Below are 71,767 nucleotides of genomic sequence, written 5' to 3' on the forward strand. Positions count from 1 at the left end.
GCCTTTAAAAATCTAAATATTCTATCTTAACAAAGTTTCAAAACTTCTGAGTACACTAGAAATTATAACTTTCCAAGGGGGCTCTCCTACACTGCTGGTGGGAATGTAAATTGGTGCAGCCACTATGGAGAACAGTATAGAGGTTCCTCAAGAAACTAAAAATAGAGCTACCATATGATCCAGCAATCCACTCCTGGGCATACATCCGAAAAAAATCACAATCTGAAAAGATAATACACTCTAATGTTCATAGCAGCACTATTCACAAAAGCGGAGACATGAAAACAACCTAAACATCATTGTCAGATGAATGGATAAAGATGTACATCAGTGGAGTACTATTCTGCCATAAAAAAGAATGAAATAATACCATCTGCAGCACATTGATGGACCTAGAGACTATCATCCTAAGTGAAGTAAATCAGAAACAGAAGGACTAACACCATATGATATCCACTTATACATGGAATCAAAATATGACACAAATGAATTTATCTACAGAATAGACTCACAGACACAGAGGACACACTTGTGGTTGCCAAGTGGGAGAGGCGTAAGGTAGGGATGGATTGGGAGTTTGAGATTAGTAGATGCAAACTAGCATATACAGGATGGATAAACAAGATCCTACTGTATAGCCCAGGGCATTATACTTAATATTCTATGATAAACCATAATGGAAAAGAATATGAAAAAGAATATATATATGCATAACTGAATCACTTTGCTGGAGAGAAGAAATTCACATAACATTGTAAATCATCCACACTTCAATATAAGTGTTTAAAAATTATAACTTTTAAAAATTCTGCTCATTGGTTTTATTTATCCTAAGTTTAACCAACATTTTGATTCCTTTCTTTCTACGATCCTTCATGCTTTAGGCATTCATCAGAACATGTCTCGCTTTTCCCCTCTGGATTTTATTAACATACGTCTTCATTTGTTCTTTCATCCCCATCATTTACAGAGATTTCTCTCTTCCTTCCTTGCTGTCAATGTTTTCCTAGATTTGTCTCCTGTTTGGGGCAGTAATTTATTTCTCTAATTTGCCCTGCCTTCACTGTACTTCTGATTTCCTTTACATCTTTTTCATTATTTTCTGTCACCCTCTATTTCATGGAAAGGGGGCTCCAGGGCATCCCAGCTGATATCTCCCATCCCTCTGTCTTCCTTTGTTACATGTAACCCTCTGAATGCTTTCTCAAATCTGCTGTGGCTTTATTTAAAATAGAAAATATATATACGTGTGTGTGTATATATGTACATATACATACACATTCATATATAACACAACACTTAAACTTTTTTTTTTTTTTTAATTGAAATGCCAAGGCAGAAAGGTTTTCTCCCCAAGACTATAAAAATGGAGCCTGCTCAGAACCAGTCCTCCACTGTCTGGTCTTTTGTGAGGAGCTTATTTGGTTGATTAGGTGCTCCAGGACGAGAACGCCCGCGCACCTCAGTCTGTTTACTTAGCCGGCTTCCCATCCTCACCAGGCGGAGTTCAACCTAGTGACCGCCCCCTCCCCTCCCCCACCCGGGCCCCCCGCCCCCGCCCTCGCCCTCGCCCTTCCCCTCCCCCGCCCTCCCCCGCCCCCGCCGCTCTCAGAGCTTCCTGTCATTTCACCTTTTCTCTGGTCCACAGAACCCTTGAATGATAATCCTCTTTTATTTTCCTGAACTTCTGAACTCTTCTTGCGTCTCTTACCTCCGGTCTTTGGCAGTCAGCCTCGGATTCCTTTATCTGCCCGCGACCCGGCGGGAACTTTCTGCCCACAAAGAAGGAAGACCGGTTTCCAGCGAGCCTCCGTCCTTTTCTCGCCTTTGACCATAAGGCCGGGCCACGCTGCATTTTTCTTTCCCCCTGTTCTGTCTTCCCTGTTGGCTGACCTAACTTTTCCTTCCGTGTCCGGACTCAGCATTCGGTGGTCTTTGCTTCCTTTTTCTCTGCTATCTGGTCTCCATGGTAGGAGCTCCCCCCTCCCACCTTTTTGACTCTGAATCTCGGCAAACCAGTCGTCCTTCCATCCCACAGGTACCACCTCGTGGAAGGTGGTTCCCCTCTTCCCTCAGCCGTCTGCACACCCCAGCCGGTCAACTTCCGGAATCGGTTGATTTCAGGAGCCCAGCTCCTTCAATCCGCCTTTGCAGGTTAAGTGCCCCGGTTCTTCATAATCATATACCCCTACTCTGTTCTCAAAGGTGGAAGGACCATTCTGCCATCTCTCTGCCATGTGCAACACTCCTCTGTCCTCTCCCCAGTCTGGCCCAGTATTTCACTTGGTATTTCATTGTCATATATTTCATTTCATTGCCCTGGCTTATCTCATGGGTCCTGGCTTATTAGCCATACCAAACTATCATCTTTCATAACCACATTATTTCTCATCTTAGACATTTCTCGTCCTGCTTGGTGTAATGCCACTGGAAAATTAAGTCACAGGCACCCATTTCAATCCCCAAATATTTTTTCAGATGTGTCATGTATTGTCTTCCTTTGAAGGCTCAATACCACTTATTTTAGGGAAACTAAATTTCACCAATGTGTCTTCTGGGATTATAGTGGAAGACTTTGTACTCTAAATTCTCTAAACAAAATTCCTGCCTTGGAATGTTTTTCAGATGACAAAATGCCCTTTTTGAATGGCTGGGTGATCAGTTCGTCTCAAATCAGTCAACAACTTCCACTAAGTCCTTTCTCCTTATGGAAAACAAGAAACACAGTATCACTTTTTTCCTCTCTATGACTTTTATTAAGCACAATTTTTCATCTTATCCCAAGTCCCACCTTAACATCTGACTGCTTCCATCCATTTTCTGTTCTAGGTCTGTAGCTAAAACTCTTCAGGAGAAAGCTATTCTCTGTGAATTGCTGTTCGTGTGCCATCAGCCGTTCGGTCACCAGGTATTTACCAAGCTACTCTCGTGGACAGTCATCGCAAAAATTGCCTTGGCAAAACCCCACAATGCCAAGGCACTGAATCAAGTTGGGAGGAGTCTCCCTCACTTGTAATCACAAAATGCCCAGCACCCTTCTGGATCCACCCCATCCACACATCATGTAGGATGCATGGTGTTAGGGAGGAAAAACCTTTCCTCTGTCTTCTTAAAGTTTGTCCACATGGGCCTGTAAATTAAACTAACAAAAGACAAAATAACAGGAGAAAAGACATACAATTTTTACTAACATTTCACATGCATAGGAATTTATAGAAAAGAATAAAACTTAAAAGAGGTTATCAGATTCGAGGGCTTATATATCACTTTAAGAAGGGAAGGGGGTTTTGGGCTTCAAGGCACAATAAATTGTGGGAAGTGGCTGGGATATGGGGCTTCCCTGGTGGCTCAGACAGTACAGAATCTGCCTGCAAAGCAGGAGACCCAGGTTCAATTCCTAGGTTGGGAAGATCTCCTGGAGAAGGGAATGGCTACCCACTCCAGTGTTCTTGCCTGGAGAATCCCATGGACAGAAGAGCTAATGGAAAATAAGGGTTATTTCAGTAAAGTCTGTTTATGCAGACTCTTCTCGGTGCCAATTCTCTGTCTCTGATGATATGAGTCATTCTCCTCCTCTTGGTACAGGAGAAAGGGACTTTGGTCACCAAGGGAAATTTATGTTCGGCTCTTATGTGGATAAGGGGAGGCCAGAGAATTCTTAGGGCTTCCCTGGAAGTGCAGATGGTAAAGAATCTGCCTGCAATGCAGGAGACCGGGGTTTGATCCCTGGCTTGGGAAGATCCCCTGGAGAAGGGAATGGCAACCCACTCCAGTATACTTGCCTGGAGAATTCCATGGACAGAGAAGCCTGGTGGGCTACAGTCCACGGGGTAGCTAAGAGTCGGCTGGAATGACTTAGCGAGCAAGAAAACTCTTCCTGTACCTGTTGATTCTCAGTTGCCTTCAGCTTAAAATAATCTTTATGCTAAAGTAGCATATTGGGCAAGGAGCACCTCCTGATCCCCTTCAGTGGTTCCACCAGTAAGGGCATGGTGCCAACATTTTCTACTGGTGCCTTACTGAGAACACTACTTTCTGATCAGCAGGCCCATTTTTCTGTCAAGTGTGGGTTTGAGAGGTAATCCTCTTCCTTGTCTAATCTGATCTCCAAATGATTCCATTCAGAACTTGTCAGTTCTATAATCTCACTCTTCTCCCCTTGCCATATTATTCATGTAGCCACCACTGAAATTATTTTAAAAGATCTATTCTACTCCTTAACCTTCATAGTGGGGACCCCTTGGCTTCTTCTCTGATTTCTCCTCATCTCCCTGAGCAGAAGAATGAAAGACACTGAAACAAGGAGAGATCCAAAGGAAGCTCAACTCTTGCAGGCATAATTAGAACCTACAACCTATGCTCCTGATCTCTGTACCCCATGGTTCATCCATAAGCTTGTGCTTGTGACCATCTTCTGCTTTAGTCTCCAGGGTTCCACAGAATCCAAAACCTGTCCTCATTGTCTCCAGGGGAGTGATCCTGAGCTGATGGTCCAGCTGAGTCTCCCCACTTCTAATTCCAAAACATTTCCATCACTCCTCAAAGAAACCCCACTCCCAGTCACTTTCCATTCCCTCCTCTCCCAGCCCCTGGCAACCACCCATGTGTGGGCTCTTTCTGTGAATTCCCCAATTCTGGATATTTCCTATAAATAGAATCATGTTATCAGTGGCCTTTTGTATCTTAATTGATTCTCTCTAAACATATGGATGTGAGAGTTGGACTGTGAAGAAGGCTGAGCGCCGAAGAATTGATGCCTTTGAACTGTGGTGTTGGAGAAGACTCTTGAGAGTCCCTTGGCTGCAAAGAGATCCAACCAGTCCATTCTAAAGGAGATCAGCCCTGGGATTTCTTTGGAAGGAATGATGCTAAAGCTGAAACTTCAGTACTTTGGCCACCTCATGTGAAGAGTTGACTCATTGGAAAAGACTCTGATGCTGGGAGGGATTGGGGGCAGGAGGAGAAGGGGACGACAGAGGATGAGATGGCTGGATGGCATCACTGACTCGATGGACGTGAGTCTGAGTGAACTCCGGGAGTTGGTGATGGATAGGGAGGCCTGGCGTACTGCAATTCATGGGGTCACAAAGAGTCAGACACGACTGAGCGACTGAACTGAACTGAACTGAGACATTCCAATATCAAGATATGTGAGCCTTTGGGGGTAGAAACAAACTAAGGACCTACAGAATCACAGTTTTTTAGAGTTGGAATAGCCTTGGGCAGGAGTATTTTCCCCACTGAAAGAGCATGCAGGCTGGGTGAGTTTTACTGATGATGGAGACAGGCTGGTAGACCATGGGGGCAGGACATGCCTCCAACAAGAATCAAATCTGTTCAGAAGCTTTATTCATATTTATTTTCTTCTGCCACTAATCCTTCCTAGTGCCCAAATTTCATGATATTATTTGAGTGGAATTGAATCGGAATAGCTTACATTATCTGATTAATTAGACTCAGCGTCTGAAGAGGTCCAATCCTGTTAGTGTAACATTCTGCCTGTCAGGTTGTGGTTACACAACACTATGGGGGCCTGGGAGAGACAGTTGGGCTATTTGTTTATGGATATAGGTAATTAACTTGAACTTTATTTTTAAAAATTAGGGCAAAGCAATGGAATATTATTCAGCTATGAAAAGGAATGAAGTACTAAGGCATCCTGCAACGTAAATGAACTTCAAAATGGTAAGTTATTAATAAATGATACAACCCAGATACAAAAGGCCACTGATGACATGATTCTATTTATAGGAAATATCCAGAATTGGGGAATTCACAGAAAGAGCCCACACATGGGTGGTTGCCAGGGGCTGGGAGAGGAGGGAATGGAAAGTGACTGGGAGTGGGGTTTCTTTGAGGAGTGATGGAAATGTTTTGGAATTAGAAGTGGTATTCGCACAACATTGATAATATATTAAATGACAGAATTGTTCATTTTAAAGTGGTTAACTTTACATTATATGAATTTTACTTCAATTAAAATATGTATATATAGAGAAAGACAGAGGGAGTAAGAGCTCACCTGATATTGATCTTCAATTTTTGTATTAATTCTTTAATGGACCCAAGTAATATATGATCTGAAATTCTTGCCATACACCTTTAAAAGCGTTTTTGTGTGTGCTTCTAAAATAACTAGAAGAGGGAATTCCCTGGCAGTCCAGTGGTTAGGACTCTGCACTTCTACTGCAGGGGCATGGGTTTAATCCCTGGTTGGGGAACTAAGATTCTGCATGCTATGGCACAGCCAAAAAATAACTAGACGGCTATAAAGATGAAAGTCATAACTGACAAAAGTGTACGTTAGATAAAGTGGCTCTGAGAATTGGTCAGCAGATGTTCAGGTCAAGGCCACAAGTGTTAACTGAGAACCCAGTGTTCAAGACCCAATCCCCAGCACAATGGGGAGGCAAAGAACACTCCAGCCTCCCCTCCTCCAACTTGAGATTCTCAAGGAGAGTGTGCACACAGGACTGTACAAAACAGAGTATGATAAGTGAGCAAATAAAAAGTGTAAACATAGTCTGACCAAGGGTCTAGGCTTCAGTGCCCCTCTGCTTTTGAGAGGGGTCAAGCAGGATGAAGGTGGTAATGTGAGTATTAGAGGCAGAAGGACAACATGATAAATGTGGAGGCCCTGTTTAGAGGGGTCATCTGTTTAGAGAAGTCATCTCCACCTTGGACTGGGAAGAATCAGCAGTGGGGTAAACCACACACGTGTGAGAGGTGGTGTTCTCACCCTCAATTTCAACCCTAGTCTGTGAGTTGACTCTCTTTAATCCTATGTCGTATCTATCAGGCCCTCAAGCAATGCCAGTTTGTATGCGCAGACACACACACACACACACACACACATGCACACTAAGATACCTGTCTCAGTATTAAGCTGTGACCAAGTGCTTTCTAACATGCAGGTAATCTGAGTGATCTCCTGGCCCCTCAGAATCCTTGCCTACTTGATTCTTGGGCTTCTGTTATTTTAACCAAAGGCAGAGAATGACAGTCTATAACTAAAGCTAAAATTTAAAACATAAGTACATTCAAAGAGGTGACATAGCCAAAAAAATATCCTATACAGAGGCACCAGATTTTAAAAAATAGATACATCAGGCTTCATCCAAATTAAAATTTTTTGCCTCAAAGAAAGCTATCCAGAAAGTGAAAAAGTGATCTGCAAAATGGGAAAAAAAATTGCAAATATTATATCAGTTAAGGGTCTAATATCCAAAATACATAAAGAACTCTTAGGGTCTTTCCTGGTGGTCCAGTGGTTAGGACTTTGCCTTCCAGTCCCTTCCAGGGATTGAACCTCCTGGTTGGGGAGCTAAGATCCCTCATGCCTCTCGACCAAAAAACCAAAACATAAAACAGAAGCAGTGTTGTAACAAATTCAATGAAGACTTCAAAAATCATCTAAATCAAAAAAGAAAATCTAAAAAAAAACCCCAAAACTCTTAGAGCTCAACAATGAAAAGACAAATAACCCAACTGATTGGAAAATGAGCCAAGGATTTGAAAAGACATTTCTCAGAAAATGTACACATGGTCAATAAACACCTGAGAAGCTGTTCAAAATTGTTAGTTATTAGGGAAATGCAAATGAAAACCACAATAAACTAGGACTTCACATCCACACAGATAGCCATGACCAAAAAGGCAGTAGATAACCAGGATGTGGATGTGGTGAGACGGCATCCTCAGGTGGTGTTGGTGGGAATGTGAAATGGTGCAGCCATTTTGCAGAACAGTTTGGCAGTTTCTCAGAAAGTTAAACATAGAGTTCCCATGTGATCCAGAAATTCCACTGCAAACTATATAACCAGGAGAAATGAAAACATTTATATCATGAAAACCTGTACAGGAATGTTCATCACAGTATTATTAATATTAGCCAAAAGGTGAAACAACATTAATGTACATCGACTGATGAATGGATGAACCAAGTGAGGAGCACGGAATGCTCTTCAGCCATAAGAAGGAATGAAGTACTGATTCATGTTACACACACGGATGAACCTTGAAAACATTCTTCTAAGTCAGGGGTCCCCAACTCCTGGGCCACAGACTAGTACCGATCCATGACCTCTTAGGAACTGGAAGGAGGTGAGCAGAGGGCAAGCGAGTAAAACTTCATCTGTATTTACAGCCGCTCCCCGTCACTCACATTACCACCTGAGCTCTGCCTCCTGTCGGATCAGCAGAGGTATTAAATTCTCAAAGGAGTGTGAACCCTACTGTGAATTGAGCATGTTAAGGATCTAACTTGCAAGATCCTTATGAGAATCTAATGCCTGATGATCTGATTCTGCACTGTGATGAGCTGCATGGTTATTTCATTATGTATCACAATGTAGTAACAATAAAGTGTACAATAAATGTTATGTGCTTCAACCATCCCGAAATCATCCCCCCACCCCCACCCCATCTGTGGAAAAATTGTCTTCCATGAAACCAGTCCCTGGTGTCAAGAAGGTTGGGGACCACTGTTTTATGTGAAAAAAGTCAGACACAAAACTCACAGACTGTAGGATTCCTTTTATAGGAAATGTCCAGAAGAGGCATATCTCTAGAGACAGAACGTAGATTAGTGATGGGGGTGAAGGGAATGATGGCTAAAGGACATCAAGTTTCTTTTACGGGGTGATGAAAACGTTCTGGAATTAGTGGTAATGGTTGCACAAATTTGGAATGGAGTAACTACTTAAAATGCATGAGTTTCATGATATAGGGTATAAATCACCTTTATCAGCTTTTGAGCACACACCTTAGCTGGGGGGTAAGGGTGAAGCAGCAGGAAGTGGCAGGCGTCCCAGGCTGGTGGAGTAGATAGACCCAGACAGGAAAATGGGCACTTCGCCCTAAATTTCTTTCCATCTTGGTCATTTTAAGTCGTCTTTCCTGCGCATCTTTCCTCTCCAACTTCAGAAGGGACGTAACCTCCACTGAGAGATGGAAAGTAACCAAAACTGACATTCTTAGCCTTGAAAGTCAGGCAGCAAAAAACAGACCAGTGACTTTCAAAAAAGTGGAACCAATAAAACATGTATCTATTCTCTCACCGCTAAGAAAGAGAAAAGATGATGACAAATCCTGGCTTGGGGAAGTGCTCACTTGCCAAAAGATTATCAAAAGCATGTGGTCCCAAGGCTATTGCCTGCCTCCACACACACATCTCCGAATGATGGAGTGAGCTGGGCTTGTTTATATAAAACACGGTCCTGGGATCCTGGCAGATGTCTGCTGCCTTCCAGGAGGGGCGATCGGATGCCCAGTGTGGTTACGTGGCACTGTCCACTTGAGAAGGTAATTCTGGAGCTTCGTGCGGAAGGAGCATCCTTGGGGGATCTACCAGCTGGGATCAGGTGTCTGATCCCACACAACAAAAGGAGATACCCATTCCGTAACCCGAGACAGGAGTTTGACTTTCAAATTGTTAACAGACCTTGGATCAAGCAAAATGCTTGGGAGGGAAAAGCAAATGGCCTTTGGATGAGTCCTGAGGTAGGTTGGATGCTCTCCTGAAAGACTCCTAGTCTGATTAAACGTCTCCCGTCTTCCCTCCTACAAAACTGTCCAGAACAATCACTGAAAGTTTAGAGAAGGTCTTTTGACTTATGGCTGCGGTTCATGGCACAATTATGCGACGCTGGTAAAGAACCACATTGATTAATATGCGGGATCATAAAACGTTTTTAACAGAGGTATGTGAGAGGAAGTATTTCACAGCAGGTCAGGAGGGGACCAAATATTTCAAGTTTGTGGCTTCTTCCATCTGGAGGAAGAAAGCTGGCTGGAAGATGAGACGAAGGTGGGGGAGTCAGGCTGGAGAGTGAAGAGAAGGCCAGCGCACAGACACAGTGAAAAGGTTGGGACCAGAACAGTGGGATGAGACACAGAGCAAAAGTTGTCTCTTGCCAAAGAGTTTGAGAAGTGGTTGCTGCTAACGTACATGATTTGCAGATTTAAAAAAAAATTGCCCAACACCACACAGCCTCAACCTCTAGACACCCAGGAGCAGAGAAATGCAAGATTAAATAAGAATTCAAACAGTCAATAAACACAAGACCATATCATCTCCTGGACTGGACTACAGGTGCCTCTGCCCATCTCTGCCACAGCTGTCTCTGTTAGTCTCTGCCAGGGGTTTTAGGGGAAATGCTGATATTGGTCATTAATGTACGATGAGAAATTTTAAACCCTAACTTATGTCATTTAGGCCTTTTCAGGGCAGACTCTCTTCCAAGATCTTAGCTTTTCAGTTCAGTTCAGTCGCTCAGTCATGTCCGACTCTTTGCGACCCCATGAATTGCAGCACGCCAGGCCTCCCTATCCATCACCAACTCCCGGAGTTCACCCAAACTCATGTCCATCGAGTCAGTGATGCCATCCAGCCATCTCATCCTCTGTCGTCCCCTTCTCCTCCTGCCCCCAATCCCTCCCAGCATCAGAGTCTTTTCCAATGAGTCAACTCTTCGCATGAGGTGGCCAAAGTATTGAAGCTTCAGCTTTAGCATCAGTCCTTCCAATGAACATCCAGGACTGATCTCCTTTAGAATGGACTGGTTGGATCTCCTTGCAGTCTAAGGGACTCTCAAGAGTCTTCTCCAACACCACAATTCAAAAGCATCAATTCTTCGGCGCTTAGCTTTCTTCACAGTCCAACTCTCACATCCATACATGACCACTGGGAAAACCATAGCCTTGACTAGACGGACAGCTTTAGGTTAACCTAAATGCACCTTCTATTCTTTTCCGTTATTTCCCCTGTCACTCCATGGGGCCTTTTCAGCTTATATTGGGATTCCCTCCAAGCATGGATTCTTGGAGCCTGAGCCATCCCATAACGTAGCTGCTGGCTTCATGAGGCCCAGAGCACTTGAGACATAACTAACCCAAACTGAGAAGTGCACTAGCTGTAAAATACATGCCAACTATCAAAGATTTAGGGAGATAACTTAAAAATATTGGGTATATTTTGGGTAAATTGGGTTCAATAAAATATATCATTAAAATCTGTTTCAGGGACTTCCCTGGCAGTCCAGCAGTGAGGACTTGGTGCTTCCAAGGTCAGGGGCCTGGGTTCAATCCCTGGTTGGGGAACTAAGATCTGGCAAGCCACTGGGTGTGGCTGAAAAGGAAAAAGAAAAGGGTAAATAAGGCCAATTTCGTCTGTTCCTTTTTCACTTTTTTAACATAGCTGCTAGAAAATTTTAAACTGCACCTGTGACAAAAAGAATACATTTGAATCAGTTCTAATGAGTGGATGAAACTGGAGCCGATTATACAGAGTGAAGTAAGCCAGAAAGAAAAACACCAATACAGAATACTAACACATATATATGGAATTTAGAAAGATGGTAACAATAACCCTGTGTACGAGACAGCAAAAGAGACACTGATGTATAGAACAGTCTTTTGGACTCTGTGGGAGAGGGAGAGGGTGGGATGATTTCGGAGAATGGCATTGAAACATGTATAATATCATATATGAAACGAGTCGCCAGTCCAGGTTCGATGCACGATACTGGATGCTTGGGGCTGGTGCACTGGGACGACCCAGAGGGATGGTATGGGGAGGGAGGAGGGAGGAGGGTTCAGGATGGGGAACACATGTATACCTGTGGCAGATTCATTTTGATATATGGCAAAACCAATACAATATAAAAAAATAAATAAATAAATTGCACCTGTGGCTTGCATTCCATTTCTGTTGGATAGAGTTTCCACACTACAGTGGGGAAATCTCTAGGAGGCGGCTGTGGTAAGCAGGGTTTCCAAGCACATATAACCATATAGCCATTTTTCACATGGCATCTTGCTCTAGTTCCATGTTGATTCTCCTTCATGGGTCCCTCCCAAACATGATCATGTCCATTAATACCTTCAAGATACTTAGAGTCATGCTCAGTGAACGGCAGTAGCTGCAGTGTTCAGCTCAGAGGCCTGCCTCCAAAAAACTAACATATGGGGGCGGCGGGGGAAAGCAGCTGGGGCATTCTGAGAATGTAGCTCGTGTTCCTGACAACCTTAACACGGTCAAGATCAGCAGAGTAACTTTCCTGTTCGTGTTCAACATGAGGGTGGTTTTAGCAAAACTGAAACAAAACCCCATTTTATCATTTCACCATATCCCATGGAATCATAGAACTTGACACTGGAAGGTATCTAACCCAGTGCCCCACATCATAATCTAGCTTAGGGACCAAACATCCAGGTACTAATAACATGTTGAATATTTTACTGAGTGTCCACTATGTTCCAGGCTCTTACTTCATGCTCTTATTTCAACATGCTTAGTCGGTTGGTACTATCATGACAGTCCAGTTACCTAGGTGCTGGGAAGAGCAGAGAGGTTGGACCAACTCTCTGAGGTCACACAGCTGGAGGGAAAGGCTGGTATGCATTTCCACTATACTTTGCTGCCTCTGGGAAGTGGAAAGACTTGCAAATACATCAGACCTAATATTCCAGGTCTTGCAGGTAGTAATATACAGTGTTTGCAACAGACAGATGACTGCTTTAATATACTCAAAAGTAATATAATCATTTTAAACAATTTTAGAGCATATGGCCAGAAAACCCTTGCTTTTCCTTTTTTTCATACCTACAGGTAGAAGTCGGCTGTAATGCTTATTTTAGTTTAGTTATAGCTACATACTGGGCATCCATGTCTTTTGTGAATTTACATAGTAGAGTTTCCATTTGCAGAAATAGGAACAAGACTCCCTTGTAAAAAGCTTTGAGCTTCTCAGATTTCAGGGCCACATTGGCAAGACTGGTGTTTTATTCAGCCTTGATTCCTGCAATGATGACCAGCTCGCCCACATCATTTAACATTTTGAAGATACTTGGCTGTTAATGAATTATTATTAATTCCTACCTTTCTCAGGATGCAGAGAAGGAAATGAAAGTACAGAACCATCCACAAGCCTCCTCCCCTGGGCCAGAGCCCACTGGAGCAACGATCCTGACTCAGAGCATTAGGTTATGCTGCCTCCTACTGGCCAGAGGGAGACTCTGCATGAAACAGCAGGAGGAAATGGTCGTTCAACACTTCTCAATTTAATTACTATAGACTCTTTCTAAAGGCCTGGAAAATCCCATGGACCGAGGAGCCTAATCGGCTGCAGTCCATGGGGTTGCTAAGAGCTGGACACGACTGAACGACTTTACTTTCACTTTTCACTTTCATGCATTGGAGAAGGAAATGGCAACCCAGTCCAGTGTTCTTGCCTGGAGAATCCCAGGGGTGGGAGAGCCTGGTGGGCTGCCGTCTATGGGGTCGCACAGAGTCAGACATGACTGAAGCAACTTAGCAGCAGTAGCAGCAAAGGGGGGAAAATCTTTTAAATATATCTAGTGTGTTAAAAAACTAGATGTCAGAAAACTAAGATCTAGTTTTTCTAGTGTCAGAAAACTAAGATCATGGTATCTAGTCCCATCACTTCATGGCAAATAGATGGGGAAACAATGAAAACAGTGACAGACTTCATTTTGGGGGCTCCAAAATCACTGCAGATGATGACTATAGCCATGAAATTAAAAGACGCTTGCTTCTTGGAAGAAAAGCTATGGCCAACCTAAATAGCATATTAAAAAGCAGATACATTACTTTGCTGATAAAGATCCATTTAGTCAAAGCTATGGTGTTTCCAGTAGTCATGTGGATGCGAGAGTTGGACTATAAAGAAAGCTGAGTGCTGAAGCATTGATGCTTTTGAACTGTGGTGTTGAAGACTCTTGAGAGTCCCTTGGACTGCAAGATCAAACCAGTCAATCTTAAAGGAAATCAACCCTGAATATTCATTGGAAGGAACGAGGCTGACACTGAAACTGCAATACTTTGGCCACCTGATGCAAAGAGCCAAGTCATTGGAAAAGGCCTTGATAATGGGAAAGATTGAAGGCAGGAGGAGAAGGGGATGACAGGATGAGATGGCTGGATGGCATCACTGACTCAGTGGACATGAGTTTGAGCAAACTCGGGAGATAGTGAAGGAGAGAGTAGCCTCGTGTGCTATAGTCCATGGGATTGCAGAGTCGGACATGACTGAGTGACTGAACAACAACACAGTCCCTGGACTGAAAAACACCACCCTAAATCATGCAAGTGAGGAAGTTCAAATAGTAACCAAGCCTGAAACTCAAAGAAGTGCCTTCAGTTTCCATGAGAGCTCCTGCATGGTAGTTTGTTCTCTGAATTATGTACCTCTTGCGGTTCCGGAATAAAGCTGGCAGTAACGATGACCTTACATCAAAGGCATCTCTCTACTTCACTTCTGGTGCTGATTCTAACTCTATTCCCACAGAACAAACTCTTACCTTGGCTTCTGTGAAGCTGTACTTACTTTTCTTTACCGTCTATACCTTTTTGTCTTTTTTCCCTCAGAAAACAGGAGAGAGTGTCTTTGCCCCATCTCAGTCTCTCATCCTCTTACACTTTCTTTTCAAAAAAAACTTCTTAAATTTATTTTTATTTATTTCTTGGTTGCACCACTTGGCATGCAGGATCTTGGTTTCCCAACCAGGAATCAAACCCATGCCTCGACTGGAAGTAGTCTTAACCACTGGACTACCAGAGAGTCCTTTTTTTAAATATATTTTTAAAAATATTTATTTACTTGTTTGACTGCACAGGAGTCTTAGTCGTGGCATGAAGGATCTTCAGTTGCGTGCAGCATGTGGGATCTAGTTCCCTGACCAGGGATTGGCCCAGGCCCCTGCATGTGGAGCACAGACCTTAGCCACTGGACCACCAGGGAAGCCTCTCTTATACTTTCTTGTACTGAGAACTCCTCCCTCCAACAGCTTCCAGTACTGCCTTCTCCGTAAACCCTTCCCACCTCCAAGGCCTTTGCAAGCAGAATTAGCCTTTCTCTCCTCCAGGCAAACACATCACCCTGTCTGAGCTCAGTCGCCTTGTATAAACAAAATATCCGTCTTCCCCTCTAGACTTACAGTAATTTGAGGACAGAAGACCATGTCTCAGACACTTTGGAACAACACCTTTACTGATATCACTTGAGCTTGGAAGTATGCTCAGCATTATTAAGGAATTATCTTGACTAAGATGTCTAAGAGATTCATGACTTAATAAGACATACACACACAACATTGGAATACAGGATGAAATGGGAGAGATACATGACAGGTTATGGAAGCCAATAAAGCCTTGGACAAGGCAAACACAAAGAAAGAAGCAACTGCCTCCAGCTAGAGAGGGAGGAAATGACATTTGAGATTGATCTGAACTGATAAGCATGGATGGGGCTGAGGTGGGAACAGTGGAGTTGTCATATACAGAAACTACTTTAGACAGAAGAAATATAAATAAAATACAAGCCTCTGAGACAGAAAGTGTGACTATCTTCTATGAGCAAGGACAAGTGCTTTTTTTCCACAGTCATCTTTCACTGAGGGTCTTAAGTGCCAAATTAAGGAGGATATCTTGACCAGGTGGAAGCTGGGGTAGAGTGTCAGGAGGCTGGTGGACCACAGTGCCTCCTGTACCCAGGTATACAACCGCACCCCACTTTCCCGTGGGAGTTGTAGTACTTCTGGGAAAATGACTTGAACTCAGTCTGCCCCAGGAGCTTGGACATACACAGACATAGGACCTGGTGCGAGCAGCTTGCGGGGAGGCTCCACGGAGGACGAGTCTGACTTGGAAAGAGTCTGATTTGACGAACCTGGCACAGTCCCGAGGCCAAGCCTGAGGGAGGGGTGGGGCAGGGGTTCCCGGCGCCCCAGAGCAGTGGGCGCCAGAAGAACTGGGGTGGCGTATGCACGCGCGAGGAAAGGGCTGCACGCGGGAGTTGACAGTGTTCTCTTCATCTCTGGAACACTTTGGGACACAGGCAACTTTTGGAGGGACACCCCTGCCCCCTCCCAAATTGGGTATAAAAAGGAGAGAGCATTCTCTTTTTCATGCAAGAGCAGTGGGTCCCAAATTTGAGGGTGCACCAGAATCACCAGGAGGGCTTGTGAAAGTGCCCCCTACGGGGCCCCAATCCCATAGCATCCTGAGTTTACAGGTCTGGGTAGGGACCCCAAATCTGCATTTCTAGTATGTTCTGAGGTGAGGCTGATGCTGCTGGCCTAGTGAAAACCGTCATGCAAGAGCATCCCTGGGAGGAAAATGCTATCTGAGAGTGGGAGCCACATCTGTCCTGTTCATCACGGAGTTCCTATCACCTAGGAACATGCCTGAGACATAAGAGGACCTCCTGAAATACATGGTGAGACCTGGCCCTAAACAAACGCAAGGCCAGAGAGCACATGACCCATATACCCCAATCACAGAAAGAGACTGCCTTGATCTTCAGATGGAAGAATTTTTAAAATTTATTTATTTTTTGATTGAAGGATAATTGCTTTACAGAATTTTGCTGTTTTCTGCCAAATATCAGCATAATCAGCTAGAGGTACACATATGTCCCCTCCCTCTTGAACCTCCCTCCCACCTCCCTTCCCGTCCCACCCCTCTAGGTTGTCACAGAGCTCCTGTTTGAGTTCCCCGAGACATACAGCAAATTCCCATTGGCTCTCTATTTTACATAGGGCAATGTAAGCTTCCATGCTACTTTCTCCATCCATCTCACCCTCTCCTTCCTCCCCTAACCAGATGGAAGAATATTGAGATGAGTGTAACATCTGTTTTGTTTTAACATTTATTGAGCTTTCTTAGTTTTTTTTTTTTTTTCTTTTAATTTGGCTGCACCATGTGACTTGCAGGATCTTAGTTCCCCCATCGGGCATTGAACTCTCCACACAGCAGTGAAAACTGGCAATTCTAACCACTGGACCGCCAGGGAATCCCCTAGATCTTTCTTCAAATAAAATACCACAGGTAGAATTCTACTGTAGCCACCTCCTCAGACTTTCCTCCTCTCCCTTCCACAGGTCAGCGTATCTTGGATTTGGCATGACTCCTTCCATCCTTGTCTTTATGCATTTATCATATATACCTACTGTCGAGGGGGGAAAGAATCCGCCTGACAATGCAGACCCAGCAGAGGAAATAATCACCACCAACAACAAATCGTCAGGGGTGCTGACAATTCATTCACCTTAAAGGAATCACTGAACCTCCAGGCGGAAAAAGATCTTAAGGTTCATCCAGTCCAACCCCCTACATGTTGCTTGGACTGCCTGCTAAGCCTGGAAAAGGAAACATGCTGCTCACTCTCCTTGAAAGAAACGGTACCACCGCAGCCAGAGAACTGGCTCTGCTCAGAGCAGGTCAAGCCAAGGAGAGTCAAACCTGAACTTCATCCCAAGTCGGACACGGCCCCTGCATTCCAGTGAGGTACCCCGAGAGACTTAAACTAAAACTGATTTTTGTCTCTGGCATTATTTATTTATTATTCCTCCCTTGTATCCTGTCTGTCTAGTTTTTCGTCTAGAGGTCCTGAGTCCAGGGCCACTCCTGAGCCTGGGCCTGGGCTGCAGCACACAGCAAGTGCTGGACAAGGACAGGAACCCTCAGGTAGGAAGAACTCAATCAGTAATACTTTTCCCAAGTGGCCTCTGACCAGAGGAGATAATTAAGGAAGATGGTGTATTCGGGGGCGAAGGGCAAAGCTGGCCATGAATTAAATGTGGAGAACAGAGAATGTGAATAAATAGCTGCTCCTTTGCTGGTGGAACAATGAACTTCAGTTCACAGAGGGCTTGGTTCTGGAGCCAATTTTTTTTTATTTGGCCGCACGGGTCTTAGTTGTGGTATGCAAACTCTTAATTGCGTCATGTGGGACCTAGTTTCCTGACCAGGGATTGAACCCAAGCCCCCTGCATTGAGAGCACGGAGTCTTAGCCACTGGACCACCATGGAGCCAATTTTTATTTAAACAGTTCTGACAGCAGGAAATAGACAGTAAGCCTGAAACTTGTGTTCTCACAGACACATCCTCTCTACCTGTCTTCTCTGCTTCTTCCCCTCCTCACCTCTCCGTTTCCTCCTCCCCCACCAAATACTAGGGGGGATCAGGCATCTAACACTAATTGTTCATTACAATATGATCCCTCAAAGATGGTCTTAGCTGAGGGGGCGGGGCGGAGAACCAATTATATATAATTCAGAAAAAATGGGAAGAAATTCACCCTTTGTTTATTATGTTGCAGAATCAACCCCTGAAGGACAGGAAGCTAGAAATGGCTGGGTTAGGATCTCTGGCTAAAAGGCAAGAGCAGTTTTCTTCAATAGAAGTGGGAATGGAAGGGTCGAGGGAGGAGCTGCACAATGAATCTGGAGGGGCTGGCTCTCTGGGTCTCAGGATTTGAGGGAGGTGGGGAGTAGTCTATGCATTTTTGGAAATTGTGTGCAAAACCTCACTCATTTTAATGAGTGAAGGCAGGAAGACAGAGATGTGAAAACGTAACTGAAGAAAATAAACTGGCTTTCTCCCCCGTCACCCCTAGTTATCGCCCCTGTATCAAGAGACAAAGGGAAAACCTAATTAACTTTGTAACTTTTGCTACTCTCTGGGTGCAAACGATAAAATCTTCATTTTATATAGCACCAGATTAATCACTTTTGTGCTGAGGAAAAGGGGGATTCGCCAGGGATAACTCCACAGCACAGTGGGATTTGGGGGAATGTGGGTACATTTGGGGAAGTGCAAAGCCAGAATTTCAGAAAGCAAGATGGTGTTAGTTGTAGTTCAGTGGAGGGTACCCTGCTGGACCCACCACTCAGAGCCATGCACGGGGATACTGCAGAAAGCAGGTCTCGGGGGGAGCCCCAGGCTTGATTAGGGGAGGGGAGACCCTCCATTGAGCTTTCAGGGGACTTGCTAAATATCGCCCACTCCAAGGAGCTCCTTTCCTTTAGAAATAACCAATTCCGTGACCTAAGTGGGAAGCAAATCCAAAAAGAGCAGGTCTATATAAACACACCATTGATTCACTTTGCTGTACAGCAGACACTAACACAACATTGTAAAGCAACTGTACTCCAATAAAAGTTAAAGAAAAGTCACTCCTTCTGAAGTCAAACACCATGACTCAAATGTCATGTGATTTTTTTTCTTACCCAAAAAACTACCATAAAATCTTTTACTGAAGATTGTAAAAGACCCCTGAAGAAAATAATTGATGATTATTTGTAAGGACAGTAGCATTAATAAATTAATGGACTAATAATGCACTCCCTATAGTTCCACTTTTTCCTTCAAATTCTGTTCTCCCACAGCACTTGTCACCATATTACCCAGTTTGGGAATATGATAAAAGCTATTATCCTAGCTGGGAAGCTGACAGAAGCTAGGAACTCTCTTTCCAGAAATGCACAAGTAGATAGAATTTTCCACATCATTTCAGAAGGTTCATAGATCCCTGCTCCTCAAAAAAAAAAAAAAAAAAATCCCTGAGACCTTGACTTCACACTTGGCATTACAGCATTTCTCTGTCACTGATTGGGATCTTGACCTGTTCACAGTGTTCTACTGAGCACAGGGCCACAAAGCAGCAGCTGCTCGAAAGTAAGGCTTATTGTTGACCTGACTTTTTAGGCAAGAATGGTGAAATGAGAGAAATGATATTTAAAAATAAGAAGAAAGCATGTTTATGTCATGCAAGAAAAAAAAGATTGGCCTTTAAGCTGTTTCCCTGTTTTGAGGGGATTTGGATCACTGGGAACGTTCACAGTGTAAAAAAAGAGCCAGTTTCTCTTACACAGACAGGAATCTGGGGCCTTGCTATGTAGTCTCAAGTTGTTGTTCAGTTGCTACTTTGGAGAAGGAAATGGCAACCCACTCCAGTGTTCTTGCCTGGAGAATCCCAGGGACGGGGGAGCCTGGTGGGCTGCCGTCTATGGGGTCGCACAGAGTCGGACACAACTGAAGCCACTGAGCAGCAGCAGCAGCAGCAGCAACAGTTCAGTTGCTAAGTCGTGCCCAACACTTTTCTTCTCTGTGGACTGTAGCATGCCAGGCTTCCCTGTCCTTCACTATCTCCTAGAGCTTATTCAAATTCATGTCCATTGAGTCAGTGATGCACTCTAACCATCTTATCCTCTCTGCCCCCTTCTCCTGCACTCAATCTTTCCCAGCATCAGAGTCTTTTCTGATGAGTTTGTTCTTCACATCAGGTGGCCAAAGTATTGGAACTTCAGCTTTAGCATCAGTCCTTCCAGTAAATAGTTATGATTGATTTCCTTTAGGATTGACTAGTGTGATCTCCTTGCTGTCCAAGGGACTCTCAAGAGTCTTCTCAGCATCACAATTCGAAAGCATCAATTCTTTAGCACTCAGGCTTCTATGTGGTCCAGCTCTCATATCTGTACAGGACGACAGGAGTAAGCTTAGAGAGGGGCCTAAGGGGAGCAGAGTTGTTGTTGTTTAGTCGCTAAGTTGTGTCTGACTCTTTGTAACCCTGTAGACTCTAGCCCACCAGGCTCCTTCTGTCTATGGAATTTCCCAGGCAAGAATACTGGAATGGGTTGGCCTTTCCTTCTCCAGTGTATCTTCACAATCCAGGGACTGAACCCGAGTCTCCTGCATTGACAGGTGGATTCCTTACCACTGAGCCACCAGGGAAGCCCCAGGGGAAGTAGGGAGGGGCCCCAAAATATCAGGATGCAGCCTAAAATCTGCCTTAGGAATCATGCTCCTTTCTAGAATCCACCCCCCTAGGATGCTGGGTGTAGAGGGGCCAACAATGAGTGGTTCCAGGCACAGACTCCTAAATTGCTTTCCCACCTGGGCTGCCAAGACTCTATCTATCCTTTCTAGGCTCTGAACCTATTACCTCTGGCACTCTTGCCTCTGGATTTGAATTTCTGCCCTCCTCAACCCCCCATAGCAGCCTGCCTTCAGTAGGACTGTCATACTTGCCCTCGGGCCCTAAGCCCTGCTCGCAGAGAAGTCTAGGGCTGCAAAGACAGGTCTGCAGGCAGTGAAGGGCCTAGAAAGAAATCTCCTGTCATCTGCTGGGGAAGCAAATGACAGTTGAGTGCAGCAGTCCCCAACATTTTTGGCACCAAGGAATGGTTTTGTTAATGACTGTTTTTCCACGGATTGTGGGTGGGTGAAGGGGGATGGTTTCAGGATGACCCAAATGCATTACATTTATTGTGGACTCTATTTCTATTATTATTACATCAACTGCACCTCAGATCATCAGGCATTAGATCCCGGAGGTTGGGGACCCCTGGGAATCTTAAGTCCTGACCTGGATTGAGAGGGAAGAAGAGGGGAGAATGAGGAGTCCTTCCTAAAAAACCTGAGTGTACATAGCTCCTGTCAAGAGTGGAGGATAAGGGATAATATGTCAGGCACCTCTGTGGCTTCAACCATGGTCCGGCCAACTGCCAGCCTTTCAGTCAGGCCTCTTTGTGTGTGTAGATAACTCAGATGTATAATGCCCAACTTGGGGGAGGGGGCAGCTGCAGGAGAGTAAACCCATCCTGCTATTTCAGGGGGAGCATAGAAGTGGGCTCTGTTTCTCAGCCACTCAGTGAATGCCTACCTCTTTGAGTGTGGACTTGGGAGACAGACCCCCAGGTTCTAATCCAAGTTCTCTACTTTTCGCCATTGTAACTTTGGACAAGTTGCTTACCTTCTCTGGGTCTCAGTTTCCTCAAGTATAACATAGGGATGATAACAGTGCTGAGAAATGGAACGTGTCCTTTCATATCAACAAACAAAGGATGTCTCAGTCATCGGCAGCTGCAGCCCTCCGGTGTGAGCTGGCGAGCCCTGAAGAAACTCTGGAAAGAAAGAACACCTGCCGTTTAGTTTAGCCATCAGTCTGCAGCCACTCCCTACGGTGAGCCCTGAGGAAACTCAGGATGTGAAAAAACAGGATACTGGCCCCAGACAGCTGAGGTGCATGCAGAAGGAATGATTAAGTCCACACTCTTGTATCTTCCCATACATAGAAAAGCACTAAACTCCTTAACATGGGATGTCTGGTTTTCCTTTAATTAACAATAATCTTTTGACATTCAGACTACTTGCCCTTTGTTGCAAAGCTTCTATATAACCTGGCTGGCCCCCACCCCCTCACCTCTTGGAGCAGTTACCTCAGGGTTATTTGAGTTGCTGCCTCCAGGGCTTGAAGTCCTAAATATTCCTACCCAAGAAAACATAACTCCAAACTTTTAGGTTGTGAATATTTTTTAAGTTGACAGGATCCTGGTGTTACATTGGTCCATCCAAATAATCCAGGAAAATCTCACCACCACCCTCCCCAAAAAATCTTTAATTTAATCACCTCTGCAAAATCCCTTTTGCCAACCAAGATATGCTGCCTACCATAGGTAGCGTTCCCCCATGCATTGTCAGAGAACTCTTGAGAGAGAAGACTCTCAGAGAAGAGTCTTACAGGTTTAGTTCTTATTTGCCAGAAGAGGGGGATGTGGTGGTATAACAAAGAACTAGCACCTGATGAGATGCTATGTGGAGAAAGAAAAACTGAGCCTGGAGCCCTGCAAGTACGTGGCATGGTTGTATGGCTGAAGAATAGAAAGGGGATACCTTCTGGACATTATATTAGAGAGGACATTAGAAGCTGGGTTGTGAAGATTTTTTTTTTTAAACCATATTGAGTCTGAAATTTATCGGGAATGCATTTACTTGACCAATCCCATTACTTTAGACTGTGCTATAGTTTCTTTAAAACTTTAGGGACTTCCCTGGTGGCCCAATGGTTAGGAATCCACCTGCCAGTTCAGGGGACACAGGTTAGAGCCCTGGCCTGGGAAGATTCCACATGCTGCAAGGCAACTAAGCCCGTGTGCCACAACTACTGAGCCCAGGTTCTAGCATCCACAGGTTGCAACCACTGGAGCCCACTCACCTTAGAGCCCATGCTCCGCAACAAGAGAAGCCACCCCAATGAGAAGCCTGTGCCACAACTATAGAGGAGCCCCCGCTCCCCACAACTAAATTCCATGTGCAGCAACGAAGACCCAGCGCAGCCAAAATAAACAAATCAGAAAAACTTTCTCTGACACACTTTTTATCCTAAAGAATAATCCTCATAAATCACAGGTTTTATCTGTTATATCTTTCCAGTGTATGTCAAGATGTGTATATAAGATGTTCCTCCCCGTATCCTTAAAATCATCCACACACACCCATGAATGAATGCCATACTCTGAGAAACAGAGCCAGAGGCGTGGAAACCACCTAAAGGTTGGGAGCAGGGAAAGAACACGATCAGGTTTGCCTTGGATCAATACCATTCCCACGGCATTAATCGCTTTGAACTGAATGGAAATCAGTGAAAATGCCATACGTGAGACTTCTACAACAGTTGAGGGGAGAGACGAGAAATAAACAGAGAGACAGGGACTGTGGGAAGGGAGCGGAGGGTTTGGATATGAACAATATGAAGGTGGTAGAGCTGATGGATAACAGCACATGCAGAATGCCAGGGTTCTGGCATGTGCAGTTCAGCAGATAATCGTCTGTCCGCCAAGATGGCAAATAGAGGGGGAGTTGGTGGGGCGGGGAGGAGTGGGCAGGGTTGGAAGAGAAATAATTGCTTTGGTCTGGAACATGGTCAAAGTGTTTGTGGAACACTCGTGTAAGTACGGAAACGCCTGTGTCTGGGGCTCTGGACTGGGGCATTATCCAGAGCTGAGCGGTCCAGGAGAAACAGGCTGTGAGCCATCTGTGTCACTTTAAATGGTCAGATGACCACGTTAAAAAAAAAAAAAGGAAATGAATAATATATTTTATATAACCAAACATATCCATATCCCTAATATCCTATTTCACGGACTTCCCTGGTGGTCCAGTAGTTGAAAGTACGCCTTCCAAAGGAGGGGACTTGGGTTTGAGCTCTGGTCAGGGAACTGGGATGCCACATCGCAGCAGATGGGGCAACTAAGCCTGAGCATCACAACCAGATAGTGCCTCAACTAAGATCTGACACAGTCAAAATAAATCAATTGAAAGAAAAATCAGTTGTCCATTTATGTGTGGGTTTATTTCTGGACTCCATTTGGCTTCAAAAGAATATTCTATTTCAAGATGAATCAGTATAAAAATCATTGAGCTATTTTACATTTTTTGTTTGTTTTGTTTAAGTCTTCAAAATCCAGTGCATTTTCCACAGAGAGCACATTACATGTGGGACATTCCAAGCTCTCAAAAGGGACTATGAAGAGTAGTTATAGTATTTATTGGACAGCACGGCTCTAGAAGCACTTGCTGAAGGCAGGCCAGGGTGATCAAGCGCCTGGGTGATGGTGGAGGACAAGGACCCTGTTCAGACATTGAGGGTGATCAGATTTGCTGCTGCTGCTAAGTCGCTTCAGTCGTGTCCGACTCTATGTGACCCCACAGACGGCAGCCCAACAGGCTCCCCCGTCCCTGGAATTCTCCAGGCAAGAATACTGGAGTGGGTTGCCATTCCCCTCTCCAATGCATGAAAGTGAAAAGTGAAAGTGAAGTCGCTCAGTCGTGTCCAACTCTTAGCGACCCCGTGGACTGCAGCCTACCAGGCTCCTCCATCCATGGGATTCTCCAGGCAAGAGTACTGGAGTGGGGTGCCATTGCCTTCTCCGTCAGATTTGCTAGGACTGGATTTTACAAGGAAGTGCATGGATGGGTCCAGGAGGAAGTTCAGGAGACCCACTACAGGTTCGGCCAAGCAAAGAATCTTTGTCACAATTCCACCCATTACACCTGATAGATATCATCTTTGGGGTGGGGCTGGTAAATCCGTAGTTGTAACAAGCCTCCAGCAGGTAACATGACCCAGGAGAACCATCTGTTCAGTAGGAGCTGGTAGGACCTGCGACCACAGGGGGATGGTTCTCAACAGGATGTGACTCTGATGAACCCGCTGGGGAAGACTCATAGAAAGCTGATGGGGGGGAAGCACAGAGAGAGGCTTGTGTTTAGGGCAAAGGAAGGGAGGGATGAGAGATCTGGTGGATTATCTGACCCCGAGACATCAAGGCATCGTGGCTTATATTAAGAGTCCACAAACTCTGCTTGGCAGAATTTGACTCAAGGTGTGCTGGAGCTGCCGAAGGGCTCCAACCCCAGGGGCTGGGGAGGAAGGAGCGGTTTCTGAGAACGCTTGCCTCCCACACAAAGCAGGGATCAGCCTCAGCCTCGACCAGCCATTCAGGTCTGAAGCTCTGCCGGGCTCTGTCCAAGGTCTCTTTCATTTTTATTCCCCCTCTCCTCTCATTCCTGGTTAATCTCAACCCTTTCCCGGGCTTCAAACCCCATTTACATGCTGATGGTCCCCACATTTGCATCTCAAACTCAGAGTCCACCCCCACCCCAAGCGGCAGACCTCATTTTACCAATTGCCTTCTGCCTAGAATATCAGTTGAGCACCTATAATTTAACATTTCCAAACCTGAACTCACCTCAAACTTGTTTGCATGCTAATAGTTTCTGTTTCAACTAGTAGCCTCACTATTTACCCTGTTCCCCTCAAACCAGAAATCTGGGGGTCATCTTACACTTCTTCTGATAACACACTAAATCATCTGAAATTCTTTCCTAGGTCCGAATTCCTGCAGCTTTGGGTCAGGTGCCCTGGACTCTACGACTGACTTGCATAATTCCCTCTTCACTGTAGATGTGGCCCTGTCTTCCCTTCTGGCAGAGAGAGGATGTCCTCGCAAATGTGGTACAGCCTTCTTTTACAAGCTAAGCTTGTAAAAACCAAATCTGCCAAACTCTGCTGACTACGGCAGAAACACCAAACTCAGCATGAGACATGAATCTTCAGAGAGGGTCCTACTCACCTCTCTTGAGTAAGCCACCTTACCCTTAATCTCCCAAGATCTTTTTTTTTCAGTTGTTACTTTTTTTTTTTTTTTTTTGCTAAAAAGTAAACACACAATACCAAAATGCCTCGGACAACTCACAAAATCGATTTTAAAAGGGCGGAGATAAGAGGAATTAAGCGACATTCATCCCCCTTTCCAGATTCTGGACATCTGGAGTGCTGCCTGGGGAGTGCCTGCACGTGGGTTACCCCAGGCGATTCAGAGGCAAATCTAGGTTTGTCAACCAGTAGGTTATGACACTCTGACAAAACTCCAACACATCACATTAAAGAATCTAGGCTACTGTGTTCTTTCCTAACTTCCCGAAATGCTACGGAGAAAAGACCGCGAGGAGCCTGCAACAGCCCAGTCTCCTAGACTGCACCCAGATCAAAACCCTGGGGAACTGCCAAGCAGAAATTTTAAGAATGAAATAGGCATCTGCGTAGCCTACAAACCTGACAACAGAACCTACAGCAGTTAAAAAAACTGGTTAAAAAAACAAAAAACACTCCTGCTCCGAAATATATTTGGAAAATGCTGAACCACTCTAGAAAAGATTGGTCAGTTTCCAACTTCTCGGTTTCAAGGGAAGCACGAAAAGGCGTCGTAGGAAAGCATTTTACTTTATTGGCTTCAGCAACGTATTAGAAAGTTGAAAATCTGAAAAAAGTAATCTCAGAAGCTGAATCTCTCCCTTGGGTGTTCATTCAAACACATGCGGTACTAGGCTGCCATGTTGACTTGGACCTGTGGAGAGCAAACAATGTAACTGAGGAACCTTAATCTCTGACTTCCTACCAAACGCATGAAACGTTCAAGAAACTTCGCAGGACGTGTGCGTGTTCACCAAGGCTCGTGTGATCTCCCAAGCCAGGCTGAACAATAGAAGGGAGAGTCGTTATTAATCAAACGCGCCGTCTGTGTTTCTAAGTCTTTCGTCGCGGCAGAGGGGGCATTCCCTCTGCTCTCACCCGACTTTCAAATTGTCTCCGTGCTCATTGTCTGCTGGTAGGAACGACGGCAGCGCTCGGGGAGCAGGTACAGCGTCCCGCAGAACGCAGCACGGTTGAACCCCGCCAGGTTTTGGGAAACATTCCCGGCCCTTCCAGCGGGTCAAGGAAAAGGAGGTGGCCCGGGCGCCAAAGGCTGCTGCCAATGCAACTCGCAACTTTTGAAATCAATCCTTTTTGCATCGTGCAACGGATGCCACCGCTCCTCGGGCTTGCAACCCCCCACCCCTCCCCCGAGACCAATCATTGCCGCGCTCGGGCCTGCACATCGCCCCCGCCCCCTTTCCCGGGCCGCACGCAGCCACCGAGCCGCTCCGGCCGCGGCCCGCCGCCTCTTAAAGGGAGGGAGCCGGCCCTTAAAGGCCCCTCGCGCGCGGCGCACGGCGGAGCGCGGCGGCCCTGGTTCCCGGCAGGGGCCCGCCGAGGCAGGCCGAGCCCCCGCGGCGCCCAGGCGCGGGCCGGGGCCCTCCCGCCCTCCGCGCCGCCGCCGGGAGAGGCCTTTTTATTCAGGCGACGCTTAAGGGAGCCCGGCCGCGCCCGGTGCATTGTGGGAGCGGCGGAGTCCCGTTCGCGGGAGGAGGCGGAGGGCGCAAAGCGAACCGGTAAGCGCCTGGCTCGGGGAGGGGGGGCGAGACACCAGGCTTAAAGGGGAATATTCGTCCGCAGGCCCAGGGCGGCCGTGCGGATCCCCCCGCGGGCCGCCCGGGCGCGCCGGGAGCCGTGCACGACCGGCGCTCTGCAGCGCTGCCTGGAGAGGGGCCGAGCCAGGGCTTGGTGGGGCCGCTTTAAAAAAGAAGCACCGCCCGCGCCGCCGCCGCCGCCGCCGCCGCGGCCGCCGCGCGGGGCCGGGGAAGGAGGGAGGGAGGAGAGGGCGGGGGAGGAGTGGAGGGGGAGGGCGGCGGCGGCGACGCAGGGGTTAATTTTTTCGCCCGCCGACATTTTTTGTGCGGCGGCGGCCCGCGCGCGCGGCGAGAGAGCCCAGCCCGGTCCCCGGGGCGCGGCGCCTTCAGGCCCTCCCCGCCTCCCCCCCGCCCGCGCGCGCCCTCTCTTCGGCCCCGCGGGCGCCTCCTGACGCCTGGCGCCCCGGCCTGGCCGGCCCGCGAACCCGAAGACCCATCGCGGCTAGTGGGGCCGTGCGGGCCTCGCGCCCTCCCCGCGGCCTGGGCCGCGCGGTTCCCGCTGCCGCCGGGACAGAGAGCGGGCGGGCGGGCATGGCCCCGTCGGCTGCCCCGCTCCGCCTCCTCCTGGCCGCGCCGCACAAAGAATCCGGGCCCGGGTGGCCTTTAAAGGCGGCAGCCAGGGATTTAAGGTGTCCCCGAGCGCTGCCCTCCGCCGCCCCGACGTGTGCTTCCCGCTGGGCACGCGCCCCTTGCGCCCAAGTCGCCGCGTCCTCCCCGTTGTTTGTTTCCTGGGCTTGGGAACCTTGGGGAGGTAGGTACCGGGCCGGGGCTGCCCTCTTTCCTGCCCCCACTCACCGCGCTCCCCCGGCTCTGCGGCCCGCTTGGCGCCCTCGTTTGAAAAAATTAAAACGTGGCTGGGAAAGAAAGGGTTAACCGTTGCTTTAAATATTCATGTCATTGTTTTAAAGGTGTAAACAGGCGGCTTTGGGGTTCTAGTGGACTGCATATTATGCAACCCACCCCCCGCCCCGCCATTAATTTCACCTTTCTTCAGGGCCCCCCCCCCCATCTCCAAAAAAAGCAAGATTTTTTTTTTTTTTGGATTGAGATTTGTGTGATCTACGTCCCTCATTCTATTTGGAAATTTGAAACTCCTGAGTGCCTTCTGGGCTTAAGGTGTTTTAAACTTTTTGCCGTTAAAAATCTTGGAAGATTTAAAAGGAAGCTAGTCTCCTGAGTTCCAGATTCCCCTCCCCGCCTTTATTTTTGGATAGGGATTGGAGGTAGGAAAATAACTGGATGCCTCGTGAGTTGGATTTTTTTCTGACCCTGGTAGGAGTGAGGCGGTGTTAAGTGCGAGGCATTTGGTGAGGAAAGGACTGTTGTTTTTGTTGCAAACCCTTCCAAGTCAAAGTGCTGTTGGACTTTCCCAGCTGTAAAATGGCTTCAGAATTCCCATGTCTGTAACTTGATTAGCCTCGCGCCCTCCTTTTGCACAGGTGTTTTCTTGGACTGTCGGAAGGTTCACTGCTTTACAGTTGTAGGTTTCAAACCAAAATCATTGCTCACCCCAAACATGGTTTTGTAAAGACAGTTTGGATGACTGCCTGAACTCAGGCTTTGTGAGATTTATTTTAAATGAGTGATGTGCTTCCCAAGGGATCGAAAACTCTATAAATGGGAATTATGTTCTTAAACATGAATTTTATAGGGGAAACTGACCTTAAAACTTGGGGTGTCTGTTATTCTGTGCCCAATAAAGCATCAGTCTGAAAGTTTATAAACCCCGGGAGCGCAGGAAAGGTTTTCATTTAGCCCCAAGGCTTCAAACTTAGAAAGATTTGTTCCAGAAACTTCCAGTGGTAACCCAAACTATAAATGCTAGTGATTTAGTACAGTTTATCACTATAGATCTGCAATGAAACAGTAAGGAGTAGTAGTATACTTTGTCAATGATGTGTGTTTACTAGTTAGTTGGGCAGCATTTGCTTTCTAGGAAATAGCACTGAATTAAAACATCAGAGAACTAACTTTCCACTGCTCTGTTGTAGAAAATGAACCTTGCTGTGTTAAAACAGCCATTCCAGATTTCAAATTGTGTTCTTTAGACAGGCTTCCTATAGTTTTGGATCATTTTGTGTACTTCTGACTTGGAATCAAAATCTATTTTTCTAAAATCGAATTTAGCATCATAAAGAATTTCATCAAATCCATATCCATCAACTTCCATTTCACCAAAAATGCCTGTTAGGTATTTTATTTTTCTTTTAGATAGCAAAAGGTCTTCCTGAAAAGTCACGTTAGCCAGGGCATCTCATTTCTAAACCATAGTACTTCCTGGTTGATAGGTGAAGTGACTCGTTTTCCTGTAATGCCATCAGCTAGAAGAACGTTTGGGACTTTTTGCTCAAGATGGCACTGTGTCCTGTAAGCCAGCTGGCCCATAGTTCTGTCTTCTTGGTGCCCCTCGCAGCCACAATTATAACAACACAGATGCAGAACATGTCTCTAATGGTACAGTCACTTTTTAAGACTTACCTGGCTTGTACATCACTGTGTCAAACCATTCTGGTCCCAGATGGCTGTTTTCCTATCGTCTTGGTGATTTCAGCCCACTTCATGTTTACTTTTCACTGTCATACATTCACTTGATTCTTGCCAAGTACTGGTGAGAACTCAATGGTGTCTTTATGTTTTGGTGCTACCCAGGTGGATCTATAAAGAAACCAGCTGCGTAGGAGAAGGAGGGGAGGAGCCCGGCCGTGAGGTGTGTGGGCCCAAGAACCATGTCTGCACGGGAGTCCTTTAACCCGGAAAGTTATGAATTGGACAAGAGTTTCCGGTTAACCAGATTCACTGAACTGAAGGGCACTGGCTGCAAAGTGCCCCAAGATGTCCTGCAGAAATTGCTGGAGTCCTTACAGGAGAACCACTTCCAAGAAGATGAGCAGTTTCTTGGAGCAGTTATGCCAAGACTTGGTACGTGAACCACTGTTTTCTTTCATATTTCCCGAGTAGAGCATCTTGGATGCATTGTTAGTGAGTCAAAAACCGGAGTTCTCTTTTCCCATGTTGCCTTTAAAAAAAAAAAAAAATTCTGCAAGAAGGATTCAGAGCAAAGCAGTGGTAACTTACCTTATAACTTATTTGGAGGAACTACGTGAAAAGCATCAAGAAATGTGCTCTAACCATTTTTAAACTTTAAAGTATATGAGACAACTGTTAACAGTAAAGGTATTTTTTATTCAATCAGATTAGAAAAGATAGTGGTTCTGCATCCTTGTACAGGACTGGGAGAACAGTGACTGGGTTGGGAGGAACTCAGGGCTCCTCTGCAATAGGCATCACTAGAAAAGTTCCCATGGGAGGAAGGAGAAGAAAAGTGCTCCAGACATAGAAGGCGGGAGCACTGGACTGGGTCTGTACTTGACCCCAGCTTGACATCTGGACTTGAGAGCTGTGTTTCCTTGATCCAGTTCCGGATGTACTTAGTGATTTACCCTTCCCCAAACATTGAGCTCAGAAAGAAAGTCTCAGCTGCAGGGATGTCTGTTAGCTTCTGTGTGTGCTTTGTTCAGTATGTGATGCAAGACTTGTGATCACTTTGCCTTTTGAGTGTTAGTTGTATATTTTAGGAGCTTGTGGATGTTTTGTAATTACAGTGTGTGACTTGGTTAGATTTCCTGCATAAGGTTTTAATTGCCTTTCTTTTTGCCTATATATTATCACACTCTATCTCATAACATTGGTTTTGAACCCAGGGTACTCCTTTCTTTCCTGATTGTATAAAGCAGAGTTGCTTTGGGTGGGAGAGAGGAAAACTCACTTCCTGCACTCTCAGGGCCTGTAAGGGCTCGTAGGAGCTCAATTAGAAAACTTCTCTTGGGAATTCCCTGGGGATCCTTGGCTAAGACTTTGAGCTTCCAATGCAAGGAGTCCGTGTTCAGTCCCTGGTCAGGGAACTAGATCCCATATGCCACAACTAAGACCCGGTGTAGCCAAATAAATTATAGAAAAAGAAAACCGTCTTCATCTATCTAAAGTCTCAGTGTGGAAAAATAACATGTGAATGAGGTGGAGTGGATGTCAGCTTCCTTGTCAAGGAATGAGAATATACTGAGAAAATCGTTAGATAACTTTGGGCACCAACAAATGCAGTAAAAACCTCATGGATGGGACTTCTCTGATGGTCCAGTGGTTAAGAATCCCCCTTGCAATGCAGGAGACAAAGGTTCGGTCCCTGGTGGGTGAACTAAGATTCCACATGCCTCGGATCAACTAAGCCTGCAGCCTACAGTTACTGAGCTGGTGCACTCTCGAGCCCGTGTGCCGCAGGTACTGAAGCCCATGAGCTCTGGAGTCCATGCACCGCAGCTAGAGAGTCTGTGCACTGCAGCAAAAGATCCTGCGTGATGCAGTGAAGATTCTGAGTGCCGCAGTTAAGACCCAACACAACCAAATAAATAATTAAATTAAAAACAACAGCAGCAACTTTATGGATAAAGCAGTAATTCCCTTCTGTAACTGCCCTCGTTGACTTATTGAGCACTCAGGCAGTTGGTCCTTCCAGCAGCCCTGTGGTGCTCAGGAAAGCTGGGTAGCCTGTTTCCTGTCATTTGGTGGGGGTCAGAACTTGAAATCCACATTTTTCCATTCCTCTGCTCGCCATACTGCTTGTCATCTGATTTTTCAGTCCAGACATGTTTGTGGGGAAAGAAGCTGCATCAGCTGTAACTCAGCAATGACAGCAAGGGAACAGGCCAGGAGAAAGAGATAATAAGTGTTACTCTGTACACTCTTGTTAACCCTCCTGAGCCTCAGTTTCCCCATCTGTAATATGGGCTAATAATACCTGTTGTTTGCAACTGAGTACCAGAAATTATCTGTGTATGTATGTGTACCATATCTGCACCCACATACATAATACATACATGTTTTTATGTATAAGGTATGTATGTATACACATAAGTCTGTTGATGTGTTTTTAAATTTTTTCTAAAAGTGTCGTATTTTTGGCATTCTAAGGATAAGCCATAACAGTTGTTAAAGATACGTGTTTATTGTATCTGACGAACTGTTATGATAAGTATGTCTTGGAAGTTGGTACATGTGGCACTTCCATGGTGGTCCAATGGCTAAGACTCTGCCCAGGTTTGATCCCTGCTCCGGGAGAAGGCAATGGCACCCCACTCCAGTACTCTTGCCTGGAAAATCCCATGGACGGAGGAGCCTGGCAGGCTGCAGTCCGTGGGGTCGCTAAGAGTCGGACACGACTGAGCGACTTCACTTTCACTTTTCACTTTCATGCATTGGAGAAGGAAATGGCAACCCACTCCAGTGTTCTTGCCTGGAGAATCCCAGGGGTGGGGGAGCCTGGTGGGCTGCCGTCTATGGGGTCGCACAGAGTCGGACACGACTGAAGTGACTTAGCAGCAGCAGCAGGGAACTAGATCCCATGTATGGCAACTAAGACCCAGCTCAGCCAAATAAATAATTTTTTCAAAATTCTTAAAAAAAAAACCACTTGGTACATCTGTTGCTGATGCATAAGCTTTGTCACATGTTGACAGCTGCTGGCTAAGGAGGGAGTTTGATGATTTAGGTTTTTTTTTTTAATTTATTTTTAATTTTTTGCTGGATGGTTTCAGTCTTGCTGAAACCTTCTAGAATTCCCCTTCAGCCACTGATTAAGCACACCCTGCTCTGTATTTGAGGCTTCCTCCACTCTGGCATCTTCCTTTATTTCCACCTACGCTGTGCCTCTGTCCTCTCTCATATTTGATACACTCGTTTTCAAATCCCATGGCCTAACCTAGGCTCACCCTCTCTGTCTTCTATTCTTGAAATTTGATAGGGGATTTGTAAACCACTCACTACAGACTAGTGCTGTCCCAAAGAAAAATGAGATGAGCCCGCTGTGTCATTTAGATTTTTCTACTACAGGTAGTTCCATTAAAAAAACAAAAAAAGAATCAGGGACTTCCCTGGTGGTCCAGTAGCTAAAACTTCTTGATCCTAATGCAGGCGGCCTGGGTTTGATCCCTGATTGAGGAATTAGATCCCACATGCCACAACTAAGCATTCACATTCTGCGACAGAAGATCCTGATGCTAAACTTAAGACCACCCAGCACAGTCATATAAGTAAATAAATAGTTTTAAAAAATAGTTCAGTTCAGTCGCTCAGGCATGTCCGATTCTTTGCGACCCCATGAATCACAGCACTCCAGGCCTCCCTGTCCATCACCAACTCCCAGAGTTCACTCAAGCTCATGTCCATCGAGTTGGTGATGCCATTCAGCCATCTCATCCTCTGTCGTCCCCTTCTCCTCCTACCCCCAATCCCTCCCAGCATCAGGGTCTTTTCCATTGAGTCAGCTCTTTGAATCAGGTGGCCAAAGTATTGGAGTTTCAGCTTCAGCATCAGTCCCTCCAATGAATACCTAGGACTGATCTCCTTCAGGATGGACTGGTTGGATCTCCTTGCAGTCCAAGGGACTTTCAAGAGTCTTCTCCAACACCACAGTTCAAAAGCATCAATTCTTCTACACTCAGCCTTCTTCACAGTCCAACTCTCACATCCATACATGACCACAGGAAAAACCATAGCCTTGACTAGATGGACCTTTGTTGGTAAAGTAATATCTCTGCTTTTCAATATACTATCTAGGTTGGTCATAACTCCTTCCGAGCAGTAAACGTCTTTTAATTTCATGGCTGCAGTCACCATCTGCAGTGATTTTGGAACCCCCAAAAATAAAGTCTGACACTATTTCCACTGTTTCCCCATCTATTTCCCATGAAGTGATGGGACCAGATGCCGTGATCTTCGTTTTCTGAATGTTGAGCTTTAAGCCAACTTTTTCACTCTCCACTTTCACTTTCATCAAGAGGCTTTTGAGTTCCTCTTCACTTTCTGCCATAAGGGTGGTGTCATCTGCATATCTGAGGTTATTGATATTTCTCCCGGCAATCTTGATTCCAGCTTGTGCTTCTTCCAGCCCAGCGTTTCTCATGAGCTACTCTGCACATAAGTTAAATAAGAAGGGTGACAATGTACAGCCTTGATGAACTCCTTTTCCTATTTGGAACCAGTCTGTTGTTCCATGTCCAGTTCAGGTGAATTTAATTCTACTATATTTTAACTTTATATGTAAAAATGTCATTTGGATGCATAATTAATGTAAAACACTGCTAAGGAGATGCTAGCTGAGATTTTTCTCAGGTCCAAGTGTTTAAAACTGAGTGTGTGTTTTACACTTGGCAGCGCGTGTCACTCTGAAATTGCCATATCTTACCATGTGTGGCTGGCAGTTCCCATGTGGACAGCGCTAGACCCTCCTAAGCATGCAGTGGTGTCCTCGTGGAGAGAGGATATGTGGGTGATGGGAGCTTCTTGTCAGCCCCAGGAGTGTGCTCAGGAGTCACGGTCACACTCTCTGATGCTGGATAGAGAGAGAGAAATTAACTGCTCTACAAATCAAGATTGAATTCAAGTTTAAGATTCCCATGTTGGGAAATATTTAAAGCTAACTTTCAGCAACTCTTTTTTAGTGTCTCTTTCTATAGACCTGTAGTTTATATGGAAACCTAAAAGGGAACCTTCCCTCTTTTCCAAAGTGAATAGTAATGTATTTGGAATACCCAGTTGTTGGAATGATCAGTTTCAGGAGAATCATGTGAGTTTAATTGTGGTTCTTGCCTTGTTTCCACTTGAGTGCTGCAGAGTATCATTAGTGGGCATTTTTGTGCACATGCATCGAATGAGATGAACTGTTGCACACTTCCTGATCGCTGGTAATGAGTGTTCCATGGTCACAAATTTGTGAGGCTTGCCATTCTGAAAGAAAACCTTCTGTTCCCTAACTGGATCTTCCACCAAGAGTTTCTGCTTTGCCATCTAGGGTGGTAATAAAAAAATCAGCCTGCCATCACAGAGTGATGTTTTACTAAAGTTGATTTTATTTCTGTATTAGTAATAATGGATCAGACCTTGACAGACTGCCCCTGGGACTCAGCCTGTCTGCGGGGGCAATTGTGAAAGCTCACAGGTAGTCCTCTCTGTGGGATTTGGGTGTGATTTATTCTTGTTTCATTTAGGATTCTGGGTGAATCTACCTGCCTCCTTTTGTACTTCCTCCTGATTTGTCCTTTGCCCATTGTGTTGCAAAGTCGAAATGCTTCCTAAGGGCTGGGGGGTGTCCCCTTGAGAGATGTGTTGGGAAAGCACATAGTGTTTGCATTACAAGTGATTTTTTTTTTTTTTTTTGAGAAATATGACCTACAGTAACTAGTCTTGATGTTTCTAAACCAATTTCAGGAAAGGGAATAATCTCTAAATAGCCCATCAAGTGTAAGACCCCGTGGGCACCACAGTGCTTATGCGTGTGCTTGATTAGAGTTGATGAATACTTGTTCTAGCTTTGTCCTTTTTGGGTCATTTTTTACTAAAATGTGGAATAGCATTTTATATGTGTAAAATATTTTACAGATTTTCTGTTAGAAAAACAGAATGATACCCAAAGATGTACTCTTGGCTAACTATGGAGAAGACAACCGAAGTTCCTTCTGTGCTGTTCTCATCTTTACGGAAATTCTCTGTGGTGCCAATCACATGATAACAGTAAAAGAAAGGAAAATTTCTCTTCAAGGCATCATTAGAGTCTCAAAATAGTACCATGTTGAAGTTGAGTCTTCACACCTAACAAATTGTCTTCTCGTTTGCTATCTAAGCTGGTTTTGTTTTGCATTTATTTCGGTTATACTTCTTGATAGGAAGCACATTGCTTTGTTGGCAGTGAGTAGTGTTCCATAAGAGTCCTGTGCAAAACCCCTCCTGTCAGAACACTGAAGGTACAAAATGACCCCACTCTCCTGTTGACTTCTGGATGATGGTGACTCCCATCTTTGCAGGCATCGGGATGGACACCTGTGTCATTCCTCTGAGGCACGGCGGCCTTTCCTTGGTTCAAACCACAGATTACATTTATCCCATCGTTGATGACCCTTACATGATGGTGAGTTTGACCCTACGTACTTTTACATCTGGAATTGCTTACTCATTGGGTTTGGAGTGGTGGCTGGGTTTTGTACTTGTGTGTGTGTGTTTTTGTTTTTGTTCTGTACAGACTGTTGTTACTCCTCCCACCATGACTCTGCCATTGAGGGTCTGACTTGATTGCTCCCTTGCTCACACTTGGTACCGTGCGTGAGGCAGGCAGAGCGGATGTGGGGTGTCCCCTGCTGCTCTCGTACCTGTGCACGTCTTTCTGCCAAAGCACCTTTTCAGTGTGTCTATGGAATGATGTGTTTCTAGTTTTCTTCTTTTGTTTCCTTGTCCATGTTTTTCTTTGACATTTGTAAACTCCACTTTCCTGTGTTTCACTATCCTCTGTAATAGGACAGATCCTGCATGTTTTTGTCCAGAAATAGAGAGCTTAGCATCTCAACACAATGAACTTAACCATTGATCCTGATTCTGGTCATGCCTCTCTCCATGTCTGTATTCCATAGGGTAACCCATGGGTCTCCCTGCTGATCACGCTCTGCTCAGATACCCCCACCTGCTCATTGTGGGGTTGCTGCCAGCAGCCCCTCCATCTACCCAGCTGGACCCTTCCTTGCACCCTGGCAGCTGGGAGGAGCCAATGAAGAGATTGGGAACATCTTATCCGTAGGAAGTGCCAAAGGCCCCTCCTGGTGCCAGGGGCACTGGGAACGAGGCGAGGAGGGAGTGTTCACCACTCAGGTCCCAAGACAAGCACATGGGCTCCCAGAAACCTGTCTCCTGCCCACACAGCCAGCTGTCTCTCCTCTAAAGCAGTGCTCCCATGCATGCCATACCTCTGGTGTCCTATCTGACTTGGGGCCCAGGTGGCTGGAACCAGAATGCATCCTCTCCCAGCATCTTGCGGAAGGACCTGAGAGCCTAGCACAGAGGGAGCAGCACACCTCTGCAGCCTGGCCTGTGGTTGGCACCTCCCAGCATGCCAACCACACTGCCCCTGTTGCCTCGTGAGTGAGTCACAGGAGGTGATCCAGCTCCCTGCCAACCTGCCCAGAAGTTGTAAGACAACATAACAATAAACCAGCAATGAAATGGCCACTGGAAGTGATATAGTAACTTGCAGTTTGATTACTCTTATGTCAAAAGAAAAGTTTGTCATTTTCTCCTTTGCTGTTTAGAGAAAGGCAACTTTAAAAATTTTTTTCAATCTCCGTCGGCAGTAGAAAATCTTTTATTTTTTATAAGTAATTATTAATATTAATAATTGTTAAAATAACCAGAAATTATTTTTTATTTTCCACCTTTCTATTGAGTACTAGTTCAAAGTTCCTCAATAAAACTATATAGTTTACTAGGAATTGCCTCCCTTTTTCTTAGAAAACAATCTGGTTTCAGGGCTAGGTGTTGTTCATTTCTTCTATTTTTTTTTTAACCAAGATGATTTTCCTGTTTATCTCATACAACTTTGGAAAGGAGTCCAAAAATTTCTCCGAGTACATAAAACCCATCTTCTCTGTAACCAGTAAAAGTTGGCCCTTTTTAAGAATCTGTTCAGGATAAGTGACTGTTTCCACATTTTCTTTAAGATGTTTGTTCCCCAGCATTTCCACTCTGGCTCCTCTGTAACCATCTGCACCATGCCCACTTCTCTCCACCATCTCCCTGCTCTGGGTTCTGCACCTAAATAAATGGCAGCTTTCTCCTGATGTTTTAGAATGGTGAAGAACATGGAAATGCTGCGTGCTGCATGGAGGAGAGGTGGTGGCAGGAACGTCTGAGCTTGGTTCTGTGGTGGAGGAAAGGCAGCGAGTGTGTGAAGCACAGCTGCTGAGGCCCACATCCTGGAAAGTCCCCTCCCGGGTGCCTCTGGGCAGCTGAGCTCTCTGTGCCTGCCCCGGAAAGTCCCCTGGGGTCCCCGCTCATGTCTCCCTTCTCTTCCAGGGCAGGATAGCCTGTGCCAACGTCCTCAGTGACCTCTACGCCATGGGGGTCACGGAGTGCGACAACATGCTGATGCTCCTTGGAGTCAGTAATAAAATGACGGACAGGGTGAGTAGGAGCCTTCCAGCCTAGGCTGTGGCACCGAGGCCGTCACCCTTCCCTTTGGTCACTGGCTGGTGACATAGACAGTGGTGGGGTCGGGGTGTCCCACTGCTCACCTGGAGCATCTGTGGCCTCCCTGCCTGACCTGTTCTTTGACTCAGAGGTGAATTCCTGTTTAGATTATTTTTGACAGGTAATTGGTTTCATCCCCACGCCCTGCCATAGTTCGCCCTGCGCATAAGAATTGAGCGTTCAGTGGGCTCTTGTCTGCCCCCACAAGGTGCTCTTGGGCCTCTGCTTGGACACAGCCATCTGGGGCAGACGTGGGGGTGCACGTGAGCTGGTCTTGGGTGGTTGAGGACCGTGTAGAGAGCCCATTCAGATGCAGGCAGCCCTGCACACCCAGCCCATTTCCAGAGTTCACTTCTGTTGTCCAAGCTCCATTCACATTGTAACCTGCAGCCTCTTCCAACTTGTGATAAAAGGGCTACAGAGTGAGCTGTTACTCACTCTGTAACAAAAGTGAGCTCTTTCTGTTACTCCCTTCCCCTTCTGGAAACTCTGGTTTTATGATCTTTTCTGGTTTATGATCTTTTCATAGCTGTAAGTGTATAGACTCTCTTTTCCAGGTCTTCAGCTGAATGATGTGACTTTTAATTTTCCTTTTAAACCCTAGGAAAGGGATAAAGTGATACCCCTAATTATACAGGGTTTTAAAGATGCAGCAGAGGAGGCAGGAACGTCTGTAACGGGCGGCCAAACAGTGCTAAACCCCTGGATTGTTTTAGGAGGTGTGGCTACGACTGTCTGCCAGCCCAACGAGTTTATCATGTAAGTCTTTTTTTTGTTTCATGTCACCTGGCCTGGTTCGCTCCCCACAATTTCACATAACATAAAATTCAGTTTTTTTAAAGTATACAGTGTATTGGTTTTTAGTATTCATAGACTTATATAACCGTCACCACTGTCCAATTCCAGAACATTTTCATCTCCTCAAAAAGAAACCTCGTACTCATAGCAGCTACTACTAACTCCCTCCTCCCCCATTCCCTAAAATCCACAAATCTACTTCTGGTCTCATGGATTTGCCTGTTTGGGGCATTTCATATAGATGGAACTGTGCAACAAGTGATGTTTTATGTCCGGCTTCTTTCACCTAGCATGTTTGCAGGGCTCATCGTGTTGCACGTGTGCTGGTGCTTCATTCCTGTTTATGGCTGAATAACAAACACTCCGTGGTATGGGCAGACCGCAGTGTGTCCACCCATTCATAGGCCACAGGCCTCTGGGCTATTTCCCCCTGTTGCGAGTGATGCTGCTGTGAACGTTCGTGTGCAAGTTTCCTGTGTGGACATAGGTATCAAAAAGACAGTGAACAAGTCTTGGTGAGGATGTGGCGACACCGCAGACCGTGTCCATGGCTGTGGGGAATGTAAAATGGTGCGGCTGGTTTTGTTCCTCAGGTTCAGTAGTCACCACATGACCCAGTAATTCTTAGATATCTGCGCCTGGGAACTGGAATGTATGTCCACACAGAAAGCTTGCACATGAATGTTTATAGCAGCATCACCCGCTTCTTTACTGTTGTTTTTTTTGTTGTTGTTGTTTTTGATAATAGCTGTCTTAGTGGGTGTGAGATGATACCTCAGTGGGTTTTGATTTGCATCTCCCTGATGGCTAATGCTAAGAGCATCTTTTCATGTGCCTTCAGGCCATTGCCACGTCTTTGGAGAAGTTTCTCTCTTAACACAAGTTGTCACTTTTCATGTTTGAGAAAACCTTATTAAGAAAAATTAAGAAAAGTATTAAAATCTTATTAAGAAAACCACCTTGCCCTGTTCTCTGAAGGAATCAGAAGCTCCATTTGGGGAGTGGGTTTTGTGAGCGGGTGCCGGGTCCACGTGTTTCACAATTCCAGAAGCGTGAAAGGGTGTGCCTGCGGGTTTTTAACCCACCTGGATGATTGTTGTCCACTGTCGGGGGACCAGACGACTGTGTGGACAGTTCCTTGAACCAGGACAAGAAAGACATGAGTGCTAGTCATGAGGGTACTTAGTGAGACAGGAGTTTTGTTCGGGGGCGCAGTCTTTGTGTTTTTAGGGGTGCCTTTTTTTTTTTGGTATTTGCCTTCTGTCTTTAAGACAGGGCCCAACCAGGGATCCTGGGTACCAAGGAAACTTACTGGTCATAACTGTGAATTTGACACACTGATGGTAAAATTACCAAAACAGACCCATAATGGAACAGCCTGAGAAAGCCCACCTGTGTCTCTGCTATATAAGTGATTGTAAAAAAGAAAGAACAGTGTTTGTTTCAGAAGTCTTGTTGCCTCAGAACCCTGGTGGGTCTGTGTTGAAAAGTACAGAGCATGACTGAATCAGGGCCTGATGTCTTTGAAGTCTAAGCAGTTTGCCTTTTTGGGAAACTAGTAAGTCATCGTCCTGAGTGTTGAAGTCGTGGCCTCTCCACTTTTCATTTAATGCTTCGTTTTGTTCATTCGTCGCCCCAGCAGTAAATGGTAAAGCTCTGCTGCCAGTACATGGCAGTAGTTGGCTTAAATATGAGTAAGTGACCGCAAACACACTTGGTTTTACTAGCCTTTGCTTTCTTTTGTTTAACCGATGGTGAGCTTATCTCCTTGGTTAATTTGATGAGAAACTGCCAGTGTTCTCTTCTTCAGGCCAGATAATGCAGTGCCAGGTGACGTGCTTGTCCTGACAAAACCTTTGGGGACGCAAGTGGCCGTGGCTGTGCACCAGTGGCTGGATATTGTAAGTGACCTTCACCTTCCGGTGTCAGCAGTGTGTCTTCTCAAATGAGCTCTTGAGGACTCCCCTGGTGGTCCCGTTGCTAAGACTCCATGCTCCCAGTGTAGGGGGCCCTGGGTTCGATCCCTGGTCAGGGAACCTGATCCCACATGCCCCAACTAGAGGTGCTGCATGGTGCAACTAAAGATCTCATGTACTGCAACTAAGACCTGGCCAGGCAAGTAAATACATATATATTAAAAAAAAAAATTTTTTTTTTTGATGCACTCTTCTAGTTGTAGTACCAGAGAGTATAGTGTCAATCTAGACCTTACAGAAATCCTGGGAGTTGTCCCTATTCTTTTATTAAATCCAAGTTTCATGTATCGAGTGCTTAAAGTTCAGAAGTACTCCATAAAGAGAATTTGGCAAACAGTTGAGTTTATCTGTTCATTAGTTAATGAGCTGGCTATATCTTATCATTGAAAATTAATACATAAGAGAATGTGTGCAAAGTTTGATATTTGAGGTATAAATAAGGCCAGGCTTATTGACAATTTCGTCATGAGTGTTTTGGTCATTTCTGGTTGCTTGTTTTATCTTTTTAAGCTAATTAGTGAATCAGAACATTTTGATAAATAATCATCTTATGGAGAAAGCATCTAGAATATAAAGATACTTATCCTGAGTCACTTTCTACTGCAGTATGATCAATCATTCTTCCTTTAAGACTTTCTTCATTGCTGTAGCAACTCAAAAATGAATGACTGTGGTATATTCTCACATATCTCACTGCTTTCAATTTCTGCAATTGACATCTGAAACCACTAGTCCTGAGAAACAATTGAAAAAGAGTAATTTTATGTTACTCATCAATCAGATAGATCTTAATTTGACACACAGCAGAGAGAATCTCTAAGGAGGCCGTATTCTTTAGATATTTTTCCCTTCTTATTCAGCAATGATGGGGACATTTCCCATCTAGTATGATTACTTGTCAATCAGACCACAGGACTTTGCTTTTTACCAATTTCTTAAAGGTGCTCAGAACTGGAAAAAAGCAAGTTTCAAAGACTAAGTAACAGAGTGATACCCTTTCATAAAGGTCAGAAGCAACCAAAGAGTATTGTTTGGGCGTCTGTATGTATGAGGATACTGCTTTTCAAAAGGCGGGAAAATGACAAGTATAAAATTCAAAATCGTTGTTACCTCTTGGGGAGAGCTGAGGGGCAGGGAATAAGGGAGGTACACAGATAGATTTCCATTGGGCGGTAGATTATTGAGTGTTGCTAAAAATGAGTGAATTCATGAATGCTGGCCATTAATGTACCATGACTGTATGTCGTGAACCCAGCATCGTGACGCTAGGCTCTTTGACTATCAGACTGGGGAAGAAGAGGGAAGACAGTGGCGTTTCAGAGGATGTGCTGTGTGGTCACCCTCAATGTCATCGGAGCCAATGCTAAGTTGAAGTTCTTTCCCATTCATTTGTCCCTCAAGAGGACTTGCTCTCAGAATTCAGGGAGAGTCAGTAAGAATATTAACACAGTTAACACGAAAACATGAAAATTGTGAGCCATCAGTTTACGAGGGGAGATGAAGAGGAGAACCTAAGGACATTCACAACTATCCTGCTGGTTTCACGTTTCCACTAAACTGCAGTGTTGGAATACAGAGGTGCAGCTGAGAGCAGAGAAGATGCCGTGATAGTAACGTCTAGCGGACACCTAAAATAATAATCACGGGGGTTGGGGGAGTGGGGAGTTAGAAAACTTAATTTTGTGTGCAGAATTAGATAAGTAAAACTCCTCAAGATGACTAAGGAAAAAATAGGCTGTTTCAGTGGTTAGAAACAAAGATTGATCACATTTTTTCTCTTTGCTCCCTCATCTGTGTTCCTGTCATCAGCCTGAGAAGTGGAATAAAATCAAGCTAGTGGTCACCCAGGAGGATGTGGAGCTGGCATACCAGGAGGCGATGATGAACATGGCTAGGCTCAACAGGACAGGTACGGCTGGGCCGGGTCAGCAAGCTTTCTGAGACGCAGGAAGGGAGCTCTTTCAGGCTTTGTGGGCCACGGTCTCAGTTGCACTGATTTTTTTTCTCCTCATGACTCTTTTAACATTGTTTTTTTAAAAAAAATCTTAGCTGGAGGAACTGGCCACCAGCCAGGTTTGGCCAGTGACTGCACAACCCCTTCTGTTAGTGCCTAGAGCCCTAACCCACCTGGATTCCTGGTGGGAATCCAGACACCTTGCGTGTTCTTGACATAAGCACGGGGTAAATGTGATTTGCTTTAGAGGAGAAAAAATCATATGCTTATTATAGGAAAGTTTTTAGAAAATATAAAAAGTAAAGGAAAAACATTGTTCATAGTCCCACCACCCCAAAATAACTTCTATTAATACTTTTATGTATTTTTTTTTAATACTTTTATGTATTTTTCTAAGATTTTTATCCATGTTTGGTTGGTTGGTAGTTTACTTTTATCTTATTGTTGATGTTGTAAACTAATGGTTAGCATACATTTTACTTGTATTTGGAATTTGGCGGGGGCAGGTCATGGAGCGGCATGCCAGATCTTAGTTCCCCATCCAGGGAGGGATCAAACCCATGCCCCCTGTAGTGGAATTGCATAGTCTTACCCACTGGACCACCAGGAAAGTCCCTGGAATTTGCTTTTATTCTTAATATTACTAAATTCTTTTTTCCATATTATATAATTCTAATACACATGATTTTTAATGGCTAGATGTTCTATCAGAACAATATGCTGTAACTAATTTGCCTTTTGCCTACTTTTGAACAATTTATTTTGAGATAAAATTTTTCTGTAATTTTTTTTCCCTGCATTCCAAGAGTATGTCTTTGGCTTTATTCCAAATTAAGTTGAATTGTAATTATTTAATTCTTTGTTCTCTGATACTCTCATCACTTACAACAAAGGTTTTTCATTCCTACTTCTTTTACTGTGCCATGTTTAAGAAGTTTTTTTTTTTTGTCCTTCAAATTAAGTAGTTTAACAGTTAGAAAGTGATTTGTAATGGATTTAGTTTTACTCATATAGATTTTTAGTTTACTTATATTTGTGCAGTTAAGAGTCCTCTATCCTTAAGTTTTAGACATTCTTGATAGGGATATGGCAGAACACTTTGGTCGTATGCAGCAAAATTAAGTGTACGTTTATTTTGACCCAGAATTCCCACTTCCGTGAGTCTATCCCAAAGCTACAGTGGCCAGAATATGAAATAGCATGTGTACAACACTATTCGTTGAAGCACTATTTATAATTGCAAAAGAAGGGTGCAATCTGAAGGTCCATCACTGGGTGACTGACTGGGATTGTCTAGTCTCCATGCACAGTGGAATACTATTCCCTAGAAAAAGGAATGAGAGAGCTTTATTACCAGGAAGCTATCTGTAGGATATGGCCAGTGAAAAAAGCGAAGGACAGAGCATGTGTGTAGTATGCTACGTTTTGTGTGTTCATAAATAAATACGAAGTAATAATGTGTATTTTATACTTTCAAAAAGAAACAGTGGAAAAATAAGTCATTAACAAAAATTATTACATATACAAGAGAACAGGGAGGAAGCAGACCCTCTGAACATGCTTTGTTTCATAAGTTCAACTTGGAAACAAATGTTTTATGTAGTTTTCTATACTTAAATGAAAAGAGCATATTTTATGAATCCAAACCAAATTTTTTAAGGTTGTCCAACGTACGTCTAAGCTAGTGGCAAAATGACATGAAGAAGAATTATTTCAAATCTCTTTGAGCCTGGTATTTTCTGTGTACATCCTTAAGACAAAAATCCACAAAAATATTTCATTGTTGTCAGTGGGTTTGTGTTTGTGAGAATATTGCATATTGAGATAAATAAGTGAATGTAATTAGGAACAAAGACTTTAGAGAGAAGTAAGACGATCTAAGTAAGAGAAGTAAGACAGTTTTAAATTAATTAAAAACTATCATCTTTAATTTTGAATTATCAGTGTGAACTCAGGATTATTTTTTTTCTCTGAAAATGTTTATTTCTGAACCTGTTGAAAAGACCTAGAAGCAATGAAGGGTGAAGTCTTATTGCCCCTGGTCGGAAAGTTACTGTTTTCCACTAAAAAGTACCAGGACTCCCTGGGGAAATGGCAGGTTCCAGCTCTGGGGCAGGAAGTACAGAAGATAAACTTGATTTCCTGTGCCTGGAAGTGGTGGTGGTGTCACATCCCCACAACTTCAGGGGGCTCCCACTTCATGGGGGTGGAGGGTACAGTTTGACTATCAAAGACCAGAGTGACCATATCAAGTATCTAAACAACTGATAATTAAAACTTCTTGGTCACCTGGGTCACCAACTTGTTCTAAAATAAAAGTGGTCATCCTTTTACTTTACCTGTCTTGTATAGAGTGAATTTCAGGGAAACCGAATTTTCTCAAAAATTCTTTATCGAAATCATATAAATACAGGAAGAATGGTTGAATTACAGAGTTGCCATTTTTGCTGTCCCATGATTAAATGAACCTCAAGACAAAAAAAACATCAGTGGCTGCTAGAAGCTTTTAGTGAAAGGTTCATGTTGATGATATTACCCCCCATTCCCCATGAAGGATTCTTGCCAGAAAAAAAGAACCTGAGTCTCTTCGAGCCTTGGTCCTAAACACCAGTACAGGAAATAGAGAAGATGGTAGAACGTGCTCGCATCGGAGAAGATCCCCAAATCCAGAATGGAGGAGATGCTGTAGGAAAAAGTGGCTCAGTCTCCACAAATAAATGACACTGAGAGGAAACTGTTGTGATGTTTCAGAGAAAGCAATCAAATGTAGTGTTCATTTTGTTGGTATGATAATGATATTGTGGCTGTTACAAGTTTTTTTTATCTTTTAGAGGCACACATAGAAATACTGATAGCTAAGGGACATGACTGGGGTTGGCTTTAAAGTTTCCATATCACCTCTCACATCCCCCAGCAAGCAGGCAGGAAAAGATGAGACCCCAGCAGATTGGTGGTAACACTTGAGGCTGGGTATTGTTAGGTATGTGGGAATTCATGGTGGTGTGCTCCTCTCTCTGCTTTTGTGTTTCATTGAAATTTTTATAATAAAAATTAGCAACAGTCATTCCGTATATAAGAGAAGTGGTGACCAATACCTTAAAAGTAGAATCCCTTTTCCCTAGTGGCTCAGGCGGTAAAGAATCTGCCTGCAATGCAAGAGACCTGGGTTCGATCCCTGGGTCAGGAGGGAGAAGGGAATGGCTACCCACTCTAGCATTCTTGCTGGAGAATTCCGTGGATATAGAGGAGCCTGGCAGGCTACAGTCCACAGGGTCACAGAGTTGGACACGACTGAGCGCCTGACACACACTTACTGACTGTAGGATTCATTGTGTCCTCTTGTCCACTCTGGTACTCAGAGCTTGTCTAGGACGGCGTCAGGAAGAGCTGAAGTGGAGGTTATGGCTTTGCTAAATGTCCTTGACTGACCCACTGTGCCAGGTGTAGGTATGTGAATAGGATGGCCTGTTCTCAGTGTTGCTTAGCTAGCACTATGAACCAGAATGGGGTCAATTCTCCTCTCAGCGTGTGTTGTTGACGATATACCTAAGTAAAAGATTCTGGTCTAAGGAAAGATAAATGAGAGATTTGATGAACTTGTGCTTAGTCACTAAGTTATGTCCAACTCTTTGGGACCCCGTGGACTGCCTCCTGCCACACTCCTGTCTGTGGGATTTCCCAGCCAATATACTGGAGTGGGTAGCCATTCCCTTCTCCAGGGGATCTTCCTGACCCAGGGATCGAACCCAGGTCTCTTGCATTGTAGGTGGATTCTTTACTTTCTGAGCCACCAGGGAAGCCCAAAGAGAGAAAATGTATATCAAAAAGCAGGTCTTTGCTAGTGGTATAGTGGATAAGAATTTGCCTGCCAATGCAGGGGACACAGGTTCAGTCCCCAGTCCTGGAAGATTCTTCATGCCATGGAGCAAGTAAGCCTGCATGCCACAAATACTGAAGCCCACATGCCCTAGAGTCTGTGCTCTGCAACGAGAAGCCACTGCAGTGAGAAGCCCGAGCGCAGCAACAAAGACCTAGTATAGCCAAAAAAAAGAGAAAGCATTTACCCCAGAGCACTTCTGTAAACATATGGCATATTTCATTTCATGAGAAAGACACTTAGTTTTTAAAAATTAGCAATTCAGTTACTCTCCCCATCCCCAAAGTGAAATACATAGGTGCGACTCTAAAAACATGTCCAAGTTCTGTATGAGGAAAACTATAAAACTGATGAAACAAATTAAAGATGTAAATAAATGGAGGTATTCCGTGCACATGGATAGAACTCAGTATTGTCAAGATGTTAGTTCTTCCCAACTATAGGTATAATGCAATCCCAACTGCAGTTCTAGCAAGTTATTTTGTGAGTATCAGCAAACTGATTCTGAAGTTTACATGGAAAAGCAGTGGACCCAGAACAGCCAACACGGTGTTGAGGTTGGAGGACTGACACCTCCCGACTTCAAGATTTCATATAAAACTGCAGACATTAAGATAGTATGTTGTTGGTTAAAAAAGAGAGGTCAGTGGAATAGAATAGAAAGCTGAGAAATGGGCCTGCATAAGTATAGTTAAACTGATTTTTGACAAAGGAGCAAAGGATAAATCTTTTAAAGAAATGGTTCTTGAAAAATTAGACATCCATAGGTAAAAAAATGAATCTGGACACAGGTCTTAAACCCATCATAAAAATAAACTCAAAATGGATTGTAGACCTAAATGCAAACATGCTAAACTCCTAGAAGATGACATAGGAGAAAACTTGGGTGATCTTGGGTTTGATAATAGCTACTGAGATAACACCAGAAGCACAAATCCATTAAAAAAAAAATGGACAAGTTGGACTTAATTAATATAAAAAACTTCTCTATAGAAGAGACTGAGGATGAAAAGACAAGCCACAGACTGGAAGAAAATCTTTACAAAACACATGTGACAGAGGACTGGTATCCAGAATTGGCAAAGAACTCTTGAGACCCAACAATCAGAAAATCCAATTAAAAAACGATGGGGGGCGGGGGGTGGAGAGAGCTGAACAGACACCTCACCAAAGAAGATACACTGATGGCAAATAATTATATGAAAAGATGCTCCACATCGTATGTCATTAGGGAATTGCACATCCACTAGAATAGCTAAAGTCAATACCAAATGCTGGTGAGGGTGTGGACAGCCCATTGCTGACGAGAATGCAGAGTGGCACAGCTGCTTTGGAAGATAGTTTGGCAGCTTCATGCAAAACTACATCCGCTAATGTGATCTAGCAGCTGTGTGCCTTGGTGTTTGCTCAAATGAACTGAAAGCTTCTATCCACCCAAAAGCCTGCACATGGATGTTTGTCGTAGGTTTATTCAAAATTGCCAAAACTTGGAAGTAGTTGGTAAATATATAAATTTATATTTATGTAAATTAGTATAAATATTAAAGTCCTTCAGTAGTTGGTAAATATATAAATAAACTGTGGTCCATCTAAACAGCGGAATATTGCTCGGTGCTGAAGAGAATTATCACGACATGGAGGAGCCTTAAGAACACATTACTGAGTGAAAGATATCAATCCAAAAAGATCAAATTCTGTATAATTCCAACTCTGACCTTGTGGAAAAGGCAAAATGATGGAGAAAGTTGAAAGATCAAGGGTTGGAGGAGTGGGTGAAAAGGTGGAACTTGGGATTTCCAGGGAAGTGAAAATACTCTATGATACTCTAATGACTGGATACACGAGCTCATACTTCTGCTGCACGCATAGACATCAAGAGTGAACCCCAGTGTAAACTGTGAACTGGAGTTAACAGTAACATATGAGTCCTGACCTGTCAAGGCAGCACACTGATGCTGGCTATTACTGTAGGAGAGATGGCTGGAGGGTAGGGACAGTATGGCAACTTTCTGCTAAATTTTCTGTAAACCTAAGACTATTCTAGAAAATGTACTAATTTTTTTTAATTAAAAAATAAAAGATTAACCTTTCAGATACCAGGAATGTACCTTGAATTTAGATCAGACAGTCTTAAAAGGTCTTGTTCTTTGATTTTAGGAGAGTATGACAGATTTATCTTTCGTTGAGGTAGCATTTCCTCGCTACAGATATTTTGGTTTACTAGGGCTTTACTGTTGGTTGAAGCTGCTGTTCCGAGTGATTCAAAATGAACTACAAAACCAACTTTCAGAATTTTACTCCAGGTTTTACTAATCTTTAAAATCCAGCTTTCATCATTCCTGTATGCCGTCTTCCTGACGAAATAGCAGTTTTGAGACCAAAGCATCTGTAAGATTTTGAGTTGAGGGGTGTTTTCTAGGAGTCTCTGTTCATGACACCAGATGACAAAGGCTTCTCTGTCCTCCGGCAGCGGCAGGACTCATGCACACATTCAACGCCCATGCGGCTACTGACATCACGGGCTTCGGGATTCTGGGCCACGCACAGAACCTGGCCAAACAGCAGAGGAACGAGGTATCCTTTGTGATTCACAACCTTCCCGTCCTGGCCAAGATGGCAGCCGTGAGCAAGGCCTGCGGAAACATGTTTGGGCTCATGCACGGGACCTGCCCAGAGACATCAGGTACCGGGGCCCTGGCCCGGGTCAGGGGTTAATGCTGGTGAGGCCAGTGGGACCTCCCTGAGGAGGAGCAAGCCAGGTCCAGCAGCAGGGCCCCAAGGTGTGAGGTCTTGGCTGGGAGCATCTTCCGCCTGCTGCCGTCTGCCACGGTGTCTTCATGCCATCCTTCCTGTGATGAGCAGCGTTGTTTTCAGTCCAGTGTTTGGTGATGGGATGGGAAGAAGGGAGGATATGGGGAAAATAGGTCATCACCTAGTTTCCATTGGAAACTCAAGAAATAGCTAATGTATCCATAGGTTACATTGACGAGGCTGTATTTTTTCCTTGCAAAAGTCTAAAATTAGTGTTTTAAGAATGAAATAGTATATGATATCTCCAAATTACCATTTTTATTTTTGTCCCCCCCCCTTTTTTTTTCTTTATCTGGACTCTGTCTCATCCTTTCAGTTCTATCCCCTACCCGCCCCACCTTCCTCCCCCTAGTCTCTCTTACTTCTGTTATACTTCCTCTATAACTCAGGAACTGTTTCCCTGTCCTGGTAAAAGAGTTGAAATATCTGGGAATGAAGTAAAGTACCCATGCCTAGACTGAACCCCTAGGTAGTCAATCTGAGGTTGGCCTGGTCATAAGAAATTCTGACCCCTAAAAGCTAAGACCACGAAGCCCCACCCATGCACCAGCCCTGGGGGTGGGGATGGTGGGGGTCGTCTCAGGTGGGCCTCTCAGCCATAGAGAGGACCCTGCCACTTCCTGACCTCAAAATCACAAAATCCACTTCCTCGAAGTGTGCTACAAGAGGGTAGCTGAACTCTTGGTAGAACAGCACCTGCTGCCTGGCAGGTGTAGAATCAGTGTGAATGAACTAATGAATATTACCAACTAATATAGTTTGTCTCTATTTAAAAATGAAAAGTGTCTCATTTTTTTGTAAAAGGTCATATATATTTTTTTCCCATTGTGTTTCTTCTACTTAAAAATACATTAAATTATTCTGGCCTAGCTACTCGGGTACCAATGAAGATTTATTTTCACATATTTTGTATTTTTCTATTTTGAAGTTAATGACAGAGCCAGTGACAGAACCTAGATACTTTGAGGCACACACACTTTTATGGCCTTCAGTTCAGTTCAGTCGCTCAGTCGTGTCCGACTCTTTGCGACCCCATGTATCGCAGCACGCCAGGCCTTCCTGTCCATCACCAACTCCTGGAGTTCACTGAGACTCAAGTCCATCGAGTCAGTGCTGCCATCCAGCCATCTCATTCTCTGTCATCCCCTTCTCCTCCTGCCCCCAATCCCTCCCAGCATCAGAGTCTTTTCCAGTGAGTCAACTCTTTGCATGAGGTGGCCAAAGTACTGGAGTTTCAGCTTTAGCATCAGTCCTTCCAAAGAAATCCCAGGGCTGATCTCCTTCAGAATGGACTGGTTGGATCTCCTTGCAGTCCAAGGGACTCTCAAGAGTCTTCTCCAACACCACAGTTCAAAAGCATCAATTCTTCTACACTCAGCCTTCTTCACAGTCCAACACTCACATCCATACATGACCACAGGAAAAACCATAGCCTTGACTAGATGGACCTTAGTTGGCAAAGTAATGTCTCTGCTTTTGAATATGCTATCTAGGTTGGTCATAACTTTCCTTCCAAGGAGTAAACAACGTCTTTTAATTTCATGGCTGCAGTCACCATCTGCAGTGATTTTGGAGCCCAAAAAAATAAAGTCTGACACTGTTTCCACTGTTTCCCCATCTATTTCCATGAAGTAATGGGACCAGATGCCACACGATCTTAGTTTTCCGAATGTTGAGCTTTAAGCCAACTTTTTCACTCTCCACTTACACTTTCATCAAGAGGCTTTTTGGTTCCTCTTCACTTTGTGCCATAAGGGTGGTGTCATCTGCATATCTGAGGTTATTGATATTTCTCCCAGCAATCTTGATTCCAGCTTGTGGTTCTTCCAGCCCAGTGTTTCTCATGATGTACTCTGTATATAAGTTAAATAAGCAGGGTGACAGTATACAGCCTTGACGTACTCCTTTTCCTATTTGGCCTTAGTTTTTAAATTAAAAAAAAAAAAAATGAAAAGCGTTTTTTGGTAAACTGAGGACTCCATGTAGAGAATCAGATTGAAAATGTAAGGTTCTCTTTTGTTAATCCTTTCAAGCGTTGCCTGGGAAAGATTGGCACCACGTATGTTGCTGTGTCTCAGACGCTTCACTCCTACACAGCATCAGATGATTCACAAGGAAGGTGTTTTCATGACTTAAAAGTTTGTTGTGTGTGTTTTGAAATATAGTAGAAGTTGAGCAAGGAATCAGTTAGCGACTCCACAGCGCGGTCTGTGGAATAGACGCAGGCAGTGTAGACCTCTTCTGGGGAGACAACAGCATCACCGCTAATGGTGCTCCTTTTTTCTCCCTTTCCCTTTTGCCAGGCGGCCTCCTGATCTGTCTACCGCGTGAGCAAGCAGCTCGATTCTGTGCAGAGATCAAGTCCCCCAAGTATGGTGAAGGCCACCAAGCATGGATTATTGGGATCGTGGAGAAGGGTAACCGCACAGCCAGGATCATAGACAAGCCCCGGATCATTGAGGTCGCACCGCAGGTGGCCACCCAGAATGTGAACCCCACGCCCGGTGCCACCTCGTAATCTAGGCCAAGGCAGCTGTGTGGTTTTGTTTTTAAATAGCTCTATTTCCTTTATCATCATTTCAATTAAAGACTATAAACAACAACGAAAAATCTCATTGTGTCTACACATCTGGTGACCTTAGGTCGATTTGTGAGTGGATGCAATTAATCAAATAAAATCCATTGCCTTTTTTTCCCGTTACATTAACTGAAGATGCACCTAATCTTGAGGCAGCTTCTGAGTTGAGAATTATATTGTTATCCAATACTGTTGATTCATTTTGAATCTTTAGACACTTATCTCTTGCCGAGTAGGCTCTTTTTAAAGGTGCTTTCACGTAGCACAGACATTACCTGTCGTAGTGTATAGCAGTTTGTGTCTTTTCATTTTATGTATATTTATCATTATCCGCCCGATCCTTTTTGAAGTGTCTGGAATGGTATTCTGGAAAGACAGGATTGGTGAGGGAGTGACACAATGGTGTCCCAGTAGCAAGAGGGTTGCATGAATCCTTTTAGTCTTCTAATTCAAGAGCATCTCTTTGACCCAAGGGTGCATTCAGCTAAACCAGGCAAGTGCTTAACTGCATGGAAAGCACTTTGAAGACAAAAAAGAAATGTTCTTTCTTTCTTTTTTTTGTAGCCTTCCTAATACTTGCAGTAGTATCATTAACTGTTTTCTTTATTGATAGCAAAAAAGGACACTTTTTGCAATGTAATTAGATGTTCAATAGCACAGCAAGGATTTGCCTCTGAAAGGGGGTTCATGTATAATACTCATTTACAAGTCAGCATATAATTAACTACACAAATAATTTTTAAATATAATCAATAATAATAAAGACTGTTCTGTGGATAGTTGTGTTTAATACATTTTATATTTTGTATAGTGATTTCAGACCTTTTGTTTCCTTAAAATCCAGCTGTTTAGCCTGAGTCTTAGCATTATTTTGTCCCTTGCGCCAGTACTTTTCCATGCACGCTTCCTGTGATCTGTGTGGAAACCTGCATTGGCCAACCATGCAGCTCGAACTTCAACTTGTTATTCAAATAAATATTTAATTTTTTTTATTGCTCTTGTATAATCAGATGCCCCGTTTAGTATTATTTTAGAAGCATCAAGAGGGTTTTGGCTAAAATACAATTTATTGGGGGAAAACTAGATTTTAGTTTTATAAAACTTTCAAGTCTTTCACGGGACCTATATTTTCTTGAATTAAATTTTGTAGTTCTAGAACAAATAGGTGATCTAAAAAGGTGTTTATCCGTGTTCCTTAAAAACAGAGGCTTCCTTTTATTTTCACCTACTGACCCAGTAGGAGAGGCTCCTCTCCTCACGTGTCACACTGTCCCGCATGTCCCACCGCCCGCTTCTGAGCGCTTCCTGCCTACAGGCACCAAAGTCGAGAATGGCTCAACTTCTTGCCAAAGGAAACCACCACGCGGGAGCAAAGCCCTGGAAGAGGCTCTACCTTGGACTCGTCCTCCTTCAGGAGCCAAAGCGCAGCCTCTTTGCACATGTTACTGGAACTCAAGCCATTAACTTCAGTGTGTAGGACCAAGGGGCTGCAGCGAACTGAAGTTAACTGGACACTGGGTAGGGACTGATGACCGTGTTGGTCCTTAGAAGCTGCAAATTGGTGGTCAGCAAAATAAAATGTTGGAAACCTCTGAGTGAGATGAACATACTGTTGAGCTTTTTTTTTTTTTTCCCTTTAAGGTTTGGTGTGATGGCTAAATCTGAACTACTTTCAGAGTTGATCATGTCTTGAATGCTGATGGTTTCCTTGGTGGCAGGTCTGTTGAGAAAGTGAGCTAATCGAATGATGCTCTGAGGAAATGATTGTGAATATTCATGTTTTATAAAGAGGAAATGCTGGGTGTTTAGAGGTCCATGTAAATGAGGAGGAATAACTAGGCTTTACAGGAGTGTTTCTTAGTGGGTCCAGGTCACACCTGCATTAGAATCACCTGGCGATGCTTGTCAGAGTCAAATTATTGGGCTCCAACCCAGGCTGACAACAGAATTTTGGGGGTGGGGGACTAAGGGAATCCTTAAATGAGCACCCTGTATGGCTGGGCCACACATGGCAGGGTCCACCAGTAAAACCCACAGAGCCCTGGTCTTAAAGGTGGAACATGGAAATACCATTTTTCCCCTGGTTAAGTCTGTGTGGAAAGAATGGGAGTGGGTGGATTTGCAGGCCTTCAGTGAAATAATTGGTAAGATGGGGGAATTCACAGGTTTCCAGACACATTTCAAGAATTGACTGAATCATATTCTGCCGCCTTCTGTGGGTTAGCAAACACTGGGTGAGTCGAGTTCTTGTGTTTCGTGGCCCTTATATATTTGATGTCCAATTCTGAATATGCAGTTGATGTTTTCAGTGGGTTCTGATGGTCTTTCTAGTCCTGTTGCCTTTAGAGGGAGTCTGTGCTTAAAACTAAGAGAAATACCAAGCGGGTAATGGAGCTTTTTAAAATTTGACATAGATATATTGTGCAACTTGTTTCTTCTCACTTTATATACCCTGGACCTAATTTCCTGTCATATTTAATAATAGAAATATCCCCATTCACGTTAACCCTGATGTTGTATCCCATTGTATGGCTGCAGGATACTCGGACTTTGAAATAGAAATATTGAAGTTATTTGTAATTGTCCAGTTCACTCACTTCAGTTCTGTGGAACACTAATCCTTAAAATGTTGAAAACCCTTTGTTCTTCCATGCCCAAGCTAATCAGATTTGGGGATTTTCCTCAAGTATTGTAGCTGGGTGTCCATCAGCAGATGAATGGATAAGAAAGCTGTGGTACATATACACAATGGAGTATTACTCAGCCATTAAAAAGAATATATTTGACCCACCAGCTTCTCTCCCCACCCCCCGTTCCCTCTGCCTGCATGTCCTTCTCAAGGAGAAATGCCTCATGCAGATCCTTGAGCCCATGACAGGTACTCACTATCTTTCTCTTTAACTAGATGTTGAACTCTTTGCTAATATGAATGGTTGCCTGCATCCCTCTCTATTTTTCCCTGTAGATGGAGATAGTCCTGGGCAAATTCAGTACCCAAGAAGTGTGTGAAGTTGTGTTGGTTGATTTATCTTCATTTCGTGACTGATAATTTAGTCCTCTTGACATTTTTCAATCCAAACAATTCCATAAATAATAATTGTATCCATTTGTCTCCTGCTGAGTTTGTATATACATACATATAATATCTTTTCGTTTCTAGTTCCTACTAAAAGATTAAAAAACTCTACACCACACATTGTCTCAGTTCTTCAACTTGTTTTAATTATGGCTGACTTCCGAAATGGGCTTCCAGAAAATAAAGCCCAAATCTCTTTGTCTGGAATGGATTTATAGGAAGTTTGTCTTCTAATGACAACGCACAACTTAATTACACTTGTGCCCTTTCAGTTTCAGTCAGTTGCTCAGTCGTGTCAGACTCTGACCCCATGAACTGCAGCACGCCAGGCCTCCCTGTCCATCACCAATTCCTGGAGCCTACCCGAATTCATGTCCATTGAGTCGGTGGTGCCATCCAACCATCTCATCCTCTGTCGTCCCCTTTTCCTCCTGCCCTCAATCTTTCCCAGCATCAGGGTCTTACTCCAATGAGTCAGCTCTTCATATCAGGTGGCCAAAGTATTGGAGTTTCAGCTTCAACATCAGTCCTTCCAATGAATACCCAGGACTGATCTTTAGGATGGACTGGTTGGATCTTGTAGTCCAAGGGACTCTCAAGAGTCTTCTCCAACACCACAGTTGAAAAGCATCAATCCTTTGGCGCTCAGCTTTTATAGTCCAACTCTCATATCCATACATGACTACTGGAAAAAACCATAGCCTTGACTAGACGGACCTTTGTTGGCAAAATAATGTCTCTGCTTTTTAATATGCTGTCTACATTGGTCATAACTTTCCTTCCGAGGAGTAAGCGTCTTTTAATTTCATGGATGCAATCACATCTGCAGTGATTTTGGAGCCCCCAAAAATAAAGTCAGCCACTGTTTCCACTGTTTCCCCATCTATTTGCCAGGAAGTGATGGGACTGGATGCTATGATCTTAGTTTTCTGAATGTTGAACTTTAAGCCAACTTTTTCACTCTCCTCTTTCACTTTGATCAAGAGGCTCTTTAGTTATTCACTTTCTGCCATAATGGTGGTGTCATCTGCTTATCTGAGGTTACTGGTATTTCTCCCAGCAATCTTGATTCCAGCTTGTGCTTCATCCAGCCCAGCGTTTCTCATGATATACTCTGCATGTAAGTTAAATAAGCAGGGTGACAATATACAGCCTTGACGTATACTCCTTTTCCTATTTGGAACCAGTCTGTTGTTCCATGTCCAGTTCTAACTGTTGCTTCCTAACCTGCATACAGGTTTCTCAAGAGGCAGGTCAGGTGGTCTGGTATTCCCATCTCTTTCAGAATTTTCCACAGTTTAGTGTGATCCACACAGTCAAAGGCTTTGGCATAGTCGATAAAGCAGAAATAGATGTTTTTCTGGAACTCTCTTGCTTTTTCAGTGATCCAGCAAATGTTGGCAATTTGACCTCTGTTTCCTCTGCCTTTTCTAAAACCAGCTTGAGCATTTGGAAGTTCACGGTTTGTGTATTGCTGAAGCCTGGCTTGGAGAATTTTGAGCATTACTTTACTAGCATGTGAGATGAGTGCAATTGTGCGGTAGTTTGAGCATTCTTTGGCATTGCCTTTCTTTGGGATTGGAATGAAAATTGACCTTTCCCAGTCCTGTGGCCACTGCTGAGTTTTCCAAATTTGCTGACATATTGAGTGCAGCACTTTCACAGCATCATCTTTCAGGATTTGGAATAGCTCAACTGGGATTCCATCACCTTCACTAGCTTTATTCCTAGTGATGCTTCCTAAGACCCACTTGACTTCACATTCCAGGATGTCTGGCTCTAGGTCAGTGATCACGCCATCGTGATTATCTGGGTCGTGAAGATCTTTTTTGTACAGTTCTGTGTATTCTTGCCACCTCTTAATATCTTCTGCTTCTGTTAGGTCCATACCATTTCTGTCCTTTATCGAGCCCATCTTTGCATGAAATGTTCCCTTGGTATCTCTAATTTTCTTGAAGAGATCTCTAGTCTTTCCCATTCTATTGTTTCTCTCTATTTCTTTGAGTTGATCGCTGAGGAAGGCTTTCTTTTCTCTCCTTGCTATTCTTTGGAACTCTGCATTCAAATGGGTATATCTTTCCTTTTCTCCTTTGCTTTTCGCTTCTCTTTTCACAGCTATTTGTAAGGCCTCCCCAGACAGCCATTTTGCTTTTTTGCATTTCTTTTTCTTGGCGATGGTCTTGATCCCTGTCTCCTATACAATGTCACGAACCTCTGTCCATAGTTCGTCAGGCTCTCTGTCTGTCAGATCTAGTCCCTTAAATCTATTTCTCACTTCCACTGTATAATCATAAGGGATTTGATTTAGGTCATACCTGAATGGTCTAGTGGTTTTCTCCACTTTCTTCAATTTAAGTCTGAATTTGGCAATAAGGTATTCATGATCTGAGCCACAGTTCACTCCTGGTCTTGTTTTTGCTGACTGTATAGAGCTTCTCCATCTTTGGCTGCAAAGAATATAATCAACCTGATTTCAGTGTTAGCCATCTGGTGATGTCCACGTGTAGAGTCTTCTCTTGTATTGTGGGAAGAGGGTGTTTGCTATGACCAGTGCATTCTCTTGGCAAAACTCTATTAGCCTTTGCCCTGCTTCATTCTGTACTCCAAGGCCAAATTTGCCTGTTACTCCAGGTATTTCTTGACTTCCTACTTTTGCATTCCAGTCTCCTATAATGAAAAGGACATCTTTTTTGGATGTTAATTCTAGAAGGTCTTGTAGGTCTTTATAGAACAGTTCAGCTTCTTCAGCATTACTAGTCGGGGCATAGACTTGGATTATCACGATATTGAATGGTTTGCCTTGGAAACAAACAGAGACAATTCCGTCGTTTTTGAGATTGCATCCAAGTACTGTATTTCAGACTCTTGTAGACTATGATGGCTACTCCATTTCTTCTAATGGATTCTTGCCCACAGTGGTAGATATAATGGTCATCTGAGTTAAATTCACCCGTTCCAGTCCATTTTAGTTCGCTGATTCCTAGAATATCGACGTTCACTCTTGCCATCTCCTGTTTGACCACTTCTAGTTTGCCTTGATTCATGGACCTAACATTCTAGGTTCCTGTGCTCTTTACGGCATCGGACCTTGCTTCTATCACCAGTCACATCCACAACTGGGTGTTGTTTTTGCTTTGGCTCCATCCCTTCATTCTTTCTCAAGTTATTTCTCCACTGATCTCTGGTAGCATATTGGGCACCTACCAACCCGGGGAGTTCATCTTTCAGGGTCCTATCTTTTTGCCTTTTCATACTGTTCATGAATACTATTAGACTAAGCTCAGACGGTAAAGCGTCTGCCTACAATGCAGGAGACCCAGGTTCAATCCCTGGGTCGGGAAGGTCCTCTGGAGAAGGAAATGGCAATCCACTCCAGTACTCTTGCCTGGAAAATCCCATGGATGGAGGAGCGTGGTAGGCTACAGTCCATGGAGTCGCAAAGAGTCGGACACGACTGAGTGACTTCATTTCACTTCACTTCACTGTTCATGAAGGGCATAGTTGTGTCCTTAGAAATATCTTTATCCTGTTTTCCTTAAATTATTTCCATAAGAGAAGACCATGCTCTTCATGGGATAGAGGCAGAAAATGTAATCCAGAGCTAAAGGAATGTGAATAAGTAGTATGTGATTATTTTTTTCTTGTTTCCTTCCTCCCTACCCTACTACCTTCACCACAAAATGCCAAAGATCAGTGGTTCTCATCAGGCTGAGAGTGGGGGTGATGATATGTCAAAGTTACCTGGAGAGGGTTTTCCTTGGGTTTATGGCTCATCCAGGATGAGCTCATCTCTAGGTCCTTAACATGATCACATCTGTGTGGACAAAGAATGTCACCTGCCATAGCAGTAACCAAAGGGTGTTGTGGCCACCTAGCCAGTAGCCGCCCCTGACCGTGCAGGCTGAAGGGATTCAGGGTTTAGGAGAAAACAGGATGCTGGCCCTAGATAGTTAAGGTGCATATCAAGGGAGTGATTTCAATGGGCCCAGACTCTTGCGTCTTCCTAAACAAAAGGGCTAAATTCAGTAACTAGAGATGTCTCATTTTTCCTTAATAAATGGTAATCTTTTTGATATGCCACTACCTGGGGGTTTTGTTTTGTCTGTTGTCCCCAAAACTATATATCCCAGCTTCTCCTCTACCGCTTCAGAACAGTTTCTCAGAGCTATCTTAGAGCTGCCTTCCCAGGCTCAAGTCCTCAACAACTTCGCCGAATAAAACTGAATTCTCCACTTTAAGGTTGTGCTTTTTTTTTTTTCAATCGACAACTGCAAAGGCCCTTCTTCCAAATGAGGTCACATTTATCCTTTCAGGTGTTAGGACATGGACATATCTTTTGGAGGGGCGGCTTTTGTGAGGGAAGATCAGAAATTCTGTCCTGAGGCGTCTGTTAGAAATCCTAGCAATGATGTGAAGTAGGATACATAGGGTCTGGAATTTATTGGAGAGCCTAGGCCAGAGATGGACGTGTGGGGATCACCAGTTTACAGAGGGAACTTAATGTCATGATGCTCGAGGAGATTACTGGGGGAACTAGAGTTTAAATGATTCTAAGAAATGTCTAAGCCACAGTGTAGGTATAATTTTAAATTTGCTGAAGAACTAGATTCTTTTTTTTCAATTCAGTGAGTTTGGGAAAGAACATAGGTGATGGTGTTGACCCTTTAAATTCTACATACGAGTAGTATCAAGTAGCATATATCCTTCTGTGACTAGCTTATTTCACTTAGCATAATACTCTCCAAATTTATTCCATGTTGTCCCCTATGGCTGGGTTTTCTTCTTTATTAAGCCTGAATAACTTTCCATTGTATATACATACTCCATCTTCTCTACCCATTCATCCATTGGTAGACACTACACTTGATAGGTACAGAAAAGGGAATCTGCATCTCTCTGAAACGTTCTGAGAAAAAGCCCTGCCAGAATGTCTGTGTGTGCTTAGTTGCTCAGTCGTGTCTGACTCTTTGCGACTCAATGGACTGTAGCCCACCATGCTCCTCTGTTCATGGGGATAAGCTTATATATATTCAAGGGACTGCTACTTAGCCACAAGAAAGAAGGAAATATTTCCATTTGCAGCAACATGGATGGTTCTAGAGAAATCCACTTGGTTTTCACAAGTCAGACAAAGACAAATGTATGATATCACTTACATATGGAATCTAAAAGATGATACAAGTGAACTTCAAAACAGAAGGACTTGATACAGAAAACAAACTTATGGTTACTAAAGGGGGAAGGAGGATAAATTAGGAGTATGGGATTAACAGATACACACTATATATAAAATAGGCAGAAACAAGTATTGTATAGCACAGAGAATTATTGAAATACTCAGTATCTTGTAATTACCTATAAGGAAAAGAATCTTAAAAAGACTATATACACATAAATGTTCATGTATAATTGATTCACTTTGCTGTACACCTGAAACTAACACAATACAACTATACTTCAATAAAAAACCAAAAAATGAAAAATGTTGAGTAGATACAAACAGAATTGACCTATTTATTTCTCCCTCCTGCCCGCAGTCCCCACATTTCACCAGGCGAGGGAAGTATGAGACACCCATTTGACCATTCCCATTGCCTCAGGGAAGAGCCCCTGGAGGCGGGCATAGCAACGCACTCCAGCATTCCTGCCTGGAGAATGTCCCCATGGACAGAGGAACCTGACGGGCTACAGTCCATGGGGTCTCAAAGAGTCGGATGCAACTGAGCAACTGAGCACCCACGCACAATCCAGCAGGGCTTTTTCTCAGAAAGTGTCAGAGATGCAGATTCTCTTCGGTACCTATCAAAAGCCAGACACTTCATTTCAAACTATGATAAACGTAAGTGCACCTCTTGAAAACACTTGATGATCCAGTTGACAAATACAGGATCAGGCTCCAGCTGTGTGATGAGAAGTTTGAGGGGACTCAGATTAAGAGCTGATAAGGATAGGCCCATGGTCCTTCTGGTAAGTAAAGGAATCTAGGAGTCTTGGTAGGGAGGAATCATGGGAAAAGAATAAAGAACACAGGTGGAAGCCCAAGGGCAGCCCTTTCTTCTTTCTGCCTCTGAGAAAACAGGCAGCAGCTAGTAACTGAGTCCTGCTTCTCTCCTTGACTATGGCAGTTTCACCACATTACATAAAGGCATCATTCAAAACTGAAAACAGGTTTACGATGTGAGACATTCTGATAGTAACTCTTTAAGATAAAGAAACAAAAACTGAGAGGAAAAAACCCCAGTGAAATGGTAAGTCAGCTATATGTAGCTATGGGATGGGAAAGAGATCTTACGGGAAGAATTTCTAGTTCTTACAGCCACTATGGTAACCACTATATAATGGTACCTCAAAAAATTAAAATAGAACTACCATATGATTCAGCAATCCCAGTTCTAGGTATTTATCTAAATGACTTGAAATCCAGGATCTTGAAGCAATACCTACACCCCCATGTTCACTGCAGCAGTATTACAATAGCCAAGATACAGAAACAACTTGGGTCCATCAGTGGACAAATAGGTAGAGAAGATGGAGTATGTATAAACATGGAAAGTTACTCAGCCTTAGTAAAGAAGTAACTCTGGCATATGGAACAACATGGAATAAATCTTGAGAGCATTATGCTAAGTGAAATAAGCTAGCCACAGAAGGACATATGCTACTTGATACTACTTGTATGTAGAATTTAAAGGCTCAACACCATCACCCATACTCTTCCCCAAGCTCATTGAATTGGAAAAAAAAATCTGGTTCTTCAGCAAATTTAAAATTACATCTTATACCATGGCTTAGACATTTCATAGAATCACATTTCCTAAACAACTTTAAACAAAAATAACCAAACAGTTTCTAATATTTCAGACTGGATTCCTGCTAAATTAATGGGCACTTTTGGAAACCACATGGTACTTTCAGTGCTGAACATGTGAATTTTCATTCCTTCAGCAAATGAGTGGAAGGATCAGTTCAGTTGAGTTGCTAAGTCATGTCCGACACTTTGCGACCCCATGGACTGCAGCATGCCAGGCTTCCTTGTCCATCACCAATTCTCAGAGCTTACTCAAACTCATGTCCATCGAGTCAGTGATGCCATCCAACCATCTCATCCTCTGTCATCCCCTTCTCTTCCTGTCTTCAATCTTGCCCAGCATCAGGGTCTTTTCCAGTGAGTCAGCTCTTCACATCAGGTGGCCAAAGTATTGCAGTTTCAGCTTCAGCATCAGTCCTTCCAATGAGTATTCAGGGTTGATTTCCTTTAGGATTGACTGGTTTGATCTCCTTGCAGTCCAATGGACTCTCAAGAGTCTTCTCTAAAACCACAGTTCAAAAGCATCAATTCTTTGGGGCTCAGGTTTCTTCATGGTCCAACTCTTACATTCATGCATGACTACTGGAAAAACCAAAGCTTTGACTAGATGGACCTTTGTCAGCAAAGTAATGTCTCTGTGTTTTAATATGCTGTCTAGGTTGGTCATAGCTTTTCTTCCAAGGAGCAAGCGTCTTTTAATTTCATGGCTATAGTCACCATCTGCTGGAGCCCCCCAAAATAAAGTCTCCCACCGTTTCCATTGTTTCTCCATCTATTTGCCATGAAGTGATGGGACCTGATGCCATGATCTTAGTTTTCTGAATGTTGAGTTTTAAGCCAACTTTTTCTCTCTCCTATTTTACTTTCATCAAGAGGCTCTTTAGTTCTTCTTTGCTTTCTGCCATAAGGGTGGTGTCATTTGCATATATGAGATTATTGATATTCTGGCAATCTTGATTCCAGCTTGTGCTTCATCCAGCCCAGCATTTCGCATGATGTACTCTGCATAGAAGTTAAATAAACAGGGTGACAATATATAGCCTTGATGTACTCCTTTCCCGATTTAGAACCAGTCTGTTGTTCCATGTCCAGTTCTAACTGTTTCTCCTTGACCTGCATACAGATTTCTCAGAAGGCAGATAAGGTGGACTGGTATTCCCATCTCTTGAAGAATTTTCCACAGTTTGTTGTGATCCACACAGTCAAAGGCTTTGGCATACTCAATAAAGCAGAAGCTGATGTTTTTCTGGAAGTCTCTTGGTTTTTTGATAATCCAACGGATGTTGGCAATTTAATCTCTGGTTTCTCTGCCTTTTCTAAATCCAGCTTGAACATCTGGAGGTTCATGGTTCACGTACTGTTGACGCCTGGCTTGGGAATTTTGAGCATGACTTTGCTAGCATGTGAGATGAGTGTAATTGTGCAGTAGTTTGAACATCTTTTGGCATTGCCTTTCTTTGGGACTGGAATGAAAACTGACCTTTTCCAGTCCTGTGGCCACTGCTGAGTTTCCCAAATTTGCTGGCATATTGAGTGCAGCACTTTCACAGCATCATCTTTTAGGATTTGAAATATCTCAACAGGAATTCCATCACCTCCACTAGCTTTGTTTGTAGTGATGCTTCCTAAGACCCACTTGACTTCGCATTCCAGGATGTCTGGCTCTAGGTGAGTGATCACATCATTGCGAGTATCTGGGTTGTGAAGATCTTTTTTGTATAGTTCTTCTGTGTACTCTTGCCACCTCTTCTGAACATCTTCTGCTTCTGTTAGGTCCATACCAGTTCTGTCCTTTATTGTGCCCATCTTTCCCTTGGTATCTTGAATTTTCTTGACGAGATCTCTAATCTTTCCCATTCTATTTTTTTCCTCTATTTCTTTGTATTGCTCACTGTGAAGGCTTTCTTATCTCTCCTTGCTATTCTTTGGAACTCTGCATTCAGAGTTTGGAAGGATCAGTCCTGTAGAATAAAGTAAGTGGAACGATGCAGTTAAGAATGTGAGTTCTGTTCTAGTTCTATTACTCTGGGGAGATTTGGCTCTGGGGATTAGTCTCCCGCTCGGTGTGACAGAGCCGGTCTTTGGACTCTCGTAAAAGCAATAAGGGCTTCCCTGATGGCTCAGCTGGTAAAGAATCCGCCTGCAGTGTGGGAGACCTGGGTTTGAGCCCTGGGTTGGGACGATCCCCTGGAGAAAAGAATGGCTACTCACTCCAGTATTCTGGCCTGGAGAATTCCATGGACTATATAGTCCATGAGGTTGCAGAGTTGGACACGACTACGCGACTTTCATTTTATAGACTTCCCTGGTGGCTCAGACGGTAAAGCGTCTGCCTGCAATGCAAGAGACCTGGGTTCGATCCCTGGGGTGGGGAAGTTCCTCTGGAGAAGGAAATGGCAACCCACTCCAGTACTCTTGCCTGGAAAATCCCATGGACGGAGAAGCCTGGTAGGCTACAGTCCATAGGGTCGCTAAGAGTCACGACCGAGCGACTTCACTTCACTTCAAAAGCAATAAGCTCTAGCAGGAAACACCCTCGCCAGAGGCCCAGGGGGCGAATCTGCGCGCAGCGCCCTGGCCAACTCGGGAGGCGGTGCTACCCTAGCCCCGCCTCCTCGTCGAGCCACGTCCGCTCCACGCCCCTCCCTCTAAGAGAAGGCGGGGCCCCCCAACTGAGTTAAGTACCCGGAGGCCCGGCGCCAGGTACTGCCCTCCGGCCATGGACCGAAACCGAGCTTCCGCGCGCTTGACTGTCTTGCTGCGACACCTCGGTTGCCGCTCGGCCGGGACCATTGTATCCTTTGGGTTCGCGAGGTTTGAGCGTGAAGGGTGGCGGCTTTCAGGGCGCATTGCATAACCTCCCCGCTGGCTCTTCCTGGCTCCGCAGCCTCTGTCCCCGTTATGATCACATCTCTTTCGGGCGCTACGGGTCCCCAAGGCCCAAGAGGGGACTTTTCCGCCCGGTGGGGCTGCGGCTGCTGGCTCCAGCTCCTGGAGTGGCGTCGCTGTAATCTTCCTGGCCCTCTGTTCCCGGCTTTGGGAAGGGAGGGTGCGAAGTCCAAGCAGGGCTTCTCTCTGCTGCCCTGCACTTTGTGTACTTGACTACATCTGATCGTCCGGCTGCCCAGAGACAGAGACGGAACCCGGGGCGTAGAGCCACCTGGAGGAGCCGAGGGGTCCTCTCGAGGTGGAGCTGCGCCCCAGCTCTTCCTTCTCCAGGCGAGCCAGGTGAAGCTTACACTGTTTCCTGGAGAAGGGCTGGGTGTCCTGTGTCCGCTCCTGATCAGGCCTGAAATGAATCCAAGTCAGTCTGTGCGCCACCGGTGTTGGATCCAGAGAGATGTCACTGTGGGCCTCAGAAATCAACTTGCTTTGCACAATTGTTTTTGCGTGTTCAGTGATCTCATTCAGGGCGCACAGCACGGGCTGGGTTTCCCCGCCCCGCCAAGTGACCTGATTAGACTCTGCTCTGCTATATTTAGTTCTGAAATTTCTCCTAAAACGATTATACTGTTTCTTTTACTTCCATTGTTGCTCTCCCAACTGTGTTCCAAGCCTTGACGTATTCGAATCGTTATAAATTTAAAATCTCCTCCACAAACTGGTAAAGGGAACCCAAGTGACTATGTAATCTCACTTTACAGGTGAGAAAGCATTTGAGGTTAGGAGAAATTAACTTTCCTGAGCAAGGTCATTTAATGGAACCAGTGGTTGTCAAAGCGTGGTCCCCAGAGCAGCAGCAGCAGGACTACCTAGGTACTTGTTAGAAATGCAGGTACTCAGGCTCCTCTTAGACCTGTGGTATCAAATGCCTGGGAGTGTGACTAGCAACCTGTTTTCACTTAGTGTGATACTATTAATAGTTTAGTTGTGAGAAGTGCCAGTACATTGGGCCTGGATATAACTGGAAGTAGATTAAGGTTTCCGGGTCCAGTCTGTTATTATTTTTAAATTTTAATTGTGTTCTTTTTTTTTTTTTTGCCAGGGTGGGAGGAGAGAGGGCAAGCTAACAGCACGGAGGCTTTTATTTCCCCCAGCAGGGATTGAACCCATCTGTGCCTGTTGCAGTGGAAGCACAGAGTCCTAACCACTGGACCGACAGAAAATTCCCTAAAATTTAATATCTGATCTCACTGGACTTAGTTATAATAGTGTTGAGGTCAGAGCTTGTTGTTTTTTTTTTTTTTTTCATCTCTATTTCCTAGAACAGCACTGTCGAATACAAGCTCCTTGTGATGGTGGAAAAATGTTCTTTGCTGGTAGGGTTCAATGTGGCAGCCACATGTGGCTATGAGCACTTGAAATGTGACAGTGCAGTTAAGGAACTGAAGTTTTCATTTTAATTCATTTCAATTTACATAGCCAGAAGTGGTGAGCGTCTCTGCCTAAATTCACTAAATTTTCAGTGAATATAAGTGTGGTTTAGGCTTAAAGAAACTACTAGAAATTATGTGACAATTTCCTCCCAACCTTAATTATTCCTTTAAGAAATAAGGAATAAATTTTGAAGTAACAGTGCAGTGTTTAAATGCAGATAAACACAAAGAAGAAAATCTATATAACCCATAATTCCATTTCTCACAGATTATTATTTGTAAACACTTTGGTCTGTTTCTTTTCTATATATTTACATAATTGCATAATAACATATTCAGGACCATGCTGTACTGTACAGATTTTTGCATCCATTTTTTTCCAGGTTTACTAGCTTTGTATAGTAAACATAGTAAATGATTATTAGCTTTGTAAACATTTTCACATACTAAGAAAATTCTCCAAGAACAACAATAACAAAAATAAAAACCATAATGCAGGAGTGGGAGAGAGGAGAAAAGGATTGGAAGGCTAATGTCTGGACTGTCCTGGCAGCTTCATTTTGTTGAGAACATCTGACAAAGATGTTAACTCTCTCCCTCGGGGAAAACAGACAGTAGCTAGTAATTCTGACTCTTGGCCCCCTTCTCCACCTTTTTCCACTTTGGAGACTTGTGGGATCTTAGTTTCCTGACCAGGGCCTTAACCCAGGCGCCGGGCAGTGAAAGGCCCGGGTCCTAACCACTGGACTGCCAGGGAATTCCCATCTTCTTGACTATTATATTGTCCCAACTTAGATACAGACATCATTCAAAAAGGATAACATGTTTATGTGAAGTGTCATTCAGAACGTAGCTCTTTCAGCTAAAGAAACAATGAAAAAAATGACCAAAACAAATGAGATCCTAAGTCAATCATCTGGTGATGACTGGATAGAAAACTAGAAGGAACTTTTAGACGTTTTAAGATATTTAAAAATGATACTGTACTATGTGGATTATATTTTTCTTGGAGTCATTGTTTATTTTATGAACTTTTTTTTTCTTTTGAGAAACCGCAGGTAATTCAGAGGCCTGTGAAAGGCTGTATGCTGCAGATCTTAAATTGAAAGCAACTAGCAATGGCACCCCACTCCAGTACTCTTGCCTGGAAAATCCCACAGATGGAGGAGCCTGGTGGGCTGTAGCCCATGGGGTTGCAAAGAGTCAAACACGACTGAGCGACTTCACTTTCACTTTTCACTTCCATGTCTTGGAGAAGGAAATGACAACCCACTCCAGTGTTCTTGCCTGGAGAATCCCAGGGACGGGGGAGCCTGGTGGGCTGCTGTCTATGGGGTCGCACAGAGTCCAACACGACTGAAGCGACTTAGCAGCAGCAGCAGTGTTTCTTTACCCCATTCATTCTCCAAGTATTTTCCAGCCTCAATACAACCGAAAGATGCAACTCAGTTCTCTCAGAGTGATTTTAAAAACTTTTTATTTTATATTGGAATCTGTGGATTAACAATTTTGATAGTCTCAGGTAGACCAGCAGAGGGACTCAGCAATACATATACATGTATCCGTTCTCCCACAAATTCCCTCCCATCCAGGCTGCCACATAACATTGAGTAGAGTTCCCTGTGCTATACAGTAGGACTTTGTTGGTTATCCATTTTAAATATAGCAGTGTGGATGTGTCAATCCCAAGCCAGAGTGATTTTTTTAACTGAGGGTAGCATCTTGAAGCTTGAACTCTAGTAGGGGTTTGAAAAAGTTCTCTGGGTGAATCTGACACCCGTCATACCCACTTCTTCTGAGAAGCAGTGCTTTACAGAGGGGCACTCCACTAAACTGACAGGTGCTTATTCTTGAGTCAGAGTTGGCAAAAATTTTTTATAAAGATGTTCTTTTTTTTTTTTTTTAATGACCAGCCTGTTTCTAATATTTTGGATGAACTCCCACTAAGAGAAAAACTTCTTTTGAATAGAACATGATTCTCCTTATTTATAGAATAGAATAGAATAAAAAATTTCCATTTTTATTCACTCAGTAGTTTGGTGGAAGGAATATCCAGGGGGAATAAAATATATGGAAAGTATGAATACAATGTTGGTCAAGTCTCAGCTCAGCTGTTTTCTGCTGGGTGACCTTGGACCAGTTACTGAACCCTGACCCCAGCCAAGGGTTTCTGCTCTGTGCAGTTGGCATAATAAAGCTCTTAGCTTCCAGGCACCTCCTTAGGCTATTGTGAAATGAGACGATCTAAGCAATAGTGCATCCGAGTGTTGGTGTGTAGTCAGTGTGCCTGATGACTGTGTAGGGCTGGTCTTCCCTTGTGAAAACCAATCCAGGGTGGGTTGATTCTAGAAGGGTGATGCCTGGACTTCACTTGATTTGCCTTAAATCACATCCTAGATAGCTCACCACACTTCGGGGGTTGGTTCTCTTGCCAGTTTCCATCCTCAACAATTCCAGTAAGTAGATATAATTTTAATTCTTAGCCATACAATGTATATAAACTTTTTTTCCCCAGTGATAACTCAGATATAAAATACATATTGACTGATAAGAATTCATTATACAAATCCTCTGAATCCAGGACTTGTTCTCATTAGAACAATTATGGAAATTTTTGAAGACACTTTCTATGTGTATTTTAAAATTTAGAAAGAAGGGAAAACATCACAAAGTGCATAAGTTTATTTTATAAAATTCAGGCATGGTATATCTCGTTTAAATTAGCCAGGTTTTTTTTTGGTCACTCTGATATCTCAGCTAGCATCTTTGGTTTATCTTAAAGTCACCTTTGAAGTGGAAGACATTGATCTCCGTGGAATATTCTCATAGAGTCAGAGTTCCAAAACAGAGGAATAGACAGGGGGATTTGAGTTTATGTGTGTGCTCTACACTTATTTAGATTTTGTTACTTTGATTTCTTCCGTAAATACATGAAGCAGACAATTAAAAACATAAAGTATATTGTTTGTTTCCTTTCTGAAAAACCATACATATTCATTACAGAATATATTTTAAAATCATAAAATAGGGTAAATTTAAAAAATCATTCATAATGCCATTACATAAAGGCAATCACTGTGAAACATTTTTCTTTTGGCTTTATTTCTTTATAGTCTTCTTGTTTTAAACAAATAGTGTCTTGGTTTTACATCACTGTCATCACATTTTAATTTAATAAGCACTGTCCTTGCTATTATATGTTCTTCATTTTTAATGTCAAGTCATATCCCATTGAAAGGATATAATATAACCAGTTAATTATTCTTCCATTTCTTGGTGACAGTAATTAACGTTTCGGATTTAAAACTGAAAATTTGTTCAGATTATTTCTTTAAAGTTCTAGAAATAAAAGTGCTGAGCGGAAGAGTACAAACATTTCTCAGGTTCTTGATAAATATTGTTAGGTTATGATTTTTATTTTTATTTTTTAATATAAATTTATTTATTTTACTTGGAGGCTAATTACTTTACAATATTATATTGGTTTTGCCATACATTGACATGAAGGTTATCATTTTTAAACTGGACTTATCTGAGATTTTTCTTTTCCTTTAGGTATACCCGGGAGAATAATGTTCTAAGCCTAGAACAGAGAAAATTTTATGAAGAAAATGGATTTCTTGTCATTAAAAATTTGGTGTCTGATGCTGATATTCAACGCTTTAGGTACAGTAACACTCTTTGATATATAACAGGAATGTGTATTGTGTGTGTGCAAGGGACTATGAGTAGGATTACCTTGTGTGTGTTCAGATATTTTTCAGGGATCGGGTTTGTTAGGAAGTGGCTTGTTAGAACCTAGGTTCAAGCCAGAGTGGCTTTAATCTCAGTCTCTTCAGTTAATGTTGTAGATATAGGGCAGTTTCCTTAACTTTTCCATGCCTGTTTCTATATCTGCAGAATGGGGAAAATAACAGTACTTATGCACTAGAGTGGTTTTAGGACTAAATAGGTAAAGTAGAGACAGAGTTCGTTGAACAGGGCCTACCTAGTGCATGGTGATGCTAGGGAGGTGTTTCCTCTTTTGTTCTGATGAAACCAAATCACAAATATTTCCCCACTGGTCCACTAAGCTATGGACTATTCAAATTCTGGTAGCGAATTTCAACTCCACAGTTAGGAGGCGGGCACTTCTGAGTTGGCCATTTTCTCCTTCCTGTCATCAGAACTGTTCGACTTGGGGCTTGAGGACCATTTAGTGCAGAGAAACCACTCCCAGGTCTTTGAGTCTTTCCACAGAACAAGTGGAAGGCCAGGCAGGTGCTTATCGCCTATGGTACTGACATCATTTACCAATTGAATTTTCTAGGAATGAGTTTCAAAGAATCTGCAGAAAGGAGGTGAAACCATTGGGATTGTCGGTGATGAGAGATGTCACCATCACAAAATCAGAATATGTGCCAAGTGAGAAAGTGGTTTCCAAGGTCCAAGATTTCCAAGAAGATGAGGAACTCTTCAGATACTGCACCCTCCCTGAGGTTCAAGACCTTCCTGTGCTTTCTTTCCCTTTAAGCTAATAGCCCATCTGCATGTCTGCCTCTGAAATCTTCGTAACTTTTTTGTTTCCATTTTATCTTGCTCTTTTCTACGGGCCTTCTCAGGTGGCGCTAGTGGTAAAGAACCCCCCTCCACTGCTGGAGACTTAAGAGACATGGGTTCGATCCCTGGTTTGAGAAGATCCCCTGGAGAAGGAAATGGCAAACCACTCCAGTATTCGTGCCTGGAAAAGCTCATGAACAGAGGAGCCTGGCAGGCTACATTCCATGGGGTCGCAAAGGATTAGACTCTTGCCCTTTTCTACTGGGGCCCTATAGCAGTAGTTCTTAATCAGAGGTGGACATTTGCAAATGTCTGGAGACATGTTTGCTTGTCAGGCAGGAGGGGTGGTGGGTTTTAATGCATAGAGATCCGGATCCATGCCACTGGGTCCAGGGATGCTGGATAATAGCCTGTTGCAGCAAACAAAGAATGATGCAGCCCAAAATGTCAGTAGTGCCAAGACTGAGAAATCCTCATAATTTTGCTATTTTTGCTGGAGAAGAGCAGGAATTCTGTGGTAAACAGAGAGCCTTCTC

General features: G+C 43.9%; 2 protein-coding genes and 1 long non-coding RNA gene across 4 annotated transcripts in view; 2 read left to right on the forward strand and 1 right to left on the reverse strand.

Moving 5' to 3' along the window:
• Positions 1–16,494: 16,494 nt before the first annotated feature.
• On the reverse strand, positions 16,495–30,034 carry LOC138990478 (uncharacterized). Of its 2 annotated transcripts, none has more exons than XR_011466630.1 (3): positions 28,233–30,034; positions 21,559–21,709; positions 16,495–20,278 (listed from the first exon to the last, which is right to left on the reverse strand). It is a non-coding gene; the product is annotated as an uncharacterized lncRNA (long non-coding RNA). The 2 variants fall into 2 exon arrangements; XR_011466631.1 differs by lacking the exon at positions 28,233–30,034 and adding an exon at positions 26,546–26,897.
• SEPHS1 (selenophosphate synthetase 1) lies at positions 27,119–54,097 on the forward strand. The gene is made up of 9 exons (XM_070381942.1): positions 27,119–27,359; positions 30,087–30,356; positions 36,290–36,393; positions 38,325–38,432; positions 39,103–39,257; positions 41,107–41,197; positions 43,082–43,181; positions 49,574–49,786; positions 52,218–54,097. Exons 2-9 carry the CDS (start codon positions 30,164–30,166, stop codon positions 52,430–52,432), a joined length of 1,179 nt encoding a protein of 392 aa, XP_070238043.1. The 5' UTR covers positions 27,119–27,359; positions 30,087–30,163; the 3' UTR covers positions 52,433–54,097.
• A 10,923-nt stretch (positions 54,098–65,020) lies between these two features.
• The window catches only part of PHYH (phytanoyl-CoA 2-hydroxylase), a 20,783-nt gene continuing 14,036 nt past the window's right edge, over positions 65,021–71,767 (forward strand). Inside the window, exons 1-4 of the mRNA XM_005894837.3 lie at positions 65,021–65,170; positions 69,090–69,148; positions 70,248–70,358; positions 71,002–71,170. Of these exons, the coding sequence (XP_005894899.1) occupies positions 65,096–65,170; positions 69,090–69,148; positions 70,248–70,358; positions 71,002–71,170 (414 nt within the window). The 5' untranslated portion in view covers positions 65,021–65,095. The remainder of the gene's footprint in view (positions 65,171–69,089; positions 69,149–70,247; positions 70,359–71,001; positions 71,171–71,767) is intronic.

Source organism: Bos mutus, chromosome 13 (genome assembly GCF_027580195.1).
Source record: "Bos mutus isolate GX-2022 chromosome 13, NWIPB_WYAK_1.1, whole genome shotgun sequence".
NCBI classification, from domain to species: domain Eukaryota; kingdom Metazoa; phylum Chordata; class Mammalia; order Artiodactyla; family Bovidae; genus Bos; species Bos mutus.

Coding starts and splice junctions, on each gene's coding strand:
- SEPHS1 (XM_070381942.1), top strand. CDS start 30,164: ATGTCTGCACGGGAGTCCTTTAACCCGGAAAGTTATGAATTGGACAAG. Junction 30,357..36,289: donor AGCAGTTATGCCAAGACTTG/GTACGTGAACCA, acceptor CCATCTTTGCAG/GCATCGGGATGGACACCTGT. Junction 41,198..43,081: donor TGCACCAGTGGCTGGATATT/GTAAGTGACCTT, acceptor TCCTGTCATCAG/CCTGAGAAGTGGAATAAAAT.